Consider the following 72089-nt stretch of genomic DNA (forward strand, 5'->3'; position numbering starts at 1 on the left):
CATGATGTGCAATAAACCCTGTCGGTTTACCAGACAACATTTATAACAGGATCAATTTAGTTTACAACAACATGTTGTTTTGTTCGACACCAGCAGCAGCACATTACATGATGGTTTAAAATGTTCACTGTGAGTGTGTTCTGACTCTGTTTATGATTAATACACTCTATTTAAAAGACAAAAACAAAAACAAAAACAAACAAAACAAACAAACAAAAAAAACACTTCCAAATCTAATCACATCTTTAAACTCAGCCAAACATCATGTTGTTTTTGGCTACAGCTACTCCGCCTCCTAAAGTGAACGACCAGCGGTGGCAGCAAACAGGAGTAGGAGTGCAGGAGTAGAAAAAAGTTTCTGGACACCCTTAGTTTTTCTCAAGCCCATATATTTTGCCAGAGAATGTTTTTTTGCACAGTGCATCAGGCTGTTGGCGGTTACACTGAAATAAAATGCACTTTCAGACTTAAGGTTGATTCTTAGTGCAATGCAGTACATAACAAACGCACAAAGTGTCCAAAAACGTTCTATTCTATTCTATAGCAGGAATCACCAACCTTCTTGAACCTGAGAGCTACTTCAGAGGTCATATGAAGGACAACCAGTTTGACACACTTAACAGAAATAACAAACTCTCTCAGTTATATGTGATTATCAATGATACCAATAGTGATTAGCACTGTTGCCTCACAGCAAGAATGTCACGGGTTTGATTCCTGGGGTCTCCTGAGGCCTCTCTGTGTGGAGTTTGCATGTTCTCCCTGCGTCTGCGTGGGTTCTCTCTCCGGGCACCGTGTTGATGAACCCTGGTCTACACAGGCTCACAATTTCAGGGAACAATTATGTTACCATAATATCCAATAGTTGGTGTACAGAGGAGCGCTGAAGTATTCTAACATGACCCAGTACTTGAAGGTTCCTGGGATGTTCTCCAGATGTTTTTTCTGCCATAACTAAAAATGACATCTTTTCTCTTCATCTGGTCCTTGATGTTATCGTAATGTGGTGATTGCAAACTAGTTATTTAAACCTTTGGCGCTTTTCAGTGACATTTCAGTGAAATTTTGTCTGCGCGGCGTAGTGGTGTATTGGTATCAAGTGTGAAGAGTCGTGCAATTGAGCGGAGGTAAAAAAAAAAAAAAAAAAAAACGTCACAGAAACATTTTCAGCAGAAACGACCTCAATATTGAAATCTTCTGTTTGCATTGTAAGCAGGTCACAAGTTCACGTGACTGTGGAAAAAACAGAACAGCTCCCAGTTAGGGCAGCAGTCAGTCAGATGGATTCATATATGCATCGAGTAAAAATGACGAACCGAGGTAGTCGTGTTCAGTGGGTGCTCGCCCAGTGCCTCCAGTCTGAAGGAGACGAGGGTGACACAGATACAATTGTAACCTTCATCCATTTATCCACCGGTGCCTTCCCTCCTTCCTCCTCTTCCACTCTCCTCCCTCCCTGCACACAGTGACCTACTTTTTCCTGCTGACCTGTTTCGGCAAGCTGTGTAGCAGACGTTCAAGTCAAAACGCGAGAATGACACACAAAAAAAAACAAAAACACTGGCGGGACTTTCACTGATGTATTGTAAACAAGTGCTAAAGGCTAAAAGCAGCACGCCTCGCTAAAAATCCCAAACTTGCTTATTGTAATTACATGTTTGTTTCAGACAGTTAAGACCTTCTCTGAATACCTACATTATTGGGTTGTGTCGTAATACAAATGTAGTCTCACATTAGATCATTTTATTGTTAAGTGCACAAGCATAGGGCACTGTGTTTGTGAGTGTTTGTGTGTGTGTGCGTGTGTGTGTGTGTTTAAAATAGTGACCTAGTGACACCATTTTATTCCGCACACTAGATATAACATGACTATGATATTATTCTTTCACTTAGCCCTTTTGTATCATAGAGCTGACAGGTACACATCATGATGAACCAGACTGTCAGTAAGCAATCAATCCGCACAGGTTTCCCATTTTAGTGTCACTCTTGGATTCCTCTGTTTTGTCGGATGCAGCTGCAGTTGTTTTAGCATCAAACTCTGCCATATAAAGAAGAGGCTGTCGTCATGATATGTTGATAGGAACAACAACGTGTTTATTTTGTTTTTTTTTTCCAAAACTTGAAATGCTTCCAACATCCACATTGAACAATTAGTGTCTTTACAAACTCATGTCAAGAGGAAGTTATGGTAATGACCAACCAAACCACAATCAGCTCTAATCATGCTAGCTCTCACTTTCTCCTTTGTCCAATATATTCTCATTAAGCAATCAGCAAAAAACTCAAATATCACTGATTAATACAAACAGAAAGAGGGGTGTGTCCAATACATGTCATCACAGTCCGGAGAGTGGACACAGTAGAAGAAGAAAACTGAACATCTGCATGAAAACAGAGAATATAAAAGCAACCAAATGGACATTACAGTGTTATTCAATGGGGGAAACTTTACATGAATACAAAAGCACCCAAAAGCCAAATATTGTACAAAAACCTTTCTTTAAACAAAGATCAAATTGCATGTAATTCTTCAGTGCCTGATGACAATTACAATGCGATAAATAACCCCTGACATCATTGAAGCATATGGGAACTTGAGGATGTCCTTTTCCTTTTTCCATTTCTGCTGAAGTTGTTAACGCTGGTCAAAACTTGTTTTTGCGTCACCTTAAAGTTAAATTTACCCACATATCTGTGATCTAAAATGAACCTCATGAATGATCACAAAACCATAAACATATCAACATCAACTTTTTTTTGTCAAACATCACCAGAATACAGTTTCATTGAAGGCTACATTATGTATCAAAAAGTCTACACACATTCTCTGTTCCTGTTGATTTTTCAACAGTGATGGGGACGTGGAGGAGAGGGAAATAAATACATTGGGCCAGTGGACGGTAACAACAACAACAACAACCACAACAACAAGATATGGTGTATAAAGCTGAAAAAAAAAAAAAAAAAAAAAAAAAAGGCTTTGCAGCCTGCAGCTGGTGAATTTCACCATAATTTAAAGGCTGGTTACAGGTTTAAAAAAAAACAAAAAACATTTATTGAATCCCCATTCAGTGCCATTGGCTCCAGAATAGACAGCCATTATTATGTAAACGGGATATAAACAAACACTCATAAATGCTAAAGCTGAACAGTAAAGAAAGAGATGTTTTAATATAGACGGTTCCGGTAGCAACAGCAAACATACATTACATTACATTGATTGTGATTCATAAGACAATAGTTGATTGTAAAACCTCCTTGAGCATTGCAGATTGTTGTTGTTTTTTGTTTTTTTGGGTTTTTTTTGTACATTTTTGTTGAATTTTCTATGAATTTCTTTCAAAATATAAATTTGTTATTGATACATTTATTTATATATCACAGTAATATACATATTAAGTGCTTAAAAATGAAGGTAAAGGCAATCTTTTAAAAAAGAACAGATGGATGGGGGAGAGTATGGGCTGATAGAGGTAGGGTCTGGGAAGAGGCATGGAACTTTGTATTTTTAGTGTCTTTGGTCAAGGGATATGTCCCTACTGATCTCTCATTAAGGCAGATAGCCATTCATGTGTAGCTAGGTGTGTCTACAGTAAAACATGTAGCAAAATTTCAGTACAGTTAAAGCTCAAAGCATCTCCATTTCCTACATTCTTTTTTGTGTGATCACATTGTGAATGTGTACTATGCGTACTCCTGTGCTGCATACCGTTGGATGACAGAAGTACAAAAGCAGTTCCATCCCTCCTCTCATCACATGAACAAAAGTGCTTTGCAAGTATGTAAAAGATGTAAGAAAGGAAAAATGTATACACTATGTACAAATATGATAAAGCCCTACAAGATGTCCGGCCTCTTTTGGTGATAATTTATGAGTCGTAGTTAAAAAAAAAAAAAAAAAAGGGTTGGAGGAGCCCAACTTCTTGCTGCAAGGACTGTACAGGGATTTGATTTTTTAGGCAAAGGCATAACGGCAGGGTAGTTCTTCAAACAATGTTTTCAATTCGAGAGGTGACAAGATCACAAGATCACCTACTCGCGCCTCTTGTTCCGTCGTCCGGCCGACTCCTTCTTTCCACCTTCTTTTTTGGTGCCCTCACCCAAGGACCCAGCCTGACCCGGACTCTCTCCGTGAATGTTCTGCTGTGGCAAGAAGGACAGGTATGGATGCTGAGGCAGAGGAGGCGGGGTAGTCGAAGGAAGGCTCGTTGGGGACTCCTGGCCGGAGCAGGTGCCACTGCTCCCGGTGCTCATGGCTCTGTGCTTAAGTCTGAGTTTGTGAGGCAACGCTGTGCCCTTCACCTCTCCCTGAGGATCACGACCCTGGGTGTGAGGACCGGCCTGAGAGGAGGGTGGAGTTGAGGCGAGCTGTTGAACACCTGTCAGATGCTGCTGCTGCTGAGCGTGGTAGCCCCCGGTCTCTGAGTGGGAAGAGGTTGGGGACTCATCGTCTGAGTAGGCCTCTTTGTCTGAGTTGTGGGGATCTCCATCGCTGGATGACGAGTCCTTGTTGGAGGAGTGCACTTGACCTTGGACACATGGCCTGCTCCTCAGCCCACCTTCGTAGGTCAGCACAGGCGGTTCCTGGTCACTGAGGTATGACTGGTGGCTCTGCCGTAGATGGTGGTACAAGGGAGACTGGCTGAACCCATCCACTTGCTTTTGCCTGAACTCTGCAGACGATTCGGTTTCTCTCCGTGGATGGTGTTGATGCTCCTCTTGCATGGAATGCTGGGGAAGTTGGGAGACCCTGTACACATGTTTTGTGTCAGGATCTTCATGGCTTTTTGAGACCTCAAACGCTGATGAGTCCAACGACTCTCTTTCTGGATCTTCTGTGATCTCGGCCAATGCCTCCAGGGAACTTTCTGTGATGGACACAGACGGTCTGCTGCTGCTGCTGGGCTTTTGGCTGGAGTGGAGATCCATCTCCTGGGACCTTGTTCGGGTCTCCGCAGGATAAGAGGCACTGCTGGAGCCATATAAAATGACACTCCTCTGGGTAGCAGGTGGGTGAGAAGCAGGTTCACCAACAGAGCTCATGCGGCCAATATGGTCCTGGTAAGGTTGTAGTTGCAGGGGGTACTGATGCCGCTGTTGACTGTGATATGCTGCCCCCAGTTCCTGAGAATGCTGCTGGAGCTTGTGGTGAGAGGGCACAGAGGGCAGACCACAGTGGATGTTGAACATGATTTGCGTGGTGGTGCCATTTGTGATATCCATCTCCAACCTGTCAGTCTCCTGCTTGATCTCAAAGGGAACTGGTTCCGGGCTGTCCCTGGATGAGCCGTCGGACATGTCAGAGAGGGAGCCACGTGGCGAGTACCTCGCCAGCTGCCGGTGGCCATCACTGCGTCCTGACTGTTCAGTTTCTGAGGAATCAGAGTTCATCATCACCTGAGAGCTGCTGGAGTACCCGTTGGAGTAGTACTGAGCAGAAGAGGAGGAAGATGATTCCTCGTTTGCTGTCTTGTGCTCCCCACTTATTTGCTGGCTCTTTTCAACATACGAGGCAGTGCTGATGAGGCCAAAGCGCAATTTGAGCTGTAGCAGCTCCATTTTAAGCCTCGCATTCTCATCATTCAGTGCAATGACACGGTTCTCCAAGACCATATCATTAAACCGGCGTTTCTCACGGGAGCGTTTAGCGGCTTCGTTGTTTTTGCGGCGTTTCTCCCAATAGCAGGCATCCTTCTTCTCATCAGAAATGAACTCACGCTTTCGCCTACAGGACATATTGGGTTTTGGTTTGATGAGACGTCCCAGGCGAACTGGACTTTCTTGAACAGAGGGAGACAGTTCGTAACCATTGAATGTCTCAAGACTGTCAAGGTTATTCCCTGAGTTTTTGGTTAATGATTTGAGAGCTGAAGTCAGATTTTCCATTCTTGACTCTTTATGGTAGCCAGTTTAAAAGGCTTATTGGCAGCTGAGGAAAAGAAATTCCAAGGCCAAGGGAAGGAAGTGACAGTGTAAACTGCCTTTATACGTTTCCTCTCAACTTGATGGTTCAGTGTAACTATTAAAGAAAGGACTCATGTGCCCATATTGTTAAAAGTTGAGATAAGCAAACGTAATTTATTCAGGTGGAATGTTTCTGGAGTAACTCCGAGAATCCCGAGTCCCACAAAGACAAGATCAGTCTTCGGAAGGTTCTTCAAAGCCTTGATCTTTTTTTGAACCCGCTGGCTGCTTAGCAGTTGGCAAAAGAATGGCACACTGGGCTAAACCAAATTTGAAGTGTCCTAGATCTCCACGCTACCAATAGGATGTAGGTCAGCCAGTCTGCATCAGCGACTCAGCCTAAGAGGGAACGTGGTCCAATCTGTTTCTCTTCTTTACACAGTTGACCTTCGGATGAAAATCTGTAGAGACAAAATAAAGAAAAAACATAAGTTCATCCATTTTGGTGGTACATTATCAACTTTGCTTTGCTTTATCTTCAAAAGCATTTTTGTCGTCGCTCATATCACCACTACGTTGAGCACAGACAGTCATTAAAGACACATTTACAAATGCTCTGCTTTTTGGCATCACCTCCTGGAAACCACACAATGCTCACAATAACTCACTGTTTGACCTTTAGGACCTGCTATCGATTTTCTCTGTCTGTAGTCTATGACCTCTGGCATTTAGCCTAGCTTAACATTTGTACTTCCTGCAATTTTGAAATGCATACGATTGTTTTTATCTTTCATGTTGCATGATATTTGATTCATATTCCTTCTATCTGCTAAACATTAAAACCAAAACATCATGAAGACTATTCCTCTTTAAGCCTTATCTCTTAATCTGGGAAGGTGTACACAATGGAAATTTTCCTTCTTCCTCACAGGAATCAGATCAGACAGATGTGTCAGGCTTGTGATTTTAAAGTGGAACTAAACCCGAGATCATAAGGAAGATAATTTTTGACTGTAAATATCGAGAAATATTGAGAAAATCTTTTCAAAGAATATCAAATCACGGCTGTAAATCTCATTTAGCACTTTGTGTTTAAATTTGCAAAACACTTCATTTAGAATAAATTGATTCTCTCCCCGTCTCAGCTGAATGATTTGGGATTGTCCTCGTGACACACGTGGCTTTTGGGCACGAGAAAAATAAATGAAGGGAGAGACCGTTTCTCTCAGCCCGTCACACTGACCCAGAAACAGGGGGGAGACTGCACTCTGTAAACACGAGTGGAGCTGCCTCCACTGAATATAGGTCAGCCAAGCAGCGGAGAGGTGAGGCCGCGAACGAGCGCGGAGAAACCAGGACATGACAGAAGAAGGACATATCAGGGTTTAAAGTGACTGTTGTGCCTTAATAAAAAGGAGGGTGAAGGGCGGGGGTGTAGATAAATAAATGGAGGGAAGAGAGAGAAAACAACAACAAAGAGACAAAGGAAGTGCTGGTGCTGATGGGCCTACTGAGAGGAAACACGAAGCGACTGGAACCGTGTTGATATTGCACCAATAGAAGGAATGTGTCGCCCATGGCAACCAAAAAAGGGGGGAAACAGAGAGGGGCGCCCAATCATATCAGACTATTTCCACCCTCGTCTGCCCCTGAAGCCACTGGTCTGATCTTGCCACACCGGGCCAGCAGCTTTTGGCTACGGTGGAAAATCTTCTGGATCAAAAGAAGGTTGACTGATCAGTCAATCAGCGCACAATTTATTTATACGTCAATCTTACGTACATAACTTGTAAAATAATTCAACTGTCCATATGATGTCAATATCTTGTTTTCTTCCTTTGTTTGCTCTATGAAAATTTTATTTCAATTCATAGAATTTTCCTTCTTTTGCACTAGATTGTTGGTAAAGCTATGCAAATTTCCCCGATGTTGGATTAATAAAGCCTTCTATTCTATTCTATTCTGAAGCCCCATTTAATGAACTCAAGATATCAGCTCAGACCCATCCACCCACTCACCCAGGCGAGCCGCCACTATGCTCATGTTTTTCTGACCTAGGTGACTTTTCCTCATCTATAACATGGGGCTCCACCTGTCATCACCTCTTTGCCACTGCTGGAATGACAATCAACAAGCTGCACTCGCTCACTCGCTCGCTCACTTGCTTGCTCACTCGCTCCACCGCAGTCTAAAAGTGGCAGTGGGGTGTGGAAACAGTGGAGCGAGTTCAAACCTTCACACGTGTTCCTGAAGAGGGTTTCAGGAAATGGGAACGCTTCTAAAATAAAAAAGGGAGAAAGGAGGACGGAGGAGGAGGGAGGGAGGAGAGAGGAAGGAATAGGAAGGAATGATGAAACCCTGACTTGCCCCCCCCCCACCCCCCTTCCCTCTCAGCACTCCTCGAGAATGGAATGACTGCACGTGGTGTTTTTTTTTTTTTTTCTTTCCTGGGCGGTGTCTGAGTTCCAAGAGCAAGGGGGCGGACTGACCGTCTTACTGAGAAGAGAGAGAGAGAGAGAGAGAGAGAGAGTGAGAGAGAGAGAGAGAGAGAGAGAGAGAGAGGAGGGTTGGGCAGGCTGAACATTTTTGGGCCTGGTGCCAGCAGCAGCAGCAGTAGCAGCAGGGCGGAGTTACATCCAAACTAGATCCTTGTTCCATGAAGGCAACGCCATATTAAAGCCCTCTCTGGAAAAAGGAAAGGAAAAAAAAAAAAGCAGCACAGCGGCTCAGGCCATGTGTTGCACCAGTCACATGCACTTCTGTGGCCTACTAAACTGCTGTAATTCGCTGCCCTGCTCTGGTTCCTGACCGCAGTGCAATAACAAAGCAAGACTCCTCGTCTTTGATGGTCTGACGAGCGCCAGGAAAAACCTCCAGTGGAGTCAGGAGGCCACAAGTAGGATAGAACGTTGAGACTTGAAGAAGCTCCTGCACGCCATTGGGTTTCTGAGCGCCCATCGCTGAAATGGAGGTTCTGGCAGCGAAAGGACAACTGTAGCACCTCCACATGCTCACAGCTTATACCACCAGTGGGTTCTCAACTGGTGGGTCAGCACCCAAAAGTGGGTCGCAGAGCTCTTTTGATTGGATCGTGGGCAGTTCCCCCCACAGGGATTTTAAACTATATAGTTGCAGAGACCACATAGGCCATTTATTTTTGCAGGACATACAATTCAATTCAATCATTTCAATAGTTTAATGACTAGACATCATAGAAAGATCGCTAGTATTTTTATTTTGGTGTAATAAATTTGGGTTGCGACTTCACGATAAAGAAAAAAAAACTGATGATGGTCGAAACCCAAATTTATTGAAAGAATTGAATTGTATCTTGCAAAATAAATGCCCAACATTTTCTCTATAAATATTTACATTTTAAAATCCCTTTTAAAAAAAATTAAACTGCCCACAAAGCCGTGACGCAACCAAGGCAGCATCGCGACCCAAAAGTGGGTCATGAACCACCAGTTGACAAGAATCATCAAGAATCAAGAAATTAACTATGCCCCCCCCAACACACACACACACACACACACACACACACACACCGGTGAATGCTCCTCCAGTCAGCTGGTGCTCTTCAGCCCCTCTGGGACTGATGTGACCTACATTCACGGCTGGCACACAGACTGACCAATCGACAGCAGCGGCAGCAGCAGCGCCAGACGTTTTGTGTTTCCATCAATTGTGTAATCCAGACGAGTTCTCTCGATGAACCCATGAGACTTCCTAAAAGCCTTAAAGCAAAATTTAAGGAGGTCCTCTCACCTCTCTCTGAGGTAACACACCAGTTGTCCAAGACCAGTTTAAATTAGCACAATATTCAACAAGCTCAGCTTTGCTTGCAGTTGCAACAGCAGCAGCAGCAACAGTTCGAGCAAAAGTAATAGCAGCAGCAACAGTTACAGCATCAGCAGCAGCAGCAGCAGCAGCAGGAGGTCGCTCTTCTTTTCTCATTTGAGCGTCTACACGTTTTTATGGCAGAACCAAACTGTCCCAGACTGCAAACTTCTGATAATGGAAAAAAATAAATATGCAGATTTGTTTCTTTTATCAAAGGAGTAATGTCTTTTTTTTTTTTTTTTTTTTTTTTTTAAATCGATCTTATTGGGCAGGGACATCTAAGCACACACACCACCTGTGTTTCTTAGTCTGTCTGACAAACAACACATTTAATCAGTGTTCATTCATTCATCCGAGGCACACCTGAGACATCAAATGCGTCATGTCTTCGAAATAATAATAATAATAATAATAATAATAATAATAATAATAATAATAATAATGATTAATAATAATAATAATTATTATTATTATAATAATATTATTATATTAATATAATAATAATATAATAATAAATATTAATAATACACTCAAATTGTACCATCAAGGTAAACAAGAAGGCTGATTATGTACCGAGACGCGTTTGACCCAGATTCTGCAGGTTCACCGATGTTGGGCCTCCTACAACCCCGCGAGTTTCGGCGCTCTTCAGCAGGCGCTTTACGCGAGGGCTTCAAACTGCAGTGCCGAAATAAACCGAAGCAATCCGAAACAAAACTGTCGTAATCGGAAACACAGCCAGTGTTTAGACTGGGCTCGACCAGGAAGGGGTTAACACACACACACACACACACACACACACACACACACACACACACACACACACACAGCCGCGTTAACCTTTAACGGGGAGCTGCTACACGTGACTGGAAGAAGTGTGTCCTGGGAGCAGACACGGGACTTTTCCAGTTGTCTGCGCGGGCTCGCCTACTGACCCACAAGCACACTCACACAGAGCACAGTCACATAGAACACAGCCACATAGAGCACAGTCATATAGAGACCAGAGACGGAGACCTTCGATAGATATGAGCTTTGTTCGCGGGGGGGGGGGGGGGGGGGGGGGGGGGGGGGGGGAAGGCAACAAAAGATAAGGAATATTAAAGAGAAGGAATAATAATAATAATAATAATAATAATAACTGGATCGGCGACACCAGATCAACTGCAGCGCATGCGCGCCTCATGCACGGACCTCTGTCTTCCAATGGAATCCCCAAACTTCCGACAATCCCCAACAATTCCTTGCCGTCCTCACACAGACAGACAGACAGACAGACAGAAGACAGACAGACAGACCGGCGGGAAGGGGGGGAATCACCTTGACAATACAGCACTGGACGACAAAACTAACAAGCGCTGATGGAGATCGGCAGCAGCAGCGTGAATAAGTTATGTCATAATAATAATAATAATAATAATAATAATAATAATAATAATAATAATAATAATAATAATAATGCACAAAAAGGGAGCCAGTGTTGAAGTACACGTAGTGTTCTTCAACACTGGGTTGCGGTTGTACTGTCCTGAGGGAGTAATGATAATGACCATAATAAAGAGATGCTCACCTGCTTCTTTCTCTCCAGTCAGTGAACCCGCTCAAAGACGGAAAGGTTCTGATCCCTCTGGGTTCTATTAATCCTCCCGGACCGCGTAGCGCTGCTGAACGACCTTCACGAGCGGCCGCGTTCCGATTAGTGTGCAGGTGGGAGAGTGCGAACACAGTGGCGTCTGTTTTCACGGTGCTGCTCATGTCATCTTCTCTCTCTCTCTCTCTCTCTCTCTCTCTCTCTCTCTCTCTCTCTCTCTCTCTCTCTCTCGCCCTGCCCTCCTTCTGCTGCTCTCCTTCCTGTTCTCTCAATGTGTGTCAGTGGGTCAGTAGTTGCATAACAGGACGCTTAGTGCTGCTGCCGCTGCTGCTGCTGCTGCCGAGTCACGTTTTTTGTTTCTCTCTCTGAGCGCGGCCCCACCCTCTGCTGTCGCCAGCAAATCCCATTTCAAGAGTGGAAGGGACGGGGTTGTTGTTGTGGTAGTGGTGGTGGTGGTGGTGGTGGTGGTGTGTGTGTGTGTGTGTGGGGCGGAAGTTCTGTCAGTACTTGAAGCATGCTATCGAAATTGGAAATTGGAGAATCATTTGTAATCTTTTTGTCAGGCTGTGGTGGAAAATGAAGCTATGATGACTAGTGAAGTGAAATAGTGCAGGTTCTAAAGATCTGGATTTCCATTTTGAGGCACCTTCTGTCATAACGCTGTCAAACAAACCCCTCACATTTGATAATAATAATAATAATAATAATAATAATAATAATAATAATAATAATAATAATTAAACCTGCAAGCAGCGTTGATAGGGCTGAGCCCGCTTGCCGCGACCCCCCGCCCCCGCGACACCTGCCAGCGCCCCCGACACCTGCCGACCTCTCGCAACACCCACCAACGCCTTCAGAATCCAGCAAACCGCTGCCGATGCCTGCCGACCTCTGCCATCCACTGACGACGCCTGTTGACCTCAACATGCTATAGGTGGCATTGTTGGGTGTATTGAGTTGATTTTTCATAATCATAAATTTAATAAAATTTGATTAATTTTGGAGCAAGTTTTGGGGGTCAAAAGTGTGCCAGGATTTCACTTATGACATTTTTGCCTGTAGGTGGTGCTATGTAGCATCTAGAGTTGGCACTTTTGCATTAAAAATGTGCTTGCCGAATTTCATCAAAATTGATAAAGATTAAAGGGGTCAAAATGGAGGTCAAATGTGAGCAGAAATTCGATTGTGACATTTTTGGATCATCAAATTATTTTAGTTGGACACTTTCTTTCTATCTGAGGGGGAAACCTGCTTGACTAAATTGTCGACCTTGATAAGAAGTACACGTCTGTATTTTTTTTTTGTGAGGCCCTCCCCTTTTTGAAACAACAAGCATTCGCCCCGGTGAATTATTATTTTTATGTGACCTTTATTTTCTCTCAGATGGCTAGCCCAGAACATTTTCAAAAGTCCCCCTCCTTTCACTCTACTGCCCTTTCACTGCACCAGAAGAAGAATTTGCAGAAATAATTTCCATGGTTTTCTTGGTGTTGAGGGTGAGGTTATTGATGTTGCACCATTCAGTCAGCTGTTGGACCTTGTCTCTGTAGTCTGAGTTATCATCCTATGAGATCACCAGGGTGGTGTCATCGGCGAACTTGATGATGGTGTTGCTGGGGTTTGTGGTACAGGTAGTTATACAATGACATTCTTGCATCACACAATAATAATAATAATAATAATAATAATAATAATAATAATAATAATAATAATAATAATAATAATAATAATGCTTTATTTTATAGATACATATGGGGTGTTTTTACATTGTGTGGAGGATGTACATAGCAATATTGAATTAAGAAGCATTCCTGCAGGGTAGGTTGATGGCCGATGGGTAGAAACTGTTCGCCAGCCTCATGGTCCTGGACTGTTGTGGATGTGCACTGTCCCTGATGAGGTTGAGTGTTCTTCGTAAATCTCTGCATTGGTTCATGTCTCGCAGCGAGGGGAAGGCTGCCCCAGAGATGTACTGTGAAGTCTTGATCACACGCTCGAGAGCCTTCCTGTCCAGTGCTGTGCAGTTATCATACCAGACTGTGATGGAATTGGTGAGGACATTCTTAATTGTACACCTGTAGAAGTTGCTGAGAACTTTGGCCGACATACTAAATTTCCTCAGTCTTCTCAAAAAGTGCAGCCTCTGTTGGGTTCTTGATGATCTGTTGGATGTTGTGAGACCAGGTGAGATCCTCGCTGGTGTCATCTATGTACAATGATTTGTGCAGCTCCCTTATCCTTCTTGGGTCAATAACCATCTCTTTGGTCTTGACTGCAATGAGGTGAAGATTATTTTCAACACCAGGCCACCAGGTCTGCCACCTCTCTTCTGTATGCAGTCTCAACCCCAGCAGTGATCAGTCCGATGACTGTAGAGTCATCTGCGAATTAGATGATGTGGGTGTTGTTATGGGAGGCCACACAGTCATATATGAAGAGTGTGTAGAGCAGGGGGCTCAGCACACAACCATGTGTTGTCCCCTTGCTTAAAGTTCTTATGCTTGATGTGCAGTTGTGGACTGACTGGGGTCTGTCTGTTAGAAAATTCAGCACCCAGTTACAAAGGGAGGGTCTGATGAGCAAACTCTCAGTACACGGCTGGGGATGTTATCTGGGCCTGCTGCTTTCCATGGGTTTGTTTTATTCAGAACCTTGTGCATATCTGATGTCACCATGAGTAATGAGTCCCGTAGCATGCCTAACGTCCTTCTATGTTGATCGGGATTTAGAGCCTCAAAGCGGGAGTAGAACTTTAGCTCATCTGGCAGTGTGGTTTGGCTGGATGTGACTGCGCTGCTCCTCTGCTGATAATCTGTGATGTGTTGAAGTCCTTCCCACATGCATCGAGGGTCAGAGGTGGAGTAGTAACCCTCCAACTTCTGTCTGTACTGTCTTTTGGCCTCTCTGATCGCTCTACTCAGGTCTTATCTGGCCTTGTTGTAGTCCTTCGCGGTGCATGAAACAAATGCAGACAAATGTGCACGTAGCTTGGCCCTTACATCACAGTCGCCAATGTTTTTGGTTGGGGTATTTCCTGTGGTGCTTTGTGGTAGCAACAGTCTCTATGCATGTGCAAATGCAGCCGGCAACTACAGAGGCATATTCATTCAGATCTACTGTACAATCTTCCCTGAAAGCTGACGTTCTAAACATGTTCCATTTTTGTACAGCCAAAGCAGTCCTGAAGCAGTTTCTTCATTCCACACTTTAACAGCTTTACTTACTGTAGGAGCTTTCATGAGGAGTTGTCTGTTGGATACAGGAACATGGAGATGTGGTCTTGGGACTTAAAATCACCTTTCACGTTGCTGTAGACTTGGTCTAGGATATTTTTGTCTCTGAATATGCTGATAGCATTTAGGGAAAACAGTCCTTAGGTTGCAGTGGTTGAGGTCCCCGGCTATGATGACTACAGCGTCCAGCTCTTTTGTCTCTTGTTTACTGATGACGTGATGCAGCTGGTCGAGTGCGTTAGCGGTGTTAGCTCGTGGTGGTGTGTAAACAGCTGTTAAATAGCGTGTGTTTCGAGATAAATCAGAATGTTGGGGAGCCAGTGCTAAGCGTCAGGGTGGATGAAATTCTGTTCCCAATCTTGACGGTCTGTGGGCGGTCGGTGAGGAAGTTTTTGATCCAGACACTTGTGTGGTGGATGGGAGGGCCAGGTCATCCAGCTTGGTTATGAGGATGGGTATGGTGGTACTAAAGGCCGAGCTGAAATCGAGGAAGAGCATCCTGGTGGTTAGTGTAGACTTGGTGATAAACTGTTAAACTGGTCTTTTTATGTTGTCTTTCAAGCTGACACTTGCGTGCTTTCATTTGGCGAAGTTCAGGGAGTCCAGGGAGCTAAATTTGTGAATGAGACAGGGTTGAATTTTGATGGGGGGCCAATTGATCAAGACAGAAGGAACCAGTGTAGTAATAATTGACTAGGTCATTGGGATCGTCAGATAACGGGTGATGGATTTGAGGTTTCTGAATGATATTATGCTTTTGACCTTGGGGAAGAGGGTGGCAAGATGAATATCATGGTGATTGCGAGCTGGTCAGAGATGTGGTGGTTGATGTAGGACACTTATTGGATGGCAAGATCAGCGGAACACGCTAAGGCCAAAGTGTGGCCATGGTTGTGAGAGGGAAAGTTGGCATGTTGAGTAAGGCTGAGGCAGTCCAGTCAATCCAGGAAGTCTGTGGTGTGTTTGCAGATTTTTATGTCAATGTGGTAGCTGATGTTGCCGAAGAGAAGAACAGAAGTTGAGATGGTTGAGAGCTGTGTGACAAATTCTGAAAAGTCGGAGAGACAAGCCAAATTTAGCTTGGGAGGGCGGTAGATACCAGCAGTGACCAGGGGAGCAGGGCCAGGAAGTTTAAAAGCAATGTTTTCAAATGACTGAAAGTGGGTAGTGGATATCGTGGCAATATGTCCCACAAGGAGTGACCAGAGACCAGGTTGAAGGCTCACATGGAGTGGACCTGGACAGTAACTTGAGCTTGGCCCAACCCAGCAATCTTAACTGGAAACACCTAAAAAGATTGATTAAAAATGGCAGGAAATAGGAGCTAAGACAAAAACGAAACATATAGGTATGTCAAACTCATTGACATACCTATTAACTTTCATTATTTGCCAATGACAAGACCACCTGTTCTTCGAGCTGCAATAAAAAGCAAGATTCCACCAGTCAACACTTTTACAAGAATTTGTAGTGACCACTTAGTAGACGAAGACTATGTGAATGATTCTTTTTTTTAATGAGGCAGGAGTACTGACAGCTCATGGAATAAATCTATTTAAATGAGACGCTTGTCCCTCTCTTCCGACAACTCATGGACGACAGACTGCCCCTCACAGCAAGCTAACACAGAAGCGGCTGCACGTCGTAAGGAAAGAGACCAATGGCAGACTTATGTGAAATCATACGAGCAGAAATGTCTGGACTTTAAGGAAAGATAATACAAGCAGAAATATCCACTTTAATGTGTCAAAATCAAGCATTTTAGTTGAAAATATAAGACTTTTGTGTGTGTCCTTTTGCTTTGTTTCTTCTCTTTGCTGAAAGTGCTGTGCAAGGCCCTCTTTTGTGACACTGTATTTCTTGTTTGAAGTTTAATTCAAATGAATGAACATTTGAGACGATGACATTTGTTAAACTTGATGAAAGCAAAATTACTGAAAAAAGTGGAGGAGAGAAGCAGCGTGTGGAACTATAATTGGGTCACAGAATGTTGACAGACTGCTTGTTAACCTGTGACTCCCTTTTGGCTTTTTCAGACCCTCTTTTCTGCCAAAGAACACCATCAGCATCAGGTGTGAACTTGGATGCCCCCCAATAACCACTCCCCCCTGTTTTCTCCTCCCCTTCTTTCCCTCCTCCCCCCTCTTACACTCTCTCTCTCTGCTGGTCTTTGTTTTCCTCTCGTGCTCGCAATCTTTTGCCCCCCAACCTAACCAAACATGTTCCCCACCTCCCAGCTACGTCTGCAAGTGTTCCTATGGTAACAGTCACACTTCTGCCTAGAAACAGGCATATCCTTTAACAAAAAAAAAAAAAAAAGAAAGAAATTGGGGGAAGGGGGCAACAGAATTGTGGGTAGCAGAAGGATTTCTGGGGTGTGGAAGTGAAGCAGGATGGCACCGTGAGAGCAACACACTGCGATGCATCAGACTGATTGTATTATTGACCAGCTCAATTTGAAAAGCAAAATGTGGAAATATGTATATTGTGTCCGAAGGGGGGCACAAATGTGTGTGGACACGCATTCCATCACAATAACTCTAATAAATCCCATTGATCCTAATTCTTGTTGTTACAATGACAAGGGTGCGCAAAAATAATGACATTTGCTCCATGAAAAGAAGAGAAGATTAAATTAATGAAGCCAGGCAGAGTTAATTAAAACATTAGATGATTCTGAAAAAAATACAACTGATTCTGTATATCTGAAATGATGAAACACACAATACACTGTTTATTTATAGATACTATTGTATTCAAATGAAAGTTCTCAAGCCGCTCTAGTAGAAGAAGAAGAGGAGGAGGAGGAGGAGGAAGAAGAAGCAACAATACAGTGCAAAAGAACAAATATTATGCACATATTGACAGGTAAAGCTGGGAGAGGCTCCAGCAGACCCCCGTGACCCTGAGCTCGGGAAGAAGCGGGTATGGAAAATGAATGAATGAATGGTAATTGTTTTATTGCATATTTATGAAAAGTAAGTGTTTGAGAAGATTTTTTTTCACTGAATGCAGTTGCAGCCTGTTGGCTGCAGGCAGGAATGATGACTGCAGTAGCAGTGTGGGCCTCATGCAGGTGGCCTTTCCATGTCTAAAAGACAATTTTAAGGGGGGACACAATGGAACGATCACAAAAGAAGCAGCTATATTTCAGGAGGCTGTGTGGACCTCCAGGGATACACAGGCAGCTATGGGATTGATGGACACATGCACAAACATGATGTGATCACAAGTGTCCATACACATGTTCTTAACAAGCCATGGCTGACAGGTGAGGTCCACATGAGGTCCAAAGTGAGATCCAGGTGGGGTCCAGGTGAGGCTCAGGTGAGGTCCAGGGTGAGGTCCAGGTCAGGCTTAGGGTGAGATCCAAGGTGATAGCACCAGTGATAGGTTGGTAGCAAAGCAACTTAAAGAAAGTCATTCATTCATTCATCTTCTATACCCGCTAATTCCTATTCAGGGTCACGGGGGTCTGCTGGAGCCTATCCCAGCTGTCTTATGGCGAAGGCGGGGTCACACCCTGGACAAGTCGCCAGTTCATCGCAGGGCACTCAAACAAAGTCCCACCAGTGAAATGTTAAATCCGCCAAAGGAGTTTATTATTTTATTATAGAAGAAACATACAATGAGTGATTTGATTTCATTGATTTTAATTTGAAACATCAAAACTGAACAGGTTGATTCAGAACACTTTGTGATGGACAAAACAGACCTTGGGAAAATAACTCTTAGACCTTCTCCATCCTCTTTATTGTCACTTTAAATGTGTTAATGTGTTAAAATGTTGGCAGAAATACGCTATGGGTTCAAACCAGCATTTTGTGGAACATCCAGCTGAACTGTCACTACAAAAGAGTTGCCTGACAGACCATATGCAGAACACTAGAAGAGTGGAGATTAACTGGACAACAGGTTACAAGAGTTGAGTTTAGAAACATTTATTAAAATATAGCACAGCGACTGAACACAACAACAAAAAAAAAAGGTGCCATAGTAATTTGCTCGACTTTGAATCGACTTTAATCATCTGTTTGATCTCTTCTCCTCTGGAGGGCGCTATGGGTCCATCAAATCCACAACCTCCAGACTCACATCAGCTTTTTTTCCATCTGCCAGAACAGTATTTAATAAACACTAACAACCCCCCCCACACACACACCACCCACCCACCCACCCACATACACACCCTCTTCCCGCAAATGAGCACCTGGATGCTCTGCACTTTAAACTGTTGCATTTTAAATGATTGTATTTTACAATGTAGTTTTTTTAGTTTTTCAATTGTTTTACCCAGTGGGAGTTGATTTCTTAATTTTGGTTGTTCTAAGAAGGCCAATGACAATAAAGGCTTTTAATTCAATTCAATTCAATTCAACATCCTCTACGTGCTGTGTGGTCCTTCCCAACGTCGATACTCTGTAGTTCTCCGTAGTTCTCCGTAGTGCATCCCAACGAGTATTTTGTTTCTTTCTCCCGTCAAAGTCCAGGCTGACCTCCCACTCTCACTGCCATAAACTGCTCCGTGAAGAGCTTCTTGAGCTGCGCCACCTCCTGGCTCAGAGTGTTGAGCTGAGACTTCAACTGAGTGTTCTCCTGCTGCTCCTGCTCCTGGACCTGCTCCTGATCTGGGCCCTGGTCCGGTTGGAAGTTCGGAATCTGCAGGCTGCAGGGGGCAGCCCAGGAGCAGTATTGCGGAGACTGGCGCCCCCTGCTGCCTTCCTCGACAGCCGCCTGTTGCAGCCCGGGTTCCCGTCCCGCTTCAGACACTCTTATTATTAGCGCCTTGCCTTTGGCCTCTTCGGTGGTGTCTCCTCCCCCTGCTGGTGAAAGTGAGGGACTGCGCCTGGTGACACTGTCGTCCCCCACGTCCACCCCACTGCCGCCGCACCCAGTCTTGAAACGCAGCTTGTGCGGGAGATTCATAACCACCTCAGCTTGGTCCTTCCCTGCTGCTGTGTGGAGGACGTCTGAAGACGAGTGATTATGATGATGATGATGATGATGATGATGATTAAGAGGGTCGTAGCCCACCGCCTCCTCCTCCTCTGCAACCCTGTGGGGTGACAGCTTCCCGTGGTCGCTTAGTCGATCATCGAAGAATATGGGGCTCCCCACGCTGGGGGTGGAGAACCCTGAGTCCTCGGACACGTTGCCAGCATCCCGGGATCCTGTGGTGCTCCGGCTGATGGGGTTGGAGACTGGAGGAGAAGAACTGTGGAGGTAATAGTGGTGGTGAGGGGGGGTCAGGGTCTGAGGAACAGCGTTGAGGGGCAAGATGGCCACGCCAGAGGGGTCTTTGACCAGGCCGAAGCGGAACTTGAGGGCCAGCAGCTCAGCCCGGAGCCGGGCGTTCTCCTCCAGCAGGGCCAGGACGCGGCCCTCCAGGACCAGGTCGTTGACTCGCCGCTTCTCTCGCGAGCGCTTGGCCGCCTCGTTGTTCTTCCTCCTCTTGTCCCAGTAGCCCTCGTCCTTCTGGTCCACCGGGATGAACTCGCGCTTGCGGCGAATGCTGGAGGAGAGGCTCTCCTTGCGTCTGGTGTTAGTGGTGCGACCCTGCAGGGAGCCAGCTCGCACGCTGCTGGAGGTGAGGATGGACACGGCTTCATCCGTGAAGGACACGGGTCCTCCACCTCCTCCTACTGACCCTCCACCACCATCTCCTCCTCCTCCTCCTCCTCCTCCAGTGGGAGTCATTGAAGACTGCAGAGTCTGGAGCTCAGCAGCGTCCTGCTGCATCTTCACTTGCTGGGCTTCTTCTTCTTCTTCTTCTTCTTCTTCTTCTTCTTCTTCTTCTTCTTCTTCTTCCTGGAACAAACAAATGAATGATTGAATTAATGAATGAAGGCTTTATTTAAAATATGTGTGAGTAAAAAACAAACCAACAAATATAATTAAGCAACAAAAAAGAAAAGAACAAACGAAAACACATTAATCAGTCAAGAACGAATAGAAATTATACTGACATAACAAGTCTGAGAAGGAGCAGGGAGAAGAATTTGCTTATTTAATCCTTCCCCTTGTCCACTTAGTGATCATCGTTTATTTCATATACAATCTGCTGAACATTTTGTATTGTTATTAGTACTGCAACAGCGTAGTATCGGAACTTGGAACAAATAAAGTACATCTATTCTCTTTTGTAAGAGCAACCAGCGACTGGTAACGTCTCCTTTCCCCACTCAACAGTACTCAAAATGCAACAACGATGCCACCTAGTGATCAAAGTAGCAAACTGATTTAATGGTTACGCAAGAGCCATTACAACACAATATTATGTAACCCCATTACATCTCTCCATAAAACCAGTGACTTCTTGTACTATAACCTTGCGAGCCTCATTATACGTCTGTTCCGAGGACACTGTGTTCACTGGGGCAACTCGTTATACCACACTGATACCACACTGCGGACCTGAACGTCAGCACAAAAAAAAGACAAACACGCTAATTACAATGGGGACGAGCGCAAAATTCAGGCTTTGCAAATCCGTCTTGAACATGAAATACACGTTCTCATGAGTTATTTTGGTGAATGTGCCTCCGAAATGTTGCAAAAATAACTATTGCTTCATCAGCGCCGCTGACCTACATTCTCTACCGGGAACAAACTGATCTCCTGTCGGGTCCTTCTGCATCGTAACACACATTCCAGCTCTGTCGTCCGAGGTCTCAATTGCTTTAAGAATAATACTTGTTAAAAATGAAAAATAAAAATAAATCCAATTTTTTTTTTTTTTTAATTCTTCATTCACAAATTCATTTATACACAACTCGCGCATGTTTATAACATTTAATATTAGCATAATGGACGATTGTGGGGGAAATTACAGTATTAGAAAGTACAGTATTATTATTATTATTATTATTATTATTATTATTATTATTATTATTTAGACTTTAGTTCTATTTAAAGTAGCACTGATATAAGCGAATAAAGAAGCGAAAAGCAGAGTAGAATACGAGAAGGGAATAAATAACACACACACACACACACACACACACACACACACACACACACACACACACACACACACACACACACAAACGTAATTTACCTGTGAAAATGGATCTATTCACGGATGAACTGTGCAGCAGCCTGTCGCTCCTCCTGCGGGGTTTTTAAAGCACTTCCGGTCCGTTCCTGTTATTTAGTCTCTGCTGTCACTGACGAGGCCGCACCTTTGGCTCCGTCTGGTCCGCCTGCAGTGCCGCGAGTCCGGTCAGTTACGGGGAGTTCAGCCCGGGACAGACCCCGGCTCCTCGATTAAAACTTCGTGCGCGCGCGTCCCTGCGTGGCCGCGCCTTTCTGATACCGCCTTCCTCTGTGCTACACGAAGGGGGTGGGGGTGGGGTCGGGGATTGACGATTTTCACGTAACACCGTCGCATCTCACACGCTGTCGTCACAATGATCATCATCGCTGCCGTCATCATCTTGCTGTTCTGGTTCTGGTCCGCCCCGTCCTCTTCTCAATTCGCCAATGTTGCACAACAACCCCCCCCCCCCCTCCCCCAACCCCATTTTCAAGTCGTAAGTACTATGTACAATATGTACAATTCTACATATTTTCAGCAGTATTTCATTTTGCGTGTAAAATGGGGTACATCCATATGGACATTGGTTTGATCGGTCTACGATGGTTCACCCTTTTCCGCTGTATTACAATAGAGTATAGCGAGAAATCATGTGACCCAGAAAAAAAAAAGTATGGAGCTTTGTGTTTATTCGATCATGTTACTGCTGTCTCTTGATCGTTGGGGCCAAATCACATATCATAGGAAGCTTGTTCATTACCATTTTTATGAGGAATGGTAATATAGTATGTGTAAAGGCGAATTAGTTTGACATTTCCTACCCCAAAATACTTCATAGAGAGGTGGAATTTGAGTACAAGTTGAGTTTTTGTCATTCTTCCAGACCATGGTGAATACCTCACCTTAAAGCGTTGACCTGCAGGACAATGAGTTCACGTTATCCTGTAAACCATTTCAGGAATTCCAAAACTTCAGAGCTAGAGAATAAGAGGCGGCAGGGAATCAACATGTTGGGCTAACAAGCAAGCTTACTATTTTTCATCAGCTTTAGATATGATAAGCAAACCCTTGAACTACATAGACAACAACTAAAGACAGCTCTTCCAAAAGTAACCCAAACCTGTCAGGTAGTTGCTGTCATACTCGTGATGGAAACTCAGCAAATCCACTTTTGTTTGAAAGATCTTTGGAAGATGTATTTATTGTTATTGTTTACCTGTTCGCGCTTTAGTGCGAACGGCTCTTAAGAAAGATTCTTGAGTTTAATGTTTCACAAGTAAACATCTTTAAGTAACATCTACAAGACTTTGATAAAGAAAATGTTTAATTTAGCCCTTTTAAGACACAGCTTTTTGAGAAAGCCACTTCAGTAAAACATAAATATAATAGTTTACAAAACCCGTGAAATTCCTCTGTTTTTCTGCCATTGCAGGGTCTTTGGTGTCATTTTGGCCATTTCTCGAGGAACACTATACGAGGCTGGCTGCAGTGATATAAATACCTGTGCCCCGTCCCTGCCAAGTGGGTGGCACACATTCACATGAGCTGACTGGCTTATGGAGAAAGTGCTGTGGAGAGACAGATGAGCTGGCAGGCTGCAGTTAATGTCCTTATGTAAAGTGCAGAATGAGGGCAGGGCCTAAAATAGACTCCAATCAGGCCTCAGGGAATGTTTCAGAGGAATGATGATACAGTAATAATGACAACTCAAAATAATTATATTGTAATATATATATATATATATATATATATAAAAAATACATATATAATAGAAACCCTTTTCTTTACTAAGATATTACCCACTGACAGACTTCATTGGGACTTGGGCGCCCCCTGGTGGCTTGTAGGCATAGGGAGGAGTGGGGGTTGGGTAATCTCAGTTTTGCATCCCATTACTTCATAAATACATAAGATACAGTCAATACAAACTAATACAAACCGCAGCGGCAGCACCACGGGACAGCCAAAGTCATATTACAGTCTTGATAGGGGCTACATATGATGTTTAACCAACTCTGCACAACTTCAGACCTATGAGGATGTATTGTGTTCAGGCACAGCTACGCAATGTTAGGTTGTAAAATTAGTTTGGCACAAGGCCACGATACATGGTAGCATAACCAGATGTTGAAAAGTTTTGCTCTGACTCATTTGAAGTCAGATGTAGACAGGATCATTCAGCCAATGCTAAGATAGAGAGCAAAGGAAATCAGTTTATCCAAGAGGGGCAGAAATATAGAGGCAACCGATCATTAAGAAGGCTGGAGTTTGGACTTTTGGAAGGGGGATACGATTGGTAAGTGCAGGTATCTTTAGGAGGAAAACTTGTGCTGCAAGAGATAGTTTGCACTAAGCCACTTGTTTTCAACTGGTCGAGTCTCAGGACCATCTTTTTTCTTTCCTTCTCATAAAGTCCCGACCTAAATTGTTCCACAACAGTAAAAATGCTAGCCCACTTTCTATCTTGTCTTGTCAATACAATTATTGAAATTATTGAATTGAATTGTGTCCTGCAAAATAAATGCCCAACCTTTTCTCAATCAATATAAATATTTTAAAATCCCATTTTCTTTTTTTTTTTTTTTTTTTTAAAGGAAACTGTCCTCAAAGACACAACCCGATTAAAACAGGTCTGCGACCCACTTTTGGGTTGTGACCCACCAGTTGAGAAACACTGTTCTAAATGAGCACAATTTTTATATTGAATACAGAGTAGCTGGTAGATTATCTATTTTAGTGATTTAATTATTTGGAACTTATTGAAAATTAAAATGTATCACAGACAGCTTAGTGGCTACTTCCTTCTAATTGCAAAGTAAGTGTATGTCACAGACACGGATTCTGTAAGCTTTTGTGCACAGACAAAACACCTGCAGTACAAACTTGTGATGTTGTCGGGAAAAGAAATATTTGATGACAGCTTATTCTTGAATTTTCTTTTAGGGATATTTAGTGCAAAGAGTTTGAACCAGGTTAGTCACTGCCTTGTGTAATGTACAATGTGAAATGTACAGAAATATACAGAAACACACTTACGTAACCCTTCTTGATACCTCATACGCACTTATGCCTCTTGCTAAGGTACACAAGAGATGCGTTGCAGTGGGTATAAATAGGCTCTGACTCAGGATGTTTGTCTTTGAGGGGAGCGGTTTCATAACAGCATGTGCATGAGACTGTATGTTGCTCTCTGTATATTGATTGGTACTTGTGTTAGATGTCCTATCAAATCAGTTACACTGTATCGTTCACCACTCAAGAGTCTGCCTTTCTCTCCACTGAGACTTATGAGACTTTTTTGACCCTTAGGGGTGGGAATCTCTTCTACTTGCATTTGGCCGCCTGCTTTGTTGTCTAACGTGAACGTAAGCACCACTACAAGAGACGGCGGAGGAAAACATGTGGAAAGGCTCTCAGAGAGAGCCGTTCTCCTCCCGATGTTTCTATTCTTGGGCTCTGATCTACGTCACACTGTTTCCAAAGCAACCACCTTTGATCATGGGGGGGTTGGGAGTAATGGGGTGTTTATGAAATACTCATGAGGAAAATTGCACAAGGGAGAATTCTTGCAGTTAGAAGCATGCAGGCCAGGTACGGGTGGAAGAATGGCAATAATGACAAACCCCAAACTGCTACGTAGTGAAAGAGTAGAGTGTGGAGTTCTGAGTGATAACATAACCGCTGACTTGATTTAAAGCAGGGGGACCATGCTTTGTGTTGCGTTTTACTCAGCCATGTGGTGTAAGTATATTAAGGATAAATGAAAGTAAGGTAAAGTAAGGATAAATAATGAATAATAAAGTAGAATAAAGTTGCGGAAGGTTGTATAGTCACAACTAGGCATTTAATATATATATATATAAAAAAAGCTCAGTTTCACTCATCACAAATTGCGTTCTGTACCATATTTTTATTGTGTGATGGCAATTAAAGTATTATTGATGACGAGAGAGAGAGCGAGTTTGGGTCAGTCAGCAGTGAACAGGTGAGACATGGTCGATGCTGTGTCACTCTAATCATTTAACAGGCAGGCGGGCAGGTCACTGAGGTCAAAGGGGGGCAATTCCGCTATTTAGTCTGGGAACAAAGTATGAATAGAGGAGGCGTCTATTAATATAACCGGTTATGTAAAGCATGCTATTGGTTGCATAATCTGTGCACATTACCACTGTGAGACAGCTTTAATTTGTTCTACTTGCCCATAGCAACTTAATACGTAATTTGTAATTGGGTCATTTATAAGGGACAAGTGAAATAGATGCAAAAGATCAAGGGTCAATGCAGTGGGCAGAACAGAACACTGGTGCAGGTGCAACATGGCATCCAAACACAAATTTTAGTTTGAGACGAAGCTTTAAAAGGCATCACATGAGTTTCTGTTACAACATGACACCATCAGGTTAGTAAGTAAGTACAGGTATGTTTTTATGTTTTTAGCCTGTTGTTACTTCTTTGGGGGTGGTAGAAGGGTCATGGTGGGGTCTTTAAGATACGACTGAGATTCACTGTGTGAATCAGAGGAGTGAAAGGAGAGAGGAGGTGCGTCTGTCCCAAATGAAGGGACATCTATTTAAAAAGAAGTACACGTAAATATGCCTGTACTTTGTACAGAGTGTCAGGCTGATGGGAATTGAAGTTTTTGAAGCTGCTGTATTTTGTTTCAACATTACAGTGATTGTGTGTAACCCGGTTAAAAGTATCTAAATAACCTAAATACTATTTATATATTATAAAATAGAAATTGGTGAAAAAGGTTGGTTTTCGGTTGTTTTTGTTGACATGTTTAGGCGTTTTGACTGTTTGTTTGTTTGTTTTTTATTGGACTTGCACCTTAACCATCACCGGGACTCGCAGCAGGTGTGTTCAGCGTTGGCGGGTCAACGATCACGGACACTTAAGAACCAGGTGTGTTCGGCTGAGGGGGGGCAAAAAACAAAAGGAAACCAGCGGCGCGGAGGAAGAACGGACTGAAGCGAGTGTCCAACCCGGACTCTCCCAAAACGGATTATCTGCTGCCGGCTCGAGTTGTCCTGAGGAAGGACGGAGGAGACCGAAGGGGACCTAGCAGCTAACCCAGCAGCTAGCGGCCCCACGCTCTGCGGCAGTTAGCCTCCCGCTAACTGTGGGAGCGGAGACCGTGGGACGGGAGGAGCAGCAGCAGACGGCGGGCGAGCGCCCCGCACATCGTCACCCTCCATCGTTAAGCCGGCCGGTTTCCTCGGAGCATCCTTTTGCCAGTCTACCCCCACCGTGGTGGACCCCATTGCCCTGGACCGAGGTACTGTTTGTGTTTTTCCAATTGCCCCGTGGTGGGCGAAACCGCCACTCACTGCGGCGCCACGCACCCGAGCTACTTCCGGCGGACCGAAGGACCCGTTATTTTATTTTATGCCGGTTTAGTTGGTGTGGGCCCACAAGAGTGTGTTTTTGAGTTGACTTTAATTGTATTATAGCGTTTACCCTGAAGTTAAAGGTTTTTTGTGTTCGATTGAAGCAAGTCCATTGCAACATTCATTCCTTGGTTTACCAGTAAATGATAATTTTATTTTGAAGTCCGTTGTGCTGTGTGCGTTATTTTGCCTTTAGATTGAACCGTATGTCATACATGTGTTTAATGTGATTCAGCGTAGAGAATTAGGTTCTGTACCTTTTTGATTATTGTATAATTTAAAAGTGAAATAGAATTAAATATTTAAATATAAATAAATAATTTATATACGTAAATATTTAAATATAAATAAATACTTACCGAATTATTTTAAATATAAACAAGTAAATAGTTAAAACCCATTTTTAAAAGGAGAGATCCCAAACATAAATGTAAGAACATAGTAAACGAACCCAAGAGCCCTGCCCTCACCGAGTTATCATAGTGGGGGGAGCGCTACATGTGTTTTTCTTCTTTCTTCTTCTTAAGTTCTCGCTCGGCCTCACAAAGTTTGTGCCGTTGTCGGACCACAGATGTTTTACCTGGCCTCTCCTACTCACGAAGCGTCTCAAAGCATTTATACAAGCGTCTGTATCAAAGGGAAGACGCCACCTCCAGATGAATCGCTCTACTTGCCATGCATGTAAATATAACGCCATATCTTCTGCAACGTGCTCTGCCCCTTTTGACTTCAATTGGGCCAAAAATAATCAACCCCAGTATTCGTAAAGGGGGGGGGGGGGGTCTGGGAGAATTCTTTCTGCAGGAAGGTCAGCCATCTTCTGTTCAAGCAATCTCCCATTATACTGTCTGCAGAAGCTGCGCTCTCTAGTGATCTTTCTCACAGCAGAGTTCCCCTTAGCTATCTAAAACCTTCTTCTTGCTGCAGACAGAGTGTGAGTCCGGCCAAAATGTCCAAGGCTTTGATGTATATACTTGAGGATCAAATCAGAGATGTGCTGATCTTTAGCTATAGAATTATCGGATGTTTTGCTTCTTCTGGCATCGCACTTTTATGAAGTCTTCCTCCGACTTCTCAAAATTCCATCCTTTAAAACAGCATCCAACCTGTAGATGGAACTCAGACGGCTCACGCTGGTACCTTTAGACAGCGCTTCAACCTTTGCTGCTGGCAATATTGTGTAATGGCGAACTCAGCATTTCGTAGGTCTTCTAATGATAGACTGTTCCTTTTAAGGCCTACAGTGACTTTAATACAAGACATACTATTAGTCCAGAACACTGATTGTTGAAGTTGAATGCTGAGCTCTGCTTTCACCATAGCATATACCTTTGCTGCTAAAACAGCTGCAGAAAGTTGAAGTCGAGGAATGGTTATGGCCTTTAATGGTGTTACTCTGCCCTTACCTAACAAGATGGTGACATGGATATAATTCAGGCTATTCTTCATTCGTATGTAGGACACTGTGCCATAGCCCCCCTGGCTGGCATCTGCGAAATGATGCAATTGTGCTCGTGTCATGGCTCCAAAACTAGCTGGTTTAATGCACCGTTCGTTCCACACTAAAGGCAGTCAACAGTGATAGATTCTCCAGCCACTGTGTCCACTGATGTAGAATATCTTGTGGAAGAGCATCATCCCAGTTACAGCCCCTTCTGCACAGCCCCTGTTGCATCATTTTTGCTCTTAACGTCACTGGAGCCAAGAATCCCAGTGGATCATTAAGGAACTGTTGACCGACAGCATTCCATGTCAGGTAGATTGATGTGTTATTTCCAATTGAAACTTAAAGGTGTCAGTCTCTACACGCCACTGCAGACCTAGAGCTCTTTCCACCGGGAGCTTGTCGTCATCCAAGTCTATAGCATCTTCAGCTCCTTAGCCCTTTGCTCATCCTGAAAGGCCTCGCAAAACAGCACGACTGTTGCTTATCCACTTTTCCAAAGAAAAACTTCCTCTCCCACATACAGCAATAAGACCGTGTATCAGCTGAGCTGCTCCAGCTTCTGTAGTTGAGCTCTTCAAACAATCGTCAACATAAAAATTATGTTTCTACGACCATAGCTGGGAAGTCAGATTTGTTACCCAGAGCAGTTCTTTTCAAAACGTAAGATGCACAGCTAGGCGAGGAGACAGCTCCAAATAAGTGGACCATCATCCTGTATGGTACAGGCTCCTGTGCGACGTCTCCGCCTGGCCACCAAAGGAATCGAAGGAAGTCATGATCCTCTTCAGGCACACGCACTTGATGGAACATTGCTTGAATGTCACTCATGAACGCCGTTGGCTCTGGTCGGGACCTCATGAGGACACCCAGCAGTGTGCTTGTGAGATTGGGGCCCTGCAGCAGCTCACTATTTAGAGACATCCCTCTGAAGGTTGCACCACAATCAAACACAACACGTAGTGCTCCTTTCCTTTGATGATGAACCCCATGATGGGGAATATACCATACGCTCCCATTGTCACAATGCAACTGATCTTCGGGTACACGTTCTGCGTAATTGCAGGCAATTATCTTGTTCATGTATTTGGCGTACTCCTGGTGGAAGCTCTGATTAAACTTAAATCTTCTTTTCAGACCTTGTATTCTCTGCTTAGCCACAGCAAGATTGTTGGGTAAACGCACGTCCATCTTCTTAAGAGGCAGGTTCACACAATACTTTCCGTCCTGCATCCTGATGGTTGTTTCCATTATGTCAAGGAAGTCCTTTTGTGAGATTTCTTGCCTTTCTGTGTGCTGCTCGCTGAATCGCTTCCAATTTGCTGACAGATATTCTATTCACTGTTACAGGGGCACTTTCTGGATCATTGCTACCTGCCAGCAGGCCATTCACCACCCAGCCCAGCACCGTCCTAACAGCATAAGGTCCATTTCCTTGGCTATTAATAACCTCCCAAGGTTCAAGTAGCTTGGGTACATTAGTACCAATCAACAAATCGACTTCAGAATTTATTGATGTTAAATTAATCTAATACAGATATGGCCACTTCACTAGGTCTTCAGAAGTTACCATGTCCTGTTTAGTAACGGGCATTTCCATTTGTGTGAAGACTTCTGGGAGTGGATGGTACTGCGCACCCTCCAGAGCTGCGACCTCCTAGTCACACAGAGAGAATGCTGGGCTTAAGTTGGTCTGGCCCATAGTTCTTAGCAGGACTTGTGTTCGCCTCCCATGGAGGTTCAGGCGTTGCATCAGCTTTTCAGAACAAAATGTCCCAGTGCCACCTGGATCCAGGAACGCGTAGGTTTGGACCACATAATCTCCCATTGCGGATATCATTTTAACAGAGACCTACAGTGGCCGGGAAGTGCAAAACACAACCGCAAATCAGAAAACGCAACACATCAACCAAAAACGCAACACATCAACCAAAACGGAAGTGATACCTTTGCCCCGGAAACTAAACGTGCTCTCCCGTCTACGCTGGAATTTGTATCCCCTGGCCGTTGATTAGTTTAATCAACAACGCCATGCTACGGACAAATTAGACATTTATCAAGAATGTTTTTATTCGCCTGTCCCCTACGTGGTGTCGAAGATTATATTAGGCTATTCAGTGCACTGTTACAGTTACAGGGGGGGATACTTATTATATCAGACTGTTGGGGGATACTATTTATGGCAGCCCTTCCGTACAGTCTGATCTAATAAGTATCCCCCTTCATGTATGAGAGAAGAATCTTCTCCATATTCACCAGTGTGACTAGACATGACCTGGTCTAAGTACCTGTACGGTTTTGTTCAAAACGGTATATGATGAAATTTTTTATGATTATTTTTGGACAGGAAATTCAGAATCATTTGCAACAATATTTTTGATGGTGATTTCATATTGTAAGTAGTCGTCTAGCCTATGTGGTACATTATAACATTGTCAAATCAGGAAGTAGACACGACATTGCCATTGCAGTGCACTGAATAGCCTAATATAATCTTCGCCACCACATAGAAGACAGCGGAATAAAAACATTCTGGATAACTGTCTCATGTGTCCATAGCGTAACGTCATTGATTAAACTAAGAAACGACCAGGGGATACAAATTCTATCTGGGATAACTGCCACGACACCGGCAGCGTAGACGGGAGAGCATGTTTAGTTTTTGGGGCAAAGGTATCACTTCCGTTTTGGTTGATGTGTTGTGTTTTCTGATTTGCGGTTGTTTTCTCTTTTGCGGGTGTTTTGCACTTCCCGGCCACCATAGGGAGCACTGACAACATGCCGCGATCTTTACCGGCCCCTGTACGGCCACATGTGTGAGATATGGGCACTGGTTCTAGTGTTTCAGATGCCATTTCCTTATTAATGTGAAGTACAGTAGGATGGTTTTGTTTGCATCTCACAATTCAATTCAATTCTTACCTCACAGTTACGACTGATGTGACCCTGACGCAGACAACCAAAACAAATAACCTTTTTCTTCAACAGGAACACTTTATCCATATGTCTTTTCCCTTGAAACTGTTGGCAGTCTTCTAATGAATGCTTCAAGGAACAGCAGATACAACGGTTACTGGTCCCTTCTTCTACAGCAGTGAATGACTGGCGTTGCACCTGCGACTCTGCGGTCGTTCTTGTACTGGCCACAACATTTCTTTGCACTTTGACTCCAGAAGGTAACTTGGAAAGAAATGCAGATGTCTTGCTGGAGCTGTAATCTTGCAAATCTCCGAAGAATGGATCAGACAGAATCTTTACTTGACGTTCAATAAATTCCACCATATCACTGAATCCAGCTCTGCATCCGGTATTTTCCATTACAACGTGAGCCCTGCCCCTCCATCGCTCTCTCAATTTATATGGCAACTTTGCAAGAACAGCTCTCATGTTGACTGGCTAATCCAACTCCTGTACATACTCCAGCTCGTCCATGATGTTACAGCAGCCCCGCAAACACAAGGCGTAGCTCTGGAGTGACGTGTCTTCTGTTCGAATAGTTTGCCATGACAGAGCTTTATCAAAGTATGCAGTGGCTATTTTATATGGATTGCCAAAATGCTCTGCCAGGAGAGCCTTTGCCACAAGGTCTGGTGCCATGTGCTGACAACTCTGCACCAGCTCGCGAGGTTGGCCTTGCGTGAATTGTCCCAAGTAATACAAACTATCTGACGCGGTTGCTTTATTTTCCACTCCTTATTCAAACACCTTGATGAATGTTCTATAGAGCAATGGGTCACCATCGAATATGGGAATATCTATTGGTGGTAGAGTCATAGAGAGTTGTTGAGTTACTAAAACTGCAGTTATTTCAGTTTGTTTGCTCATGATGCTGAGGACTTCTGTAGACAGTAGACTGTCGGATGGCTGAGTTTGAGATTCCTTTGGTAAGGATTGTTCGTTTTGGCTCACTCTGAAGTCATGGAGGTCCACTGTGTGTTGTGGTTGAATTGATAAATTCCTTCTTTTTGGTCTGTCCTCCATTGATGCACTGAGTTGTTGATTTATTTGAGCTGTTTGTTGGTCATTGTCCTTAGGAATGAACTCTTGGGCTTCAGGATTTAATGTTTTGGCCAAGCTCTTGTCGTACGTTATCCTTCCACTAGAGTGTGCCACTGAGCGGTTCTCCTGAATTGCATTATAAACTTCCATTTTTGCCTCAGCTACCGCCAGTTCAGCTTCCACACCAAGCATCTCTTTCCTTCTCCGTAGCTTCTCCTCTTCCTCCTCTATGGCATGTTTCTCTTTTAATACCTTCAGACGTGCAAGAACAGCAGCCCTCTCTGCTGCAGCTTTTAATTTTGCGATAGAAGAGGTGGTGGATTTGCTGCTTCTTCGGCTGTATTTACTGCTCACGTTCGATCACATGGTTTAACCTCGTCATCAATACCAATACCCTTTGTATTCATTTCATGTGCAGATAACGACTCATTGACATTTGAAACACAATCATTGTTTACAAGCATTTTGGCTTTGAACCATATTTCGTGCCTTTCCACCTCATGGTGTGGCATTAAACCCAACAGTGCATCATGTGCGGCTTTGGCATCGTCACATACAATTTTCAGTTCGTCAAGAGCATTTAAAACCTTTTCTTTATCATCATTTGACATAAAATCATTTATCTCATGCCTTATTACTTGTTACTTTGTTTAGCTTCGATTTTCTAGAAGTTTGTAACTTATCAATTTTCCCAGCAAAGGCCTTTTCAGTTAGTTTGACAGCACGTTTTTGAGATTCCCCACCATCAATAAGTTATTCTCTTTCCATGTCTTTGTCCATGTCCGTCACGCACACGTCCATGATGCGATATTAACAAACGCAGTCAAGTCAAGAAAGGGCGACGTCAAGTCAACACGCGATCAAGTTCCAGGGGATCGCGTAATTCGCCGCAGGAGCAAAAACAGAATCAGAATCAGAAACATGTTTATTGCCAAGTTGATGTAGCACTTACAAGGAATTTGTTGTGATGTGGTTGGTGCTTGGGAGGACAGCAGAACAAAAAAAGAGGGCAGTAACTATACTAAAAAATATTTAAAAATATACAGAAATATTTAGGAATGTACAGAAATATTTAAAAATATACAGAAAATGGGTAATTTACAAAATTAACAATGTACAACAAGTATGTAGTGCAGGGTATAGAGCTGATGGAGTGCTTATTGTCTATGGGTGAAGGTGTGGGGGGACACGAGAACTGTTTATCAGTGCAGTTGCAGATGGAAAAAAGTTGTGTTCTTGTGGCGGGAGGTTCTGGTCCTGACCTCAGCCTTCCCCAGGGGGGGGGGCTGGGTCCTTCCTAAAGTCCACAACCATCTCCACTGTCTTCAGTGCGTTGAGCACCAAGTTGTTCTGGCTGCACCAGGACACCAGATGATCAATCTCTAGTCAGTAGTCGGCCTCGTCCCCATCAGAGATTAGTCCAATGAGGGTGGTGTCGTCTGCAAACTTCAGGACTGGTGACTGGAGGTGCAACTGTTGGTGTACAGTGAGAAGAGGAGGGGAGAGAGAACGCAGCCCTGGCGGGATCCCGTGCTGATGGTCCTTGTGTCAGAGACATGCGTCCCCATCCTCACGTGTTGCTTCCTGTTGGACAGGAAGTCTGTGATCCACCTGCAGGTGGAGTCGGGCACGTTCAGCTGGGAGAGCTTGTCCTGCAGCAGCAGCGGGATGATGTTGTTGAAGGCGGAACTGAAGTCCATGAACAGGATCCTTGCATAGGTTCCTGGGGAGTCCAGGTGTTGGAGGATGAAGTGGAGAGCTAGGTTGATTGCATTGTCAACAGACCTGTTTGGTCTGTAGGCGAACTGCAGAGGGTCCATGTGTGGAGTGGTGATGGACTTGAGGTGTGGCAGTACAAGGTGCTCAAAGGACTTCATGACCACAGAGGTGAGGGCGACAGGTCTGTAGTCGTTAAGTCCTGTGGGCCTTGTTTTTTTCGGGACCGGAACAATTGTAGAGGTTTTGAAGCAGGCAGGCACGTGGCACGTCTCCAACGAGGTGTTAAAAATGTTGGTGAACACTGGGGACAGCTGATCGGCGCAGTGCTTCAGGGTGGGAGGGGAGACAGAGTCAGGGCCGGATGCTTTGCAGGGGTTTTGTTTTTTGAAAAGTGTGTTAACGTCCCTCCCTAGGATGGTGAGAGGAGTCAACGATGTGGAGTCAGAGGTGGTGGTGCAGCAGTCCTCACAGAAACTGATGTAGGAAGTCACAGCCTCTGTGTATTCATCCAGGTTGCTGGTGGAAGTCCTAAAAACATTCCAGTCTGTAGTGTCTAAGCACACCTGGAGTTCCTCCAGCTTCTCTGCGCCACTTTTTACATGATCTCACAGCAGGTTTACAGAGCTTTAATTTCTGCCTGTACGTAGGTATCAGATGTATCATCACGTGGTCAGAATGGCCCAAAACTGCGCGAGGGACGGCATGATAAGCGTTGTTAATGACGGTGTAACAGTGATCCAAAGTGTTATTTTCTCTGGTTGGACATGTAATGCATTGTCTGTATTTTGGGAGATTGTGGCTGAGATTACCTTTGTTAAAGTCGCAGAGGACAATAACTAAGGAGTCTGGATTGGTTCGCGCTGTGCAGCTTGCACGTTGGCTTGCGGTGGAATGTAGACGCCGACCAGAATGAATGAAGCGAATTCGCGGGGAGAAAAGAAGAAGGGTTTGCAGTTAATGAAAAGGGATTCCAGATCAGGACAGCAGTGCTGCTTCAACACTGCCACATCACTGCACCAGCTGCTGTTTGTGTAAAAACAGATACCTCCACCTTTCTTTTTGCCTGAGAGAGTAGCGTTCCGCTCTGTGTAGTTGGAAACCCTCCAACTACATATAAACTACATATAATACTACATATAAACCCCCAAGCGCGCAAAGGTCACCAATGCATTGGATTTATTTATTTATTTATTTTTAACGTGTGCACAAACAGGCCATGAAGTGTAGCGCTACACATACCTCGCTTGTTGGGCCTCTTCAATGGTCCAGCTGTCCATGCGGAAATTCTCCAAAGCACAAATCTTGCCGATCGTCCATCTTAACAGTTAGCCACGTAACAGGGTATCGGAGCTTCAATTTAATCCAATGAGCAAGGTTTTGACAATGTAACAGCCAGCCCAACGCATGGCTGTTGTGTTGACCCTGTTACCGGTAGGTCCGACGCGCCGAGCGTATAAAGAAAAACCCTTTCGTCCAGTGTACCGCAATGATTCCAAAATACAAAAACTCTCTCTCTCCGCTACCTGCGGTCAAAACCTTTTGCCCTTCCCGGGGCCAACACACCTGCTGACATCACTTCCTCAACTCATTATATACTTTGTGCTTACAGTGACATTTGGTAGACATTTAAAATAATAACATGCGCACATTCAAACGTAAATTTGGCTCCTATAGTGACATTGGTCATATGAAGGGGGGAGTGGGAGATATAACCGTGCATAAATACTGTCTCGGCCTGAATGGATCATTGAAAAGAGTGTGGTGAGTTAAAATTTCATTCGGGACTGAGCCCCGGCGATTAGACCAGCTCTGAAGCAGAGCAGGTCATCGCAAGGGGAAGACCCGTTTGTTCTTTGTATGTTTATTATTTGGGACTGAGCCTCAGCGAAGGCCTGCTCTCATCAGAGCAGGCCTTCGCAAGGCGAAGACTCAATTGTTTTTCGTATGTTTATTATTGTTCGGGACTGAGCCTCAGCGAAGGCCTTCTCATCGTGTGTGTGTGTGTGTGTGTGTGTGTGTGTGTGTGTGTGTGTGTGTGTGTGTGTGTGTGTGTGTGTGTGTGTGTGTGTGTGTGTGTGTGTGTGTGTGTGTGTGTGAGCCATCAGCTGCACACGGCCAACCTGGGCGACTCGGGCTTCCTGGTGGTGCGAGGAGGGGAGGTGGTCCACCGCTCGGACGAGCAGCAGCACTACTTCAACACCCCCTTCCAGCTGGCCATCACCCCCACAGTCGAACTGAGTCGTTTAGTGGTGGTGGGAGCAGCAGGTGCGGCTAGAAGACACAGTGCAGTACTCCTCACTCACCACTGGAGGCACTGTGGCTAGATGTTGACCTTCTGATCCAGAACCATCAGAACGACTGCAGCCGTCGCTGTGAGCGAGGAAGGATACAGACACGATGATGACGCTGACACTGTGTCTGGGGAGGTTCAGTGGGCGTAGCCGAAAGCACGAGGTGTTCCAGGTGTCAAGAATGATTCACATCTAAAGTTTCGTAGGAGTGGCGGCGTCTTGATCGGTTCATGCCAGGATTAGCACGATCGCACCACAGCCCAGCGAGTTTCACACGGATTCAAACAAAACAAGTGACAAAAACGTCCTAACTGTGTCTCCAGCATGACTGTGTGTAAAAAAAGAAGAAAAAAAGCAAATAATAAACAGAACCGGCTGGCATCAGACAAAAAGCAGGTTTTTGAAGTTTGCACCAGCAGTCAACAGTTCAGCCACCTTCTCATGCACATTATTTTAATCTTTCCAACTTCCTCCACTGCAGATACTGAAGACATCAAATATATGAGCAGATATATGGAATTATGCAGCAAAGCAAAACATTAAATAACTCTAAATGTGCTTTTCATGAAAGGAGGCGATTTTGAAGAATTTCAATATAAAACGTGTCTGAGATATTTGTCACTTTTATTGTTTCCTCCATAATTCCATGTGGGTTCATAGGTTGTTTTGATGCCTTCAGTGAGAAGCTGCAGTGTCAGCAGTCATGAGGATGAAGGAAGACAGTGAATTCAGTCAGTCCAAACTGTTGACTGCTGGTGTGGATACATTTTGTATCTGGAGTGACGTTTCAGAGTAAAATCCAGCACTGACCTCCAGCATCCAATCACTGACCTTCCAGCATCCAATCACCGACCTCACTGACCTCCAGCATCCAATCACTGACCTCCTGCTGATTCTACCTGCTGCCATTGACGCCGTCCCCACATGTGGAAGGTAGAGCAGCGGTGTAGTTTTCCAAAGAGGCTCTGTTGGTTTCAGCCTCTGAAACGCGCCCGCGCTGTCCCCTGGTGGTGGGAACACGCACGCTGACTTTAATGACAGACACATAGACACGCGGCAGACATTTTTGTTGTGAACTGGAGGTCCGTACTCCCACTGACGTCTATTCCTCCCTTCAGCCTGCAGCCCTGACGCGGCCGACAGCTCCTCCTTCGACGTCCAGCTGGGTGACATCATCCTCACCGCCACCAACGGCCTCTTCGACAACATGCCGGACCACATGTTCATGCAGGAGCTGAAGAAGCTGAAGGTAGGGGGCGCCGCGGCCGGACAGGTGCGTCGGCCGGAGCTTAATCTGGAGGTTCTGACGGCTCCTTTCCAAACAGCAGAACTCCAACTACGAGAGCATCCAGAAGAAGGCACGCTGCATCGCCCAGCAGGCCCACGTCCTGGCCTATGACCCCAACTACATGTCGCCCTTTGCCCAGTTCGCCTGCGACAACGGCCTCAACGTCGGAGGTAGGAGGGCCTGAGCTCACATGACCCAGTACTTCCTGTCTTGAGCAGTGTGGTGAGGGTGGAACTGTGTGTGTGTTTGCGCAAGAGGAAAACCTAATGACATCACAGTGCTGCTGTCCATCGTGGCTGAATACACCGACTAGAGTCTCTTCTGCTGGACAGGAAGTTGACGCACCGGTCGTCATCGGCTCCGCTCCGCTCTGAGACCCCCAGCAGACCCGTGGTGGGCCCACTACAGGAACACCTACGTAACTGCAGCTGGTGGTGGGGGGAGGGGCTTGACGAGGAGTCCTGGAACATCCTCTTGGCCTTGGCTACACTTAAAGGCATCTTGGGGCTCATTGGATGAATCACATTGGCTGGGAGGAGCCGTGAGTGGGCGTGTCCGGGAAGGGGATCAGAGGCATGCCATTGGTGGAGGCCCCGTGCTGAGGCCCTACAGCAGCCTGCAGGGAGGAGGACGACGAGGAAACTGTCAGAGGAACTGTTCCCCAAACCGCCTGCAGGGGGTACTGTTGGACGCTTCTTCACACTGCTGAGGTTCCAGGTCCACCTGCTCCAGAAGGTCCCTTTAATCCCACAGCAGCGCTGCCTGGTTGTGGGTCATGACGGCGGCACGCTTGTGTGTCTCCTCCAGGTGTCGCACAAACGCTCTGAATCAGTGACTTCCTGCCTCTGATGTGCCTTCCGTCAGCCCATTGGTCCATTCTACCTCCAGACTGCTGAGTAGCCCCGCCCTTCCCATCATGCCCTGCAGCGTGTTCACCTGACGGCTCAGCCAGTTGTAGTCCAGAAGCCTTGGCTGTTGCATTGCGCCCCCTACTGAAACCTCTAGACTCCACTCAGCCAGTAAGCTGTGTGGACCCTCACCTGGCTGGTGGGCTCCAACCCGTCACACCATGTTACAAGCGGAGCACAGCGCTGTAGAATATTAGTGTGTGTGTGTCTGTGTGTGGTTTACAGGTCGTGTCTCCAGACCTCTTCAACCAGGGACATAATTTAAATAAAGACAACAGTATTTTGCTACCCTGCTGCTCTCCTAGCTTGACTTGAACCGTCACCACATCAGAAACACACACACACCTTTTAAACAAACTCATGATCATTCTCACATCTAGTTGGCCAACTGGGATGTGACGATATTTGGGGTTTAATATTTTGCTAAGGTCAAAACAACAGCAGCCCCTCTGTCTCCAATTCAAACAGTGCACACTGGCTTCACCATAGCCTACAACATTAAAAAAAAGAATTAAAAATAAAAATAAAAAACCGCCAACTTGCTGAGTGCCTCTGAAGGCGACATTTAGCAAGTTGGTGAAGGAGTCCTTCCTAGTTTTCAGAGTCAGAGTACTTTGATTTTCCAGTCACCTGCAGAAACACAATCAGACCACACAAGACAAGGCAACACAACGATGCAGGATAAGACGAGAGGTCAACACAGCCAACATCTACAGTCAGGGCACCTCAGTGACATCACAGAGGGCTGGTTGCAAATAAAAAGCAATCATCACAGTTCACAGTTCATTGAGCTGCCTTTCATAGTTTGTTGTGAAGCAGATTGGGGAGTGTTAATAATTGTAGCGTGTTGGTACTGAGGGAATGTATGATCATGACTGCTGCAATGACAACGTGCCAGTCAGTGCAGTGGTGGATCAATGCTGGAGCTATTAGTTGTCTTTGTTGCGACGCGGCTCCAAGCTCCGCCTTTGTTGGGTCCTCAGCGTTTGTTTTTATATTATTGTCGTTATTGTCCGTGTGTTCAATCAATCAACTTTTATTTGTACAGCGATAAATCACATCCAGAAACGTGTGTTCTTTGCCCTTAATATTTGTGTGACGTTTATTGGGGCTGAGCCTGATGAGAGGCGGGGCTTGACATGCTTTGAGCCAAGTCTTGCACAAGGGTGAAAGACCCATTGTTTTTCAATTATTTATTGGCTCTACATAAGGCTCCAAAGCCATAAGTGCTATGGTCTTGAAAATGTAGTAAGACCCAACCAAAACCTTCATGAAATAAATTTATTTGTGAAACCTTATTTTTGATTAAGGTCTTTTTATTTTGGTTTTATCATTTACAGTTCACAGTTTAACACGAATTCAGTGAAACAGAAAACAGAAATATAAACAGAACAGTAAGTTTCTTCCATCCCCCCCCCCCCACCCCCACCCTATACCAAACAGGATACAGCTGAGGATTACAATACAATGTTATCTGCCTCCATATCCTCAACAAATAGTAAAAAAAGGCTGCCAAATATTGTAAAATTTTCTAGTTGATCCCCTAATTGTCTATCTGATCTTGTCCAATTTGATATGATACATGACTTCCCTAATCCAGTGACTGTGTGTTGGAGGTGTTGGGTCTTACCATTTTAATAATATCAATCTCCTAGCTAATAGAGAACAGAAAGCCAGTACAGTATTTTATTTTGTTCCCAGTTTGGAGTCTGTTTGAGCTACACCAAAGAGTGCAATCAATGGAGATGGCATTATTTCCTTTCCGAAAATCTTAGAAAAGGTACTGAAAATGGATTGCCAGAAGGTCCAAAGCATTTCACACGTCCAAAACATATGTAAGAGAGTGGCTGGGTCTCGTCGGCATCGATCACAAGTGGGATCTAAATCAGGTTTGATCTTGGCAAGTCTAACTTTAGACCAGTGCAGTTGGTGTACAATCTTAAACTGAATGACAGTATGTCGAAGACAAATGGAAGATGAAAAGATTCCCTGTATTATTTTCCCCCAAATGCTGTCTGTGATTGGTTCATTTAAATCTGTCTGCCATTTATTCTTGAGGAGGTCCAAAGGAATCAAGTTATGACAGTACAGTGTTTCGTATAATGTCCCAATAGTTCGTTTTCTAATTAGTTTACAATCAAAAATTGAGACTAATATACTGGTTGGTGGACACAAGGGAAAACATTTAAAGTTTGAAAATACTAAATTCCGAAGTTGTAAGTATCTGTATAAATGTGTTTTGGGAATATGATATTTTTGTACTAATTGTTCAAAGGAGGCACAAGTGCCATCAATATACAGATCAGACAGTGAGACCATACCTCTTCTGGACCAGCCAGCAAAGACCTCATCTATTATAGACGGCGTAAACATGTGTTTTTTTGCAATTGGTGTCGCGTGAGATAAATCTGTCAGCGAGAAGGATCTTCTAAAATGGTTCCATATTTTGATTGAGTGCAAAACAATGGGGTTAGAAGTAAGGTTAGAAATGGGCTGTGTGAATGGCAACTTAGAACATAGTAGAGCTTTTAAGGAAGTAAAAATTACAGATGCCCTCCCAAGATTTAGCCATTCAGCGTCAGTGTTGTCATCATCATTTCCCATCCAGTACAGCATTACTCTAATATTAACAGCCCAATGATAATACAAACAATTAGGGAGTGCCAACCCTCCCATTGAGCGAGGTCTTTGGAGTGCACTTCTCTTAATCCGGGGTATTTTTTTGCTCCAAATGAAACTTGATATCTGATTATTTAATTTGGTAAAAAATGATTTAGTTAAGAAAACCGGAAGGCATTGAAAGATATATAAAAACTTAGGCAGTACATTCATCTTTACTATCTTAATTCTTCCACCCAAAGAGAAATGCAGAGAATTCCATCTTTCAAAATCACGATTCAAACTCGATAATAGTGGCTGATAGTTAGCAGCATACAGATCTTTATGTTTGTCTGTGATCTATATGCCGAGGTATTTGAATTTTTTGGGGCAAATTTTAAAGGGAAGTGATTTTAGCGACGTATCATTATTGCTAGTGCCTACGGGCATTAGCTCACTTTTCTGAATATTTACCCTGTAACCAGTTTACCAAATTCTGTTAACAAGACTGTTAGTTTAGGAAGGCTTGAAAGGGGGTATGATATATATAGTAGCATATCATCTGCATAAAGTGAGACTTTATGCCCTTCCCCTGATCGTTGGATTCCTTTGATGTCAGTTCTTTGCCTCATAGCAAGAGCTAGAGGTTCCATTGCAATTATGAAAAGGAGTGGTGACAAGGGACATCCCTGTCTTGTGCCACGTTGAAGCTCGAAGAAAGAGGATTAATCATTATTGGTACGAACAGCAGCTAATGGAGATGTGTATAATAATCTGATCCACAATATGAATGAATGGCCAAATCCAAACTTTTCCAATGTGCTGAAAAGATAACTCCACTCCACCCGGTCGAACGCCTTTTCAGCATCAAGCGAGAGGACTACCTCAGGTACTCCTTCCTGGTGGGGAGGGGCTATGAAGGATATTGAAGAGGCGTCTAATATTGAAGAAGGAGTAGCGATTCTTTACAAAGCCTGTTTGATTAGGTGATATGATGGAAAGAAGAACAGTCTCCAGTCAACGTGCCAGAACTTTGGCAAGGATTTTTGCATCAGTGTTAAGGAGAGAAATTGGGCGAAATGAATTACATGACAGGGGGTTCCTCCCTTTCTTGAGAATTACAGAAATAATTGCCTGACGCATAGTTGGAGGTAAGGTATTCAATGAGAGTGATTCTTCAAAAACCGACAGTAGCAAAGGAACAAGTTGGTCTGAGAATTTTTTGAAAAAATCTGTCGGATAGCCATCTGGCCCTGAGGACTTGCCACTTTGCATAAATCTGATGGCAGATATTATCTCCAGGGCTGAGAAATTCATCTCTAACGCGTCAGCTAAATTTGGGTCAAGTTGGAGCATGTATTGATTTTAAGAAATCCTCTATTGCAGAGGGTGTTGTTGAAAGTTTTGATGTATATAATGATTGATAGAAATTTTGAAAACAGGAGTTCATTTTTAGACTATCTGTACTCATCCGACCTTGTTCGTCATTGATTGCAGGTATAGTCTGATTGGCAGTTTTTTGTCGTAACTGATGGGCTAGAATTCATCCGATTTTTTCCCCATGTTCATAGCACCCATGTCAAGACTTGGAAAGGAGATATTAAGCCTGTCTTGTTGATAAGATATCAAATTCAGTCTGCAAAGACAGTCGCTTTTTTTATTGTGTCTGCAGATGGTTGATGGCTGTTTAACCTATCTAATTCCAGGATCTGATCCGTTAGCTCTTTTAGACGAGCCGTATTTGTTTTCCTTTTGTTCCCACAATAAGAAATGATCTGGCCACGAAGATACACTTTTAGAGATTGCATATAGTTGAACAGGACATTCCTGCCGTTTGGTTAATATTGAGAAATAACTTTATTTCTGATGAAATGAAGTTAGTAAACAACTCCTCCGATAGGAGAACAGGATCAAGCCTCCAAGTGCAATAGGTATTTTGTGTGTCGAATTTTCATAGTTAAGGGACCATGATCTGAGATAACTATGGCTTCATATTCACATTTGTTTACAGAAGAGAGAAGTATTTTATCCAGGAAAAAAGCATCTATACGAGAATAGCTCTTGTGGACTGGGGAGAAAAAGGAGTATACTCTCGAAGTAGGATTATGAAATCGCCACACATCCACTATACCATACGATTTAAGAAAGAGCTGGATAGTATGTGCTGATTTAGACAAGGAAATCTTTTTGGAGGAACTGCGATCTAAAGAAGGCGAAAGCACACAATTTATATCATGCCACATTTGGTAGTCTAGAAAAAAGATTTGAAAAAAAAGCTGGATTGTCCCAATTTGGTGCATAAATATTGGCCAGAATGACCGGAAGTGAGAGAAGCTGCCCTGTCACAATGATATATCGATATATTTGGTAAATCTCCGAGCAAATCGTTGCGGTGTTATTTTTAACCTCTGCTTTTAATGCATGCAGCTCTTTTTTAAGGAAGTCAAAGTCATCGGCAGGGGCGCTTTTCATTTCCGATTTAATGGCCGCCGAAATTTCTGTTTTCAGCGAGAGGAGAATCTCAGATTTTTAGGGACTTGGCGAAGTCGGAATCCATTTCTGGTTTATCTGACCGTGGCCAAGAGGTTTCCGGCGAGGTGGCAGCGTGGCTCGAGGCGGCGTTGAGCCTAGTGTTCGCTGTTCCAGTGTATTTATATTTGCGCAGTTTCACCTAGAGGCCAAGAGGAACGTCATAGAGACCTGGGACGAGAACCCATGTGTTCCTCTCTTCCAGACCTACATTTCATCCATTCTAATTTTTTACGCTCAACAAACAGGAAGTGAGCTATTTCCACCTGTTTGAACACTCATCAAAATCAACTGTGTGTTGCACGGGCTCAGTCCCTTCAACGCTGCTTGCAGCTTTAAATTTTCTTTATTTTTCTAGTTTTCCACAGGCCCATTCCTGGCTGTGCGCCTGCTTCATACATTATTGTAATGCTCTAACACTTAAGCAGTATAAAGTTTGGTTCCAGTTTTACTTTTCTTTCTACTATCATGTCATGGTACTGTATGTGTTATATAACACATCTCAATGTTTTATATGAGGCCGATAAACAATGTCCTGGGTCACTTCTATGACTTGAGATTTTCTGTGTGGGCCAAGAGATGCCTAAAGAGAAGCTGCGGCAATTGTGGGCTCCACCCTGGACAAGATAGCAAGTTGTCACAAGGCCACAGAGAGGCAGACACTTCCTGGATGGATCATTGATTCATGAGGCAAGGAATGGTCCACTTTAACCACCACTGGGGAAGGTCATCAACTCTCCTTCAACCAATCCAGTTGAAGAAGCTGAAGGGAGTCACCTGTCTCAGAGTGCCTGGGTGAGCTTCTACAGACTTTGCTATGGAGCCAGAGACAGCGCTGTCTAACTCACCGTAAATAAATGGCCAATCTTGGATCACCACAGTCAGTGATCTTGTTGAACTACTTGGTGGCACTGCTCCCTTCCACTGTACAAACAGATGAAGAAGTCTGGTCAACAAAGAGTCACCAGTTAGGTTAATCCCAGTCCCACACGTGACTGGCAGCCAGTGGACTTTGCTTCGTGTGTTCTGAACATGTGCTGGGTACTTCAGAAGAAGCATTAATAGAATGCATTTCACACATACTCATTGGCACATGTTAACAAATAGATCTCTTGCACAAGCTTCATGCACAATGAAGACTACATTGTGTTTTCTGTTTTTGCAGCTCATCTCCTCTCTCTGCTCAGGAGAGCTTCAACCAGAGCTCAACAATGACATCTCACCACTTTGGAAGGAGCTTACTAATCACACCAGAGAACTACAAGAAACCCCTAACCAACAACAGACACGTAAAGAGGATGTCAACACTGTGCTGAGAGAAATGAGTGCCATGTTGGCTGAGCGGAGGGTGGAGATCAGGCAACTCCGGAAAGAAAACCAAGGTAGGGAAACAGAATGATGAACAACAGTACAGATGGTCATAAAAACAGTAAGTCATTGGCTTCCTTTCATTCTGGAAAATCTATGTTATTTGTTTTTTTTTAGGACAAACGGCCAAGCTGGAGTCACAAAAGACTGAAGTGGAAAAGCAAAAGACTGAAGTGGACAAACTGAAGCAACAGCTGCAAGGTTTTTTATTACAGTGTACAGACAAAATAAAAATACTGCAATTGTCAAAATATAAAATTATTAGCAGATGGAATTGCCACAGGCCAGAGGGGACAACAACAATATGATATGTGATATTGTGATGTGCTTAGTAATGTGTTCAGATGTGGTTCCACCTTTAGCACTCTTGGAAGAACAAACCTTGTGCTTTCTAGATAGTCTTTTTACTTCATTGTCCTTGTCCTTGCACTGAAGGTTGATGTTATTATTGAGACCTTAAGCTACGAAACACTGCATATATTTTCTACACATTTTCAGCTCAAACAGCAGAGCTGAGCTCACTGAAAGCCAGGACAAATGTTACAGAAATCCACGTAGAAGAACTGAAGACAAAGAACGTAAGAACAAAAATGAAGGTAGAAATGTAGAAATGCTTGCATGGTTTATCTTTTCTCAATAGAACTGTGTGTCTCAGTCAAACAGGTGGCTTTCTCAGCCTCTCTACTGGCGTCAGGCGCTGGAAATGTTGGCCCGTTTAATACTCTCACTCCGATGGTCTTCAGACATGTGGTCACAAACATCGGAAATGCCTACAACCCAAACACAGGTTCCTACTTTGATTGACTGGTTACAGCGGAAAGACTTCCACCTGACCACTGATTCATCTGACTATTCTCTTCTGCCATTGCAGGCTTCTTTATTGCTCCAGTGAGAGGAGTCTACCAGTTTGACTTCCATATCTTCGGACAGGGACATGCTTCTCATCCCTCGGGTGCTGTGTTGGTGAAAAATGGAGACCATATTTTTATTGCCTACGCACAGCAGCCATCCTATGCTGTGAAAGCAAGTGATGGTGTAATTCTCCTTCTTGAGGTTGGAGATGTTGTGTATCTGAACTTGTGGGTAAACACAAGAGTGTATGACGATGGAAGCCACCATACAACCTTCAGTGGACATCTTCTGTTCACAATGTAAAGAGGGAAATGCAGCCTTGCATTGCATCATCCCTGTGAGGTTTCATTTTCTTAGATCAGGGAGTCAAAGTCAAATACACAGCGGGCCAAATTCATTCATTCATTCATTTTCCATGCCTGCTTCTTCCCGAGCTCAGGGTCACAGGGATCTGCTGGAGCCTCTCCCAGCTGTCATATGGCGAAGGCAGGGTGACACCCAGGACAAGTCGAGTGGGCCAAATTAAAAAAATAAAAAAATGAATTAATAAAAAAAAATAAAAAGGTCCATGTGGAGGGCCTATCACAGCCTGTACAACGTTGCTATATGACATTGCCTAAATATGAATCATTACGCTAACTCAGTAAATAAACAAATAAAATCAGTTGTAGTATTTTCTCACGGCTCTATCAATAATTTCAAGTGTGAACATTTTTAACAGGCAAACAAGCGCTGTAATGACCACTTGGTTCATTTGAGGGGCATTTGTGGTGAACTGTTTATACCGTAATGCGTGGTCATATCAAGCCATGAAATAAACAATGCAAAGAAAACGTAAAGTTGCCTTCGGGGTATGACATTGTTCAACGCATTTATTTGTTTAAAAAAAACAACCATATAATCTCTTTCGGCTCTTCAAAGTAATAAACCCAACAAAACCACGACTCTCTTGACCTGAGAGGGCATTTATGGTTCCAGAATTGTTTGGCTTCCACAGATGCGCACCTGTCGCTAATTGGCAGCTGCCCTCCTTAAATTGCCACACAAGAGAGACAAAGAAAATACACCACCTTGTGGGAAAATGACAAAATAGCACTCAAAACAAATAATATTCACCAAACATAGGACTCTCTTAATATACATCAAGCAAAAAACAAATGGCTCCAACAACAGCAAACACAGACATGTTTTTCTGTAAATTTAGCATTACTGGCAGATCCTGATTTGACCGCGTCTGAGGCCATACGTGTCGGACGCAGGATTCATATCAGGTCGGGTTTAAGTGTTGATGTGAAGGTTGCATTTAATGACATTGTCAGATTTGAGGAGTTGTTAGGTTGTAAAATTGTTGTGTTTTACTCTGCGATGGGTAAAGGTAACAAAAAAAAAATCTGGTCAAATTTCAAGGAGTAACACCCGCGCAAGATACAACGCACTACCTCCTATTACACAATGATCATTATTATGGGATAAAAAATGTGAAGCGTTTTCTAGGGGTGAAATTTTTCTGTAAACGCTGTCAACGGGTATCAGTGTGGATACAAACACTTTTGTGCAAAATCACGCAATGTCTGTTTCACAGACTGTAAACAGCAGGGGATTCAGAAAACCTATTGTGCTGAAAGAAACTGTTCAAACGTGATATGTTACAACAGGCATCATCATGAATTAAAACTCCAGCCAAACGCCAAAAAGACGGTCAGCAATTGTCAGATCCATAAAAAAATGCCCTCGATGTAAAATAAATTACTAAATAGCCTCCAAAGGTAAAAAGCATGTCTGCTCAGTGACAAAGTAAACCATATGTAAACAACCTCAAACCGTCATGGCAGAGCAATAGCTTAGAACGGGGAGCTGGTGTTCCCTCTACCAGCGTGGATCACTCCGCGGTACAAAGTGACAAATCACCTGCTGGAGAGGAGGAGGAGGAAAGTAAACATGTTTGTTACATGCACAAAAAACAATCAAAGATGTAGAAGAGATATATCGAAAGAAGTTGGTGTTTTTTGATTTTGAGACGTCTCAATCCAGCGGGACACATATTCCAGTCCTTGTAGTAGCACTATCGTTGGATGGGGAGCGACGGGTCTGAGAGGGGCCTGATTGCGCTGTAAAATTCCTCAAGTATTACCGTAAGAATAAACACAAGAATACAACTTTCGTCTCGCACTATGGGAAAGGCGTTAATCATCATATCATTTTAAACGCTTATGTGGGGGAAGGTCTGTCACCGTTCGTCATAGCACAGGGGAGTAAAATTATTCTGATCGTTGATAATAACTTTCAACTGAAATTTATCAATTCATTCTCATTCATTCCTATCCCACTCAGAGCATTCCCTGAGGCGTTGGGGTGCAAAACCCAACTTAAAAAAGGTTACTTTCCGCGCAAGTTTACAGATTTTTCGAAAAATTGGTATAAAGGGCAATATCCTCACCCTGCGATGTATGGAGCTGACGAGATGAGCGCTAAACAAAGAGAAGATTTGTTCAACTGGTATCACAGTGTGAAGGATGAGGAATTTCACTACGACGCCGAATTAGTAGCTTAATGTGAAAGTGTCTGTTTTTCAAAGCAATTTCTTAAAACCCCATACAATTGCAATTCCCTGTCCAAACAATTACAAAACAGAGAACAAGGCTTTCTCACATGCTTCGATACAATGGTCGCAGTATGAAGCCTTCTCACGTAAGATTTCCATAAGACATGCTTTAAACGGTGGGGAGGTTAAATTCGGTCGTTATTGGGTTGATGGATGCGCTGAGTTAGACGGTACGAAAGTCGTCTTTGAATTCTTGGGTTGTTATTTCCACGGTTGCCCGCAATGTTACAATCCGCATGATCAATCTCTCCTGTCTCAGTGCTGTTTTATCGAACTGTACTCTGACACTCTGAAAAGAATAGAGCGTTTATACAAACTGATCACAAGGTGCATTCTGTTGTTCTTTTGTGGGAGCGCGATTGGACGTTTTTGAAAAAAACGAACCCAGTCGTCAAAGCTTTCTTGGAGCTAGATCCTTGGGAGGCATTGTATGGAGCTCGTACGGCAGCTATTCGTCTGGGTCATGTGACCAACCCCAGTGAACATATAGATTACGTCGATTTCACCTCCTTGTATCCTTTTGTGAACGCACATTTTCACTACCCCCTAGGGCACCCGAAAATAATTAGAAAGGATTTTGGCGACGTTGAAAATTACTTTGAATTGATACATGCAAAAACGTACCCTCCCCGTGAACTATTTTCCCCTGTGCTTCCTTTAAAAAGTGTCAGTGGGAAACTGATTTTCACACTGTGTCGCACATGCGCGTCCATGAACAATCAGACTACTGCATGCACACATGACGATGAGGAGAGGGCCCTCAAAGGGGTGTGGGTTACAGTCACGCTAACTGAAGCGTTGAAAAAAGGATACGTGCTAGCTGAAATTTATGAAGTGTGGCACTTTGAAGAGAAATCAGATGAGCTGTTTAAATCGCATGTCTATACGTTCCTGAAACAGATGCAGGAGGCGTCAGGCTATCCTCCCGGAGTTGAAGACCAGGCTAGTGAACAGGCCTACATCACAGATTACAAAGAGAAGCAGGCTATTGAACTCGATCCTGATAAAATAGTCTGCAACCCAGCAAAAAGACAGATTCCGCAGCTGTTGCTAAACTCGTTGTGGGGGAAACTAGCGCAGAGGAGTAAGCAGCTCACCACCACTCTGGTGAGCGCGCCAGAACGCTTTTTTGAATTTCTCTTTTCGAGCAAGTATGATGTGTTGCAGTTTCACTTCATCAAACTGCAACGCCTCTAGCTGCGTCTTACCCACCGGTCAGACACATGTCTTCTAGCGGCCTTCACAACATCTTATGCACAACTTGAACTCTACAAGCAATTAGATTTGCTCCAAGAACGCGTTCTGTACTGTGATACCGAGTCAGTGGTTTACACTTCTAACCCGCACGATCGATACAACCCCTCACTCAGGAATTTTCTGGGAGATTTGACATCAGAATTAGACCCCAATGATTATATCTGTTACTGGACAGCCGCGGGTCCAAAATCTTACGCGTATCTTATACATCACGGGAAGGTGACGCTCCGTGCTAAAGGGATAACGCAGAATTATGAAAACTGCAAAAAAAATAAACTTGGACACTCTCGCAGACCTGGTAGAGGGTTATCTCGAAGATCCTGACGTCCGTCGTGAAATTCCCACGCAACATAATACAATTACGCGCAACATGAAAACCTTCGAGCTCACCAACAATTGTAGGGTGATCAACTTTGCGGTTGTCTTTGAATTCTGTATGTATTCGTAATGTAATTATTTACGTGTGGGAAATAATCACATATATGCTGTAACAATAAATCTATCCCTTCACATCTGTTTTGTGTCATGTGTTACCCAGAGCCGAAAGAAGGTAGTCATTCTGCTCGGTCTATGCCTCACAGTGTTCACAGCGAGCCGAAGCCAATACTGCACAAACACGAGACGGGGAGCATGGAAGTGCATTTTGACCCACGCTTTCAATTACCGTTGACAGCGCTCCTTTTAGGGGCTAGCGGGAGTGGACAGTCTATATTTGTAAAACAGGTGATACAAAACATGGAGCATACTTCGTCTAGATTGCTTGATCGAATCATCTGGTGTTACTCATCATATCAACCTATGTACGATGAATTGGCGGAAAGTGTGAGCCTTCGATTCATTGAAGGAATTCCCGAGTCTTTGACGGATGAAAGTATCTTTCCATCAAACCAACGCAATCTTTTAGTTGTCGATGATTGCATGGATATTGGATCCAATCGATCGATCCAATGACGAGTTAATGAAAGCACTTACAATGTACCGCCATCACCGTAGTTTAAACACAAATTATATTGTCCTCTTCAAATCCCCGCATGATAAATTGCATTAATTTTAACGCAGCAAATATTCCAAGGACGGAGAGAATATTTTACCTAGCGTTATAATGACGCGACCAAAGATCCGTATTCATAGTAAATTGTAGACTTACGACCACAAGAGTGTGCAGATCATCTCCGGTTGAGAAGCGGAATACTGGCACACAAGTGGCCAGTAGTTTATAAAAAGTGATTTGATCAAAACGAAATGTCAACACGGGTTAAAAGAAACCGTCCTGTTCTAAAGGCATCGCTGGCTCTCAAACCAAAGGACAGACAAAGCTTTTTATGCCATGTGTAATGCCCACCAATGTGTAACGCATTTGTGAGTGTATTTGTATTTGGATATGCACCTTTGGTTGTTTTTTTGTTTGAATTATTTATTTATTTTATAACTTTATTTTGTTCTAAAAGATTTTAGAACGTTGTCACAGCTGTTCGTGTAGTAGCGGCTCTTCAGCCAGGAGGAGGCACTGTGAGACTGTGGGTTACCTGGCGTTCCAAGCTGGTCACGCTCATCCTTTTCCCTTCGTCACTTCAGGTACAATATAATACCAGAATGAAGTGAAATTTGTTCAAGAAGATGTTAGATGTTTCCGAAGCAGTCTTGGTTCAAACACTGTTAGCTGGAGTGAACGGTAGAGTGCTTGGTTCTGCGCTTAAGAGACCGCATACTCGTCGAAAGTAGACAGCGTGGACATGCTACATTGACATGTTAGCATGTCTCCATTTATTTGAATGTAAAGTAGTTTTCATTTAAAAATGTGCTCCACGATAGTAAAATGCCATTGTGATATGACTCCATGATTGTTAAAAGTTAAAAAAAGGAAAAAAAAAGGGTTGTGTCTATTTACATGAAGCAGAAGTCCATTAAATACTAAAAAAGTATTCAAGTCAAGTACATTTAAAGTGCAGATTAGTATCAAAATGCTATTTTCAAAGAGAGCTGTTATTGGATGTGTGTTTGAACAGAATTTGGTAATGATGGTGAGATTACGTGTCAATTTCTGAATATAAGAGACAATCAGAAAATGCAGTTGCTGTTGGTCAACTATAAAAATGGACATTGCAAATAAATAGCACGGTAGATATTTATTAAAGATAGCTGTATGACCCAGCGAATGAAAGGCCACGTCTCCCGTGTCATCCGTTTCCCTTGGTCATTTCAGCTACATACAGCTGTCCACGGGAGCCGCATCCTGGTACCTGTCACACACGCGTCGAGGGACCTTATCCTGACACTCTGCAAGATTGCTTTGAATGAATGCTAAATTGAATAACCAGAAAAGGTTTATCAAACTTTTCGCTAACCACAAAGCGGGTGTAAAACATAAACGTAAGGTGATGATGCAGTCCAGGGGTTTCCTCCTCCCTACATTAGGGGCCGCAATCACTTTCATAAGCAGTTTGATTGCCGGTAGAAGATAGACATAGAAGCTATAGAGCTTGTCGTGGCGTCGTTTAATAAAATGTACCTGATTTCTCTGCAACAACTGGAGAAACTGGAGACTTTAACACCAAAGAAGACAGCCGCTGAAAACATCAGTGACAAAGCTCAACATGTTCTCGAAGCACAAATGGAACATCTATTAAAACAACCAGGCCTTGGATACAGCAAATCGCTACAATATAATGATCAACTTGAAAAATATCTCGCCTTACTCAGAAAGGAGGAAAGCCGTGATCGGGAAATACTTTTGAAAGTCCCTACCCCGGTCTCTGAAAAAAAAAGCGTGAAGAAGCTGACGGTTATTTGAGGGTTGAACCTGAAGAACCTTCGGACCATATCGAAGAAGAGATTTTAGACAATATAGGACCGCGCAATCGTAAAAATGCGGCCTAAATTTTGCAAAAGCTCTGTAATTCAATGGAATCATTCAAGCGAGATCATTTTCCAGGACAAGACTATTCAAGGCTCTCATATTTTCGATTTAATGAAGACGTTTTCATACACGGACTGTACCTCGGGGCTGGGGTGTATTTTTAAAAACAATTTCTGAATTATACATCATTGTCTTTAGACAGAAAGACAATGATCAGTTTAAATTCCTTAAATTCCTTATGATTGCAGAGATTGGCTTGAAATTGATACAGAGGATGCGGTGCAAACACAAGATTTCTAGCAAGATTTGTCTCGGTTTTTCTTGCTGTTTTGTGAAGGTGTATGCATCCTGACCCGGCCACCGGCACTTGATCGTTGCCAGTCTGTAAACCAGTCTGCTCTTCTACAGTTTTTTGAAGTCCTTCTACTCCTGCATAGGAACCAGCTCTTACTGGATCGTAATATATACTCTTCATGCCTTCATGCCTGCTAGTGAACAGATAAGGACCAGGCTGCACTGTTTTGAGTCTGAGTTTATTGAATAAAACTTTTTTTTATTTATTTTGCGATCACAACAAAAAAAAAAACTATTTTATCTCAATAATTGAAGCATGCATTACAGTAAGTAAGTGAATAACATCACTCACATCTCCATTCTTCAGTTTCAATGAAACTACATCCACTACGAAGGCCTACAACGCATACAGGCGACCAGAGTTGAACCAGAGTTGTACCCCTTGTGCTGGAACCCCCTCCCTCCCAATAAAAAACAAACAAAGAAACAAAACATTAAGTAAATCTGTTAGTTTAAACAAGGTTTATTTGCTTCCATACAATGTTTACAATTACTACAAACTAACTACTTAGGTGAATACAATAACTGTAATTTTATTTTACAACCCCACAAGTGAAAAGTGATCTTGGAAGCAGCATAAAAAAAACCCTCACAAAATTCAAACATGCTTCAACATGCTCAGGGTCGACTTGTGACGCAGGCGGGAGTCATGAACAGACTCAGGCAACTTGGCTCCTGCATTCATGACTTGTGCTGCATCACAAATATCTTGCCAATACAGAGACAGGTATGTTCTTGGCCATATTGGAACATAAGTCTTTGACTTGTTCAGAAAACAGTCAGTACTGTACTAGCAGCACATTAATATTCTGGAAGGGTCTTCCTATTGCAGTACTTCATTACCACGTGTCATGTGCGCTCAATAGAAGCAGCCGATCCCACTGGAAAACCCTGAAAGTTTGAGTTTGCTGCATTACGTAATTAAAACGCAGTCACTGGTGTACACGTTTCACATCATTTATCTGCAATCCTGTGCAACTGCTATTTTATGTGACCAGGAATTACAACAAAAGTCAGCATTTCAGTATTTATTCAGCATTTAGTTACCTCAAACATGGTGCAAAAATTTCACTGGCAAACTTGTTTACTTCATTTTTTTCCTCCTTTTTTTGTTCTTTGCGCACTATTTTTTTTGTTCCAAGGTCAGGGTCAGAGCTGTTCTAGGAGCCATTTGTGTTTACAGTGTTTATCTTTTTTTTTTTTTTTTTTTTTTTTTAAAGCAAATGTGCTCTTAAACGACTTTTACTCCCATGCAATAATGGTCTTCATTGCAGATGAAGTTGATATACTGCTGGTAAAGACGTTTATAATATCCCGTGCCTTTGCTTTTTCCTCCCAATGAGATTATTTCATGGAACTGAATCCTTTCAAGAATCACGTGTTGAACGGTCACTTTTCTAACTTTCAAAGCATTTTGTTGTCGTTAGTAGGACTGTGCTGCCATCTTCTGGGAAGTAAAATAATTACATGCAGACGAAACCGTGTGGGCCTATTCTGAAGTGGCCCTCGTAAGTACCGCTGGTCGATCAGTAAGTCCACGCTTCAAACTGATGTCAACAAGGTGCATTTATTTCATTTTGAACATGTTGATGGAGCACCGTGAAAACTAACAAAAGAAAGAAAGAAAGAAAAAAAAAAACGTTTCAATGAATACTTGTCATAACAGACAGCAAATTCCTATTTAAAACGCAATAAACTCAATTAGGCTACTATTACTTCCAAACACAAAATACATCGAAATAAGTTTAAAACCTATAGTTCGTTTAAAATACGTCACTCAATACGAACGTATTATTAGAATTCATACTGTAACACTTAACTTACAAGATTGTTTGTATTTTATTCAAGCTCTTGTTGTAAACAAAACAGAAACTTCTGCTGCGCAAAGTAGCATTAGCACGTAAATCAGGTGCTCAGGTGTTATTTTTCATCCATGTCACCAGGGGGGCTCCATACTACTGTATATACAGTACAGTAGGCCATGGCAGGATAACTATGGCATACGCAGTAGCAGAGTGCGAGTACGGAGGCCCCGTGGTGACATGAATGAAAATAAATAAATAAATAACAGTGTGGCCACGCAGTACTATATAGTGCCCACGAGAGGGATAATCTGTGCCGGTAGCGGAGTGGTTGTCTACATGCAGCTTTCAGTTTTGGAGTGATGCTGATTATCACTCGCGAATAAAGGGAATTATACCCAGTTTTTATATTGAAGAGTAGGCTAGGGTGGGAATGACAACAATCATTATCTCGTGGCCACAAGAATAAATATCTCGTGGCCACGCGTTCATTATCCCGTGGGCACGATATGGTAATGCATCCCCCCCCCCCCAATCCATGTCACCAGAGGGGCTCCCTAAATTATAATGCAAATTAATGATGTTCCACACCACTCGCTATTGTAAACAACAAACACAAAGTTAGTACCGAACAAAAAATCTCTAGACCTTTCACCGCTCTGCTCTCTTCAGCACTATGTTTCTTCTTACTGTTGCCGCCTAGCGAACATCAACATCCGGGTTTGAAAATTAAAAGTAAACATTAAATACAAAAACATAATCAAATGAAAGGGAACAATCGATAATTATAACAAGATTGAAACTAGGACATACAGCATTAAATAAACAATATATTACAAATATGTGATATCAAATAATATTGGAAAAAGGCTATGTGTGTGTGTATATATATATATATATATATATATATATATATATATATATATATATATATATATATATATATATATATATATATATATGTATATATATATATATATATATATATATATATATATGTATATATATATATATATATATATATATATATATGTATATATATGTATATATATATATATATATATGTATATATATATATATGTATATATATATATATATGTATATATATGTATATATATATATGTATATATATATATATATATATATGTATATATATATATATATATATATATATATATGTATATATATACATATATATATATATATACACACATATATACATATCTAAAGCATTATTTAAGTATTTAAAGAATTTAGGAGTGACAAAAAGAATTTCATTTTTATAATAATAATAATAATAATAATAATAATAATAATAATAATAATAATAATATTGACATGCACATGCAATCATTTACAGCCCCTGATCTAAATCCTCCTATTGAATTTGTTGTAGCAGCTGGATGATGCAGTCTGGAAAAGACACCCTTCAACCTGGAGACAGCTTGACAGGTTGATAGTGTTATATTTTAAATGATAAATTCAGTAACAACTGCCACAAGGTGCTTTTTAAGTTAAGTTGTAATGACAATTGTTTTGAAAAAGAAAACAAAGTGAAGGGTTTTAATTTTTACTGGGGGTCCTCAGATGGCTGATTGACAAGGTCAGACTCCAAGCATTGCCACAAAGGAGCCTCGTCATCTCCTCCTTTGCATAGTTTTGGGTTCTGTGGTTAAAAACAGAGGTAAATGAGCAGGTATCTATCTATCTATCTATCTATCTATCTATCTATCTAGTGTTATTCATGTAAATTAAATACAACCATACAGTTTATATGTAATCTAAATTCACTTCCACTAACAGCAATTTTGAAATGTATCACCTGTGATGTCTCTAATTTCTTGTGTTCCCTTGCCGAAGGTGGTGGCCACAGCTGTTTAAGTTTTCCTGTCGTCTGTTGTTCTGAAAACAAGGAGGGAGCACAATATAAGGTGGGGTTGGGAAGATGGTATAAAACTCCTTACAACTTTCTCTGAAGTTGCTCCAAAGTCAGTAATAATACAACACAAAGACCAAAGTTAACTATGCCCTCTACCATTTCTGGGCAGTTCACTGACAGCCCAGAGACACAGATTATTAGGGACCTTTAGAGGAATCGCTTCAGTCCATTCATCAATAAATTATAAACTTATTAAAACTGCATTTCACACACCACTTCACCAAAATTGCAGTCCACTTACAACAACTCCTAGTCCAGGTTAGTCCTATATGTTGCCACTCAGTCCGCTAGCACCTGCTGCAATATTGGACTTCGACTTAATATTAGAAAATGTAAATTAAGGAGTCCAAGACAAATAATGCATATTATTAACCAGGTGGAAATAATTGTTTTATATCTTTATAATTCCATAGTTTCCAAGGATCAATGCTGATATTTCCTGAAATTATTCAAAACATAAACGTTTTAATTATGGAAATCATAATCATCATCATAATCATGATCATCGTGAACGTGCTGCATACCCTTTTAAACAATAACTATACTCTTACATATATGGACAGCATTTAAATGTAACGTCAATAGCTTTCAATTGTAGCATCATGTCAGACTTCATAGTTTCTCCACATGCAGTTATCATGACCACAAGACTTACAGACCTACCTGACTTGACTGCAGGTGTACACTGAAGCACCTCTGCGTCTTCACTCCTTTGCCAGTTCTCTCCATATAAAGCAAATCTTCGTCTGTGCAGCTCCTCCTCTCGTTCTTTTGCCTCCCTGATGTCCCTCTCTACTTCTGGCTGTAGAACCATTGCTGGACGCAATTTGTAGAAGGGGTTTTCTGATTGGATGTGAGATTCTAGTGCCGTTTCACTGTGACAAGTTTTCCAACTTCCCAAATTTGTCGTATTGGCACTTTGGGGATTTGTGATTCTGTGCAGATGCATGTTTTTGTCCTCTTTATGGTGGACACGGAAGCATGTTTTGCTCATTCCTCTTGATCTTGAACCTCTCTCCATGTCAGAGTTGGACTTGTAAAACCTAAGGGACTGTGCTCCGGAGATTGGGCGACTTTTTAAGGAAAAGAACTCCAGACTGCGTGTGCGCTCGAGCACTGAGGGGTAAATGGGATTTTTCAAAGTTGAGATCGGGGATTTTCTACGTCGAATTGGACCCTCGATGCTGCACTGCTGAATGGCCTCAAACAGTAGCTTGGTTTCCTTGAATTGCCGGGCCTCGCCTTTGCTGTACTCTCCTGGAATCTTCCCTTGGTTGACGAGCGCGAGTTCTCTCTGGATGTCCTGATTTATCTCCTTTCTCATTTTCTGCTCAGAGAACTGCCAGTCGTGGCGATGGCAAGAGGGCACGACTGGGGCGATGTCGAGCACAATGTCGGTCTTGAAGGGGATCTCCAAGACGTCGGAATTGTCGGCAAGGTTGCAGACGGCATCCGCTCTCTGCAGCTTGTGGGTCTCCTGCGCTGCCAGGAGGAGGACTTGCTTCTCAATGGCAGTTTCAGCTGCTGAAAGTTTGTGGCGCAGAAAAGGAGACGGAATCATTTCGTTTTGGCCCGTGGGGCCAAAACAAAACGACGCTGCCCCCACGGCGAGACATCTGCTGTCACATAGATCATCCTCGCAGACAGAGTCCTCATTCTTTTCTTGGGAAACCGTGCAAAGCTGTGGCTCCTCGAGCACCGTTACGCTCTCATTCTCCTCGCCATCCATCCAGTTGTCTCTTTCCTCATGGTCAACGTCCGATCCGCCTGCTTCCCTCTCTTCCATTTCCTCTCCTTCAGTCACACCCTCCATTTTAATCTCACTGTGTCTTTCGCCTATTACCTCTTGGACGACCTCGCCGGAACCATGGGAACACTTGGCCATTTGTAAATCCTGTTGCAGTTGCAGGTGTTGCAGCCGCTGAAGGAGCTCCTCTCCTTGTTCAATGTCGGTAGCTATTCTCCCAATTTCATCTTTCCGCCTTCCAATTGATGTCTCTCCAAAGATTTCAAGTTCAGGCTGTGTTTCCTCAGTGGAACTCCTCTTCCAGTTGTACTTTGTGAAGTTGTGGTTCAAACATTTTTCATCAGAATGTGTTTCATTTACATAACCATGCTCATAATTCATGGGTGCATCTACCTGTGGTGGGTAGCAATCTATCTCCCCCTCTGTTCCAATCCTGCCTTCTTGTCCTTCAGTCAGAACTTCCTCAGGCATGGCATATGACTCTTCAGCTCCTACTTTGTTCTCTCGTTGGCATTGCTGGCTTGGGTTATAAAAGATTTCTGTTTGGCCACTAGCATCCTCTGTGGATGTTTTGTCTTGATCCTTTGGTACATTAGCGTCATCCTTTTTGGAAAGCAAAACCACAGAGAAGCACCCAGAAGTCTGGGCTAAAATTGCATTCTCCTCGTCCACCTTCTTGTGTGATGCCATTAACTGCTTATCATCACGATACCCGTCTAAGCCATTTGGATTAGCTTTAGGCTCTGTGGCGTCAGCTGCCAGGTTTTCATGGGTCACAGTGGGATTATTTAGGATTGTATCAGTGTCGCCCTCCTGTGGATTTGATGCGGCCATCATTTAGGCTTGTTCAAAACTGTATGTGCATCCACATCAGCAGTTACACTGTAATGTTTACAGGCCAAAGCAGGCACAGATGTATTGACTCCGAGCTGATCTTAATGGTTTACTGATTGGGCTCCAGTCTTATCCGTCTCATGACTGGAGTCCGTTACACCGAGGAAGACCTAAGTCGAAACGCGTCTGTGTTGTTGGTCCTCTGCCTGCCAGTGAGACAAATAAAAAAATTGTTTCCTAATGGACACTTGAGTGCACTTCCTTTGAAATAACAGCTTTTCCCACCTACTGCAGGCTGTAGTGAGCATGAGATAAAACTCGTCCTAGTCTAAGGGGAAAAAAAAAAAAAAAATTTTTCATTTTTAGAAGCATTATAATATGCACATACTTTTAGAGGTTACATTTATTTTACTTGATTTGTAAGCACATCTATAATTATCTTACTGACTGTACATTCACATTTTATAAATGATGGATTGAGGTTTGCACTAATCCTAATCCATCATTTATAAAATCTGAGCACGTAATCAATAAAAACATAACAGATGTACTCACAGATGAAGTCACAAAACATTTATCACTATTAAAAGTGTGTACATATGATTAAGTCCATTTTTAGAATAATTCACTAAAATCCATTTGTCTGAGAAAAAAAGTATTTTAACGGGAATGCCCCAAAACAATTAGCCCAAAACTATATTCATTTATTGAAATGTGGATAGTTTCTAATAATGTTATAATTCTGCTTCTGGTATCAAAGAAACTACGAAAATGCTTGACTGAGTTTCTCCTGGTTTGGATGCATATAATTCAAATGTACCAACCTAGTTCAGCCAAAGCAATAATAATTCCACCAGTTTTTTTGTTTTATTTTTAATGTACATATATATCATCTTGAAAAAAATACCCCTTATCTATTAGCTGCATAAATGTTAGTATTGCAGCTCCACAGTGATAGCAACAGGTAACCATGCCTCCTAATGAACTCAATCTATTCTCCCTAGTCTTCATTGTAGCGTCTGTTGCAAATGTACTCAGGGCAGTTTCAAAGAGTAACTTCGAATTCTTTTGAAATATCTGTATACACAATTTTACTTAACAGGAAAATTATTAAATTAAATTAAAGTTAAGTGGTTTTCCTAATATGGGTACCATGCTGTCAAACACTAGAGATGGAAAAAAGTTTGAAGTAATAATAAATATTGACTGAACTTGAAGGAAAGGCAAAGATACTCACCTGACTGTGTGTTGGACAGGGCTCAATGGAAATATGAATGATCCTGATGATCTGCTTAGCACTAGAACCTCTCTGACATTAATGTGAAACAAAATCCTTCTCAAGCTTAAGTACTAAATCTGTAGATGTACAGTGTGTGTGTGTGTGCGTACACACACACGCACGCACGCACACACACACACACACACATATATATATATATATATATATATATATATGTATATATATGTATATATATATATATATATATATATATATATATATATATATATATATATATATATATATATATTAGCCGACTGTGGCCCAATACTGTGAGGTAGAGCGGGTTGTCCAATGACCGAAAGGTTGGCGGTTCAAATCCCGCTCCATCCTAGTCCGTCGTTGTGCCCTTTGTGCCCAAGACCACTTAACCCTAAATTGCTCCCAATGAGGCTTGGCAGCGCCTTGCATGGCGCTGCATGTCAGCAGCCACCCATTGGTGTGTGAATGTATATATACATATATATATGTGTATATATATATATATATATATATATATATATATATATATATATATATATACATATATATATATGTATAGTATGTGTGTGTGTGTATATATGCACATATATATATATACACTTATATATATACATATATGTATATATATATATATATACACACACACACACATATATATATATATATATATATGTATATATATATATATTTATATATATATATACACACACACACATATATATAGTTCAGGAGATGAGGGGCGTACAATACTCCATTCTATAAGCATTTGCATAGCATAAGGTTCATGCTCACGTCCAAGACTTATTTTATGTTAAGTTTATTTTAGATCAGATTCAAAAAGTAATTAATCCTTAGAGGGAAACATCACAACCCAATCTAAAGAGACCATTGAGCGCGACTAAGAACTTACAGGACATGACATTATAGGCTGAATGGAGAAAAATAAGACTATAGACCCACGGAATTTCATTTTGAAATACTTTATTAAATTTCAAAAATTCCAAAAAGCAAACTGCAATACGTACAAAACATTTTTGAAAGTCAAGGCAAAAAAAAATCAAGTCTTCACTGACTGACATGTCTCTGACTGAGACATGTTTGCCCTAAGAAAATGAAAATGTCATTGGAAGCGTGGCATTTTGAGAACTTCCAGTGTCCACCACAAAAAGCTTCAATGTAGTTGCAATGCAGTTTAGTCTTATAATAACCTATAATGATGTAATGAGTATTGGTTAAACAATAACAATAGACGATGACAGACCATCTATACCATCTATCTCCTTTATAATGATTATCAATGCAGCATATAGTGTCAAATGGAAGTAAAAAGATTTGAGGTGACACGTACAATGGTGAGTTTAAATTTAAACCAGATTATTTGACTAGTACGCTTCGGCATGGTTATATTTGGAAAATTTGTTACATTTTTTTTTTTTTTTAAAAATCAGCACCGTTAATTGTACATTGTGCTCCTGCATCCCTGTATAAACTGCTGGAGTAACGCATTGGTTTGAAACTCCAGCAGATGTGATCTAGAGCTCTTTGGAAAAAAAGTTTATTGGTTGATCGACGACAGTCCTTTTAATTTTTTAACTTAATTCAAACCATGAACTTCCTGCGTTTAAATGCAATGGCGGACGTCTTGCAGGCAAACGTGCCCAACGTCGCTTGAGGTTTGGGTAATGTGACTGCGGGAAGGAAGGGGGCCATCCATCCTTCAACACGGTATGGAACAACTGGCCCTGGTATGAGTGCCCCCTTAGACACATTCCTACATTACTACACAGCACTTACACTTCTTACACTTGGAAGTTCCATCTCCCTTCTGTTTTCCTATTTTGGGAGAGGCTGATTCACATGGAGTTTTCACGACTTCTTCTTCAACTTTAACTCCAGTGTCCAGGGACACTGGAGTTTCTAGTTCTTTCTCTGTTTTAGGTGAAGTTTCCTGTCCCACGACATATTCTTCCCCATCATCTGTGATGATAACTCGCTCTGCGGTCAGCATGCCTTCGTCAACCTCATCATCATGACCTTTGTCACTTACAGAATCTCTGTATCCCATGAACACAAGAGTGACTGGGTCATGTTCCAAGCTTTGAACCTGTGTACTACCTGTTTCTCTGGCTATGTCTTCGAGTGTCACAATACTCCTGTCTTCACCTTTGCCAGCCTTATTGTCCATGCTTGAAGCACAACTGACTCTTAACAGTTGAGGATCTAAGTTGTAACTCTTACAACTGTCTACCTGCTTGCTGCTCTCCTCTGAGCTAGCATTATAGCTCGTAGCATGCAGGCCTTTGCTCTCAGTTACCCTGTTAGATCCCCTCTGCTCCTGTTTTTCGTCTACCCTGCTTGGTAAGACTGTAACTTTGTCCAGCACCATTCCCATTCCAATCCCATCAATAACACTTAAAATCTGACCCAGTTCTTCAGTGGATGGTTGAATTTCTTGTGTACCAACAGCATGGATACTCTTCCTTCCATCATCAAAGAGAGTGGTGGCCTTTGGAGCACCATCAGCTGTTGGCACAGGGGTAACTGATGTGACAGTGGTGTTCCCCGTCTTAGGGTCCCTTTCGATCTGCACTGCTAACGTTCCCAGGACTGTAACAGAAGAGACAGGGAAAAATAGCAAAGAAAGATGAAACTCCAATTCAGGAGGATTCAGGTGCTAATTAATATGCCAATACATTGACATGCAGGGAGTTAACGTTACAGTTAGGAAATCATACATTTTACTGAGCATTTGTTCCAATGAATGGTCACTGGCAAACTGAGCAAAACATTGTACTTAAAAGTAGTCTTTTGGCCCATGGTCATTTAAAAAGTCAAGTCAACTTTATTCATATAGCAGGCGTGACCTCAATTTGCTTCAAAATCAAAGTAAAGACATACACACATTGTATATGGTAAATTATACAATTACATTTAGACAGATTAAATATTATATATATTAGAACCCAAAAAGGGAGATATCAAGGAAACTGATTCTCAAAAACACATTAAACCTAATTAAAAACCAGATGACGGCCCTCTGGAGTCTGGATCTGCTCTAGGTTTCTTCCCACAGTGTTTCCTGGCCCCCGTCGCACTAGCTTGCTCTGGGGGCCGAGTTGGTTCCTTTTTCTCTGATTGTACAAAACACTTTGAGACGTCTTTGGATGTGATTTAGGCTGTACAAATAAAAGTTGATTGATTGATTGAAAAACTTCTGATGCGTTTTAAATTTACTTTTAAAAGAAGCCACTGTTGTAGCAGATCGTAATTCCAGAGAGCAGGACCATAGTGACTGAAAGTGTCTTAATCTGATTGCAGGTACAGTGAGTAAACTTTATTTGATGATGTAAGGAATCTCTCCTCTTTGTAAGTTGAGCAAAAATAAATTCTTAGATTAATGGGAGCCAGTGAAGAGATGATAAAAGTGGAGTGATTTTAGTAGTCTAGTAGTCCAGTCAGTCTACTAGAAACAAAAGCATGAACCAGTGTTTAGGAATTTACATGAGACATGAAACATCAAACATTCTTCCAAGTTGGGGCGACACGGTGGCGCAGTGGTTAGCACTGCCGGGTTCGATTCCGGGCCTGGGACCTTTCTGTGTGGAGTTTGCATGTTCTCCCTGTGTCTGCGTGGGTTCTCTCCGGGTTCTCCGGCTTCCTCCCACACTCCAAAAACATGCATGTGAGGTCAATTGAATATTCTAAATTGTCCGTAGGTGTGCATGTGAGTGTGAATGGTTGTCTGTTTCTATGTGGCCCTGCGATGAACTGGCGACTTGTCCAGGGTGTCACCCTGCCTTCGCCCTAAGACAGCTGGGAGAGGCTCCAGCAGACCCCCGTGACCCTGAGCTCGGGACTAAGCGGGTATGGAAAATGAATGAATGAATGAAATGTGTTTATGGAAGTTAAGATGAGTGTCTAGAATTGCAGTCAAGTCTTTGACACGCTTACAAGGTTTTACAGACAAGGGACATAACAAAGGTTGATCTTAAAGCCTTGCACCTGCTACAATTATTTTTATTGTACTATTGCCATAATCCTTACAATTATCTAAACCAAAACTCTGCCGTGGACAAGTTATGACTAGCACATTCACCACGATGTGATATAACGTACATGTACTGTACATGTGATGTGCAAGAATGCCCACAGCATTATGAGTTGTGTTCAAGGCAAATACATAGCTGGAACTACATTCCAGACATACCTCTGCAAATTTTGCGAAGATGCCTGTTCACGGCTGACTTTGCTGTTGACAGCAATGATCATTTCTTCTTTAAGAATTCAGATCCTTACTTACAGCATATTACTGCAAAGGGTCTGAGGTGCACACTGTGTCATGTTATGTAATGTTACATAATTAGACATCAATTAGACATTCAACAACTTGTCCTTGTTGGATTGTGTATTTGATGAGGGCGGGAGACCTCTACTGTTCACCTCTATTTAGTTTGCTAAGCAGTTTGCTTCTCTGGCCGACGTATGTCAAAAACAACAGTCAGTTCTAGTTATAGACAAATTTGCCAAAAATGATGAACTACCACTTTAAAACAATGGTGCTGTAAAACTTTGTCTATATTTGTTTGTTAGTCAAGGATCTCATTGACTGGACATTGATCAATTGATTTTACTTTTTGATGAGGATGAGGGCAGAATTTAGGGGTTACCACAAGCCCTACAGGCACAATAAAAGATCAATTTTATATTAAACAGACACAAATCTTTTTCTCAAATTGGCCCTATGTGCCAGAACCAAGACGGCACACGTTTATGAATAAGACGATGCATTGCATCTGTACTATGTACAAACTGTACAGTGGTCATCTATTTATACTTGCATTTAAAGTAAAGTCATTTCGGTAGCTCACCTGACCGGCCATGGAGGCCACTTTCTTGAAAGATCCGTTGTGCCATTGGTTTGAATAAGCGGACCTCAGCTCCTTTGTTTACTGAAAAAGAATGTGCATCACTGTTATTAACACTAATTGATAAATATACCTTTTTACTCATGTCAACCCTAGGTTATTTTGGAAATGATCTTATATTAGACATTATACATATCAATCAATACAATCTTTTTAGGAGTCCTCTTTATTTGACGATTGTACTACCTGCCTGGTTATATGTTTTATATATATATATATATGTATATATATTATCCATGAAGAAACTGACAACAATGTATATTGTTGATTGTTGTCATACCCATGCATACAGTGTTTTGCTACAAAAGGTCAGAAGACTGATTTGCAAGTCAAGATCGCTGTGGGACTCCACCAATTTCCGATCCGAGGACCTCACTAAACCATCCCATCTTTAGTGGCGTACAGCAGTAGGGACTTAATCACTGCAAGCTTATGACCCGCGCTTACAGGGAATTTCCTCGTTCATGGAAAATAATAACATTACCCATTCCCCTGGACAGTAACAGCCTGAAGTGGTGCAACTGGAGGGAACGGTCCCAATCTGATCCCGAGCTGTGGTCAGTTCTATGTTACACTTCTGTGCAAGTCGCACTAACTAACTAACATTGTGTTCCAGCACAAGGCAGTCTACCAGTGCACTCAGCACTTGGACTACCAAGCCCGAAGTTCAATCACCAAACTTTATTATCATCTCATTGGACCGTCGGCCATATGGACTAGACACTTGGAAGTGAAGTGAGGTGCGGAGTTGTCAATCTGTCACCACCTGGTGGTGGGCAGGGTAGGACAGGACACACCTGTCCTCAAGGACTCAGGAGGCAGCCACTGAAACAGCTACTGGAGGGCCAAGCGATCTGCAACAGTCGCAGTCGCTGAGACCCGCAAACTCTTTTGTGAGAGGAGTTTGGTGGTTCCATGGAAAATTAAGTTTAATCTCCTCCAAGGAGTCTCTGACAAACCGTGCAGCACCTCTGAACGGTGGCTGGGAGGTGCAAAGCAGAGTTACAAAATTTGAAACACATGATGCTGGGATGTATTGCAGAAAGGATTACTCTTCTAAAGGCGGTAATTAGGGCTATCCGATTGGAACTTCAATTTCAGTGCACCCGACAACACCACTACACTGACTACTACTCTACGCCACATGTATGGCTCATCCTCAAACAATCAGATTATTGAGTCTTCAGTCAGGGAAGGTATTATTGTTATTATTATTATTATTATTATTATTATTATTATTGTTAGTAGTAGTATAATATTGATGTCTATAGGTGTCAGTTGTGGATGGAGCTATTTGCACATATTAGAGACGCTGGATGCATCAAGTGTATTGGAGTGCACAATGAATTCTACTACTACCACACAGGTAGTAGTCGTAGTACAGTGCTGTTGCCTGTACTACCGCACAGGCAACTGCAGATAGATATTTGTACTTGTTTTGCTTTTATCGTTAATTCAAATAAATGCAATTATGTTTTCTGTTTAATATAGGTTTGGGTCCAGGGACTGTGGATTTAGAATTGAACATGCTGAACTGGATGCCTCTCCTGAGGCTCACCTGTCAAGAGTTCCATGTGGTGACCCAAATATGCAGGAGTACGTGGACTTTGCCATGGAGCACAATCAATTACAGAAGCCCGACTGAAACTAAAAGAAATTGCTCAGCTCTGAATTACAATTTATTAAAAAGGAGGTTTTATTGTAATGGTGATACAAAGTGTCTGAATTTGTCACTCACAGCTTTATCATTTTAAATTGTGGAATAAATGAATAAAAAAACAACAACAAGTAATTGGCACAGGACAGGGACCAGCAAAGTAGGATGTTGTTGTAGTGCAGTCAAAAACTGAAGGGCTGAAAGACCATCTTTAAACCAACAAAGTTAACTTGAACAATGTTTCACTGCTGTCTTGTGTCCACTGCAATTGGAGAAAACTGTTAAAAATATATATTCACTACAATTCTAAACATATCTTTTTGGAAAATAGTTTGGAAAATAGACACAAATACCATGGCGCATTTAAAAAAAAAAGATTACTACATACATACAGACATAAAAAAAAGGCTAATATCACAAAATTATGTTACTACCTTGCAATTACAGATTAATTGCGATCTATAATATACCATCGGAGGTTGTCTGCCACAATTTCTATTCTTTATTTTTTAGAGCAGACAAATAAATGTCTGTCTGTAACATTGTGTTGCATCTCATGCCGCGTTCCTGCAGAGCATCCAATTCTCAATCTGAAAGATACAAAAAAGAGGCGTAAACACTCCAGTAAACAACTGTCTGTACTGTATACCCTTGCCTATTATTCATTCAATTCCTTTCCTAACATGGTTTAACTCTACCCTATTAAATACTAATGAATGAAGCCAATTCTTGTATGCAATATTGGAAGTAAACATTATCTTAAGACACTGCAACTCTGCTGTACCACACTGTAGCCTTGCGCTAATTCTCACCTCTTGCAAAGCTTTCCCTATTCCTTCATCAGTTATTAAATGAACTGTTGACTTGAACGAAGGCTGGCCAGCAAGATAATGTACAAGATCTTCAGACAGGAAATGGAGTCCTGGACCATGCATGTACAATTGACACTACAATCATCTTTCCTGTCAGGTAGTATCCATCCTCCCGGACAGCTGTGAATGAATTCATATATCAAAAATTGGTCGGTCTTTCAGGCGTTTCATTAGCAAAGTTAGAAATTCTCGTCTTGGACCACCTGTGTCAACGCCCTTCTCATGAACTCCAGCATCATCAGTAAATCTGACCAGCATGTCACCGTTTTCAAAATATGTGCTACGCTTGAAACCTCTGACTGCTCCGTCAGCAAACATTAGCCCTTGAGATGTTGAATCTGCTGCCTCTTTTGTGATCAATAGGTAGTGACAAGCTTGCAACAATTTCAGGTAATGCGATATTCATTTCCTCCCTGTAATGACAAAAGTGATCTAATTAACAGATAGAATTATAGATATTCCAGACAGTGAACAATTTTCCCCCAAAAAATAAAATTATGAAATAAATTAGTACTGCCAATCAGGCCTACAATAGTCATCTGGGAATATAGACATAACACATACAGACAAGATTCACATTGGTTGATTACCACTAGAAAAAATATATGAAAAAAAAATATATTGTTTATTTATTTGTTTGTTCTTGACAAGGGCTAGATGCCAAAATGTACCTATATTTTTTCTTTAGGTCTGTGTTCAGGAGTATTTATCTACAATTTGTCATAGCTTCCAGAATTGTTCCCTTCCCACACATCATTGATATATTGTATATCTGTGGTGAAAGGTTTGTCAGTATTGTCACAGATAAATCAATGAAACACATTCATAAATAAATAAGTATTAAAAATAAATAAGTAATTGATGTACCAGAGTGTCAGCACCATTGATTTCAGCGGTGCTCCTTGATGCAATGACAATTTCAGAATCTGAGTTTGAGGTATCACCCACTGCTGTAAAAACAATACATTCAACAGATTATGTAGATACTCTTAGTGTATCCTACAGTAGAGTATTTAAAATATGTAAAGCATATTAAATCATGAGATTCACTAACCTCATTTAAAATGTGTTTCTTGGCAAATGAAAAAAAGGGATCCTGGAATATTGCTTTCCCAGTTCCTTCTTGTACACCGCCAATTGTTATGGCTTTACTGACGCAGGCACATGGATCACCTCTGAGCAGTCTGGATACAATAGGACATACGGTCCTACTCGCATGTCTTTGTTAAATTGTCTCATTTTCTGGACAGCTTGTTTCAGTACATCAGATGCTGCCACTTCTGGGTCAACAAATAACGGGAGTGTTTTGCCTCTAAGAGGATTTTAAAGCGGTTTCATAAACTCCATTGGCACCATCAATCCAATGTTTATCGAATAAAATAATCAAAGATGAGATTAATTGCATGTATTATGCACAGAAAAAAATAAATTGATTGCGCATCCATACACACATTCAAAAAGTATAAATGCATCAGTGCTTCCCATACATGATATAGATAAGTTAAGGAAGTCAGCGCAACTTACCTGAACATGTTTTCTTCTCTTAACCATGTGTCTTCCTTTCGGTCCATAGTTAAAGGACTGACACTTGTGATGGCTATTTCTACTTTGCCCCTGCCTGTAAACATCACACCTCTTAAATTCTCACTTCTAGTTCCCCACAGTACTCTCCTGCTGTGCACTAGCCCATTTCCCGTGGCATGACTGCCGAACCACCTTTGAACCATTTGTTTAGCCAGTTGCCCTTCCAGGATCAAACCACATTTGAACCTCTTGTCCTTCCCCCTTTTACCCACATGCATAAAACCTGACTGTTCCCTTCTTCTGGACACACACCCGGAGCCTGTCTCGGGGGCGTGTCCGGAGCTCCGTAATAAAACTCTCAGAAGACTCTGGATTCTTCTCGCAGATCTTCATTTTTTCCACCTCACACTCTTTTGACTTTGAGCTTCTGAACTCCATTAACTGCTTGTATGATGGGCACGTTTTTTTCTGCTAAAAAAACAAAGTTCTGTTTCAAAATAGAAAGTTAGCAGCCGCTAAACATTAGCGCTATACACGTTCATATGCACACTAGCTAGCGTAACATTGCACTTACTTTTTTTTTTTTTAAAAGAGATGTCCGACTTTTGATATGTCCCCTGTTCTTCGGTTGGGCCATTTAAAAACTTAAAGACCTCCAAAACGTAAATTTGTCTCAAACTTTGTGTGTGTTTCACATTTTGTAATACTGGTTTGCACCTCCCTGCCAGAAGGTGGCAACTTTCTTACAGTGTCTACAGTGCAGGAGGGGAGCTGCTAACATCAACTGAGGAAATTGTCCCACCAACACGTTTTGGTGTACCAGGGTGGAGAGTGTCTAATTTCTGGGGCAGCAGTCCCTGTGGTAGCTATCGAGGATCATACTCCTCAGCCTCCCCCAGTCTACTCTATATTATTTACTATTCTACAATACTATAAAGTGGTCCTTTTGGCTTCATCGTGCACTGGCCCGCTGCTCTCACTGGAGTGGTTCACAGCTGAGTCTGAAGTGGTTGGGTTGAGGATTAGCACCTCCAAATCTGTGACCATGGTCCTCAGTCAGAAAAGGAGCCTATAAACCATAACGGTCTTTGTTTTCAGTTACTGGTAAGGGGTTTTTAGGTACTGTAGCTATCCAAACTCATAGTTACCAAATGAGTCAGGTGACTTTATTTTAATGACTTATTTGAAATGATGATATAAATATCTAAAATATCAAAACCAGATCATTTATAGGTCCCCCTTTATGGCAGTAGAATGTAAAATAAAAAAAAAAGCAAATTAATTGTCTGTGCAAAAACATGCATTTTCATTGAAGTAAATATAAGTAATCTAAATCTAACAATCTAATAAACTGTGTTTATTATTAAGATTTAAAAAAAAAAAAATCAACTGGAAATATCAAATTTCATCTAAACAAAATTTTTTTGTGTTCATCATGAAACATTTACATACACATTCTGTTACATAGTTTATTATCAATTTAGAGTGTAAATATGCATAAACTTAAAATTTGAAAAAAACACTTTGAGTTTAGTTTACTTTAAGTTCGTTGAACAATCTTAAAAATGAAATACAAATACTATCTAAACAAAACGTCCAAAGAAACCTCCTCCCACACTCCTCGAACTTCCCCGAACAAACAGCTAAAATCCCCCATGTAAAAAAAACAAAAAAAACAAACAAACAGCTTCTCACTGGTGCAGTGCTGCATGAGTTTTGCATCCTCCTGCCAACTGAGTTGGAAATTGCCATTTTGTCATATTTTTCAGTTTTCTCGATGAAAAGGGCAGGAATTAAGGATTAATGATTGTATTTAATGGCTAATAGAGAACAACAACAACAACAACAACAACAACAACAACAACAACAACAACAACAACTGTATCTGGGAGCTCCTTACCCTCCAGGCACAAAATAAAACAATGTATAGAAGATGAAAATTATTATTAGTAGATCTGGAGTGAGAGCTATGTGTCTATTTTTAATGCAAATGTCACATGCCACATGTGACCCTGTCACATGCCAAGTTTTTCTGGACAGTCATCTGATTCAAAGTTACGATGGTAAGGAGACAGCATTTAATTATATAAGGTGGGGCAGCATGAAATGTAATCAAATTTTCTTTGGATTATGACTGCTTCCAGCATTTGTAAACATACTGCTTCTCCACACGAGGAAGACACAAAGTGTGGCGGACGCCTCGGAACCCTTGCAGTTAAAACGCAGTCAGTCCAAAAACAACATCATTCGAAAGCTTACACCGTGCTTCAGAAATGTGAACTCACAGCCTTCGTAAAGTACGTCCATTTGTCTTTAATCGTACTCGTGTACTCATTTGAGGTATTAAGTGTTGGCACCCACGACCAAAGCTGCACTCCGACATATTCGTTGATGTCTTTTTTTTTTTTTTTTTTTTTTTTTTTTTGTCTTTTCATCCAAAGCACACAAATATGAGGAATTTA

The 72089-nt window shown here is 42.3% G+C and overlaps 4 protein-coding genes across 4 annotated transcripts in view; 1 reads left to right on the plus strand and 3 right to left on the minus strand.

The window, feature by feature from the left end:
- Positions 1-2061: 2061 nt before the first annotated feature.
- On the minus strand, positions 2062-11579 carry LOC142892448 (uncharacterized). Its single transcript, XM_076032629.1, has 3 exons — positions 11321-11579; positions 5869-6368; positions 2062-5835 (listed from the first exon to the last, which is right to left on the minus strand). The coding sequence occupies exons 2-3, from the start codon at positions 5887-5889 to the stop codon at positions 4036-4038; spliced, it is 1821 nt and encodes a 606-aa protein (XP_075888744.1). The 5' UTR covers positions 5890-6368; positions 11321-11579; the 3' UTR covers positions 2062-4035.
- A 6920-nt stretch (positions 11580-18499) lies between these two features.
- On the minus strand, positions 18500-21902 carry nfil3-6 (nuclear factor, interleukin 3 regulated, member 6). The gene is made up of 2 exons (XM_076032631.1): positions 21619-21902; positions 18500-20327 (listed from the first exon to the last, which is right to left on the minus strand). Exon 2 carries the CDS (start codon positions 20311-20313, stop codon positions 19054-19056), a length of 1260 nt encoding a protein of 419 aa, XP_075888746.1. The 5' UTR covers positions 20314-20327; positions 21619-21902; the 3' UTR covers positions 18500-19053.
- Positions 21903-37985: 16083 nt separating this feature from the next.
- On the plus strand, positions 37986-46550 carry LOC142892504 (complement C1q-like protein 2). Its single transcript, XM_076032720.1, has 6 exons — positions 37986-38812; positions 44942-45158; positions 45262-45345; positions 45643-45713; positions 45745-45931; positions 46016-46550. The coding sequence occupies exons 2-6, from the start codon at positions 45098-45100 to the stop codon at positions 46297-46299; spliced, it is 687 nt and encodes a 228-aa protein (XP_075888835.1). The 5' UTR covers positions 37986-38812; positions 44942-45097; the 3' UTR covers positions 46300-46550.
- Positions 46551-61613: 15063 nt separating this feature from the next.
- The window catches only part of LOC142892450 (uncharacterized), a 10754-nt gene continuing 278 nt past the window's right edge, over positions 61614-72089 (minus strand). The window contains exons 2-3 of the mRNA XM_076032632.1: positions 65518-65598; positions 61614-63256 (exon numbers count right to left, since the gene is read on the minus strand). Of these exons, the coding sequence (XP_075888747.1) occupies positions 62421-63256; positions 65518-65563 (882 nt within the window). The 5' untranslated portion in view covers positions 65564-65598 and the 3' untranslated portion in view covers positions 61614-62420. The remainder of the gene's footprint in view (positions 63257-65517; positions 65599-72089) is intronic.

The sequence above is a fragment of the Nelusetta ayraudi genome, unplaced genomic scaffold, assembly GCF_046127955.1.
Source record: "Nelusetta ayraudi isolate G7.1 ecotype Tasmania unplaced genomic scaffold, CSIRO-AGI_Nayr_v1 ptg000034l, whole genome shotgun sequence".
Taxonomy (NCBI): Eukaryota; Metazoa; Chordata; class Actinopteri; order Tetraodontiformes; family Monacanthidae; genus Nelusetta; species Nelusetta ayraudi.

Coding starts and splice junctions, on each gene's coding strand:
- LOC142892448 (XM_076032629.1), bottom strand. CDS start 5,889: ATGGAAAATCTGACTTCAGCT. Junction 5,836..5,868: donor TGGAAAATCTGACTTCAGCT/CTCAAATCATTA, acceptor TCAGGGAATAAC/CTTGACAGTCTTGAGACATT.
- nfil3-6 (XM_076032631.1), bottom strand. CDS start 20,313: ATGCAGCAGGACGCTGCTGAGCTCCAGACTCTGCAGTCTTCAATGACT.
- LOC142892504 (XM_076032720.1), top strand. CDS start 45,098: ATGAGTGCCATGTTGGCTGAGCGGAGGGTGGAGATCAGGCAACTCCGG. Junction 45,159..45,261: donor ACTCCGGAAAGAAAACCAAG/GTAGGGAAACAG, acceptor GTTTTTTTTTAG/GACAAACGGCCAAGCTGGAG. Junction 45,932..46,015: donor TGCCTACAACCCAAACACAG/GTTCCTACTTTG, acceptor CTGCCATTGCAG/GCTTCTTTATTGCTCCAGTG.